The following is a 62,539-nucleotide window of genomic DNA, read 5'->3' as shown; positions in this document are numbered from 1 at the left end:
GCCGCACATGCACGGTCAGATAGAATGACCTGAAATTCCGAGAATAGTAAACAAAGGCCTGATGGATCCCGGATAATGGCCGAATCCAGCCTGCAGTCATGTGCTGATGAAGATATGAGATAATAAATGAGGAAAAAAATGATGACGTGTATTAACTAAATATATTGTGCACATTAATCACTCAGGTATACATAGGGATGTGGGCCACCTCAGGCAGTGATGCTGCACTTCTTGCCTTTTTATGGCCCACTTGTAAAACAACAAATGTGGCCTTAATGTGGCAAACATGCAGTGCTCTATCTAGGTGTAGCCCCATGGTGGATATGGCCCAAATAGCACAAAACAAGTCTGGGCCACCTTTGGCACCTTTGGCTTACCTGTAACCCAGTTCCGGCAAACAAAGGCCCCAGTACCATCATTCTGTTCTGTATGTGATGGGCGGATTACTGTGTATTGATGTGGACCAAATCTGGACCCAAACAATTCTGTTACTGCACAATCACTTATATCATGATGTGGCATTGTCGATGTTTGTGTCTCCTGATCTTTTGGTTTTAATTTAATTTAATTAGTGATCTGTTTATTTATATATATGTGAAGGTGTCCTTGGACATGTAGAGAGGTGCCAAATAAAATGAATAATTCTTATAATTAAATAAGAAAGGGATTCATCTAATCATGTTCATGTTATCCTATAATGTTTCTGTGGCAAACACAATCATTTGGAGCTCTCTCTCGTCTCCTTATAGTCCCAGATTCAGGCTGTTAACAACAACATGCCTGGAGGAATCTTAGCCACAAGATGACGCTGTTTCACTGAGGAGAAATGGCCGCCAGCTATTTGCTCGCAACCCTCTGAGGACACAGCAGATCCACCCCACATGAACTAATGAGTTGAGGAATTGATCCGAGGTGGATTTAGTGTGACAGGCAGAAAGGGGCATATGGACACACCTCCTCTTTTAATGTTCACATACGGTCGTGGATTCAGGGCAGAGAGGTTTGGGTGAATTGTCCTCCGACGTGTGTCTTCAGGGTGCAGCATGGGTGAAAAGCATCAGCAATAGATGGTATAGATAAGCGATAAATAACAAAGGAAAATTCTCCATCCATCCTTCCATTTTTAAACCATTTATCTGTGCACTGTGAGGAGGCGTGAAGGAAACTCTGTGAGGAGCAGCCTCGGTGAGATTTGTCTTGTCCAGTGTGTCCTGGGTCCATCCTGTGGTTCTCTGTCAGTGGACAAGCAGCCATCTCTGATGTCTCCTCCGGGGGGCAGTGACTCATGACTCTGAAGGTTAAATCCAAGGCCCCCTGCAGAGAATTCTACATTTGACCTGATTACATCCATGATTTCATTCAATCAGCCGCTTGTAGGAGAGACATCTGGAATAAATGTCATCGGCTGAACCGACAGATTAGTGGTTTTGTAGTATCTCCTTCTCATCACTGATTTGAATGAGAGCGGGGCTCCCCCTTTTAAAGGGAGAGAACAATGGCTCAAGCTTTGGGAATGCAGACCTTCGACCGGGCTGTAGCACAGTCATCTCCAAACCACCAGAGGGGAACACTATAGTAATCGAAAAACCCAAATAAATCATTGTCCACAGAGCAAATAGCGACACCTACTGGACCGACAAAGCAGAATCAATAATATTTCTTTAAAAACCCAGAAACACCAGTCAAGGACAAGCAATAGTTAAGAGTAAAAAGAGAAATCTTAAACTGGATTTGAGGATTCTAGCAGTGAGGTGACAGTGATTTTATTACATTTGTTTCAAATGTTCACTCCTCCATTGATGTTTTCTATTATTAGTTTATTTTGGCTCTTATAAAGAACTCCCTCCTCTTGATGTGTGAAACATAATTGAACAAAATTGTTGTTGACTGAACGCCAGCAACCTTATACCTTTGAAATGTGAACACACAGAACCTTCACGCGATCACCCACATTACTCATCACTGTGAACAAGGTGTTTTTATGTTTTGAAACAGGATGTGACTGGTTGAGAAGTTGAGACAGGGATTCCTATTCAAACAGGTTCATTCATTTACTTCGAGGTGTTTACTGTGTAACTCATCGGGGCTTCCATGGAGACAACATGCTCCGGCAAGTGAACGTGGATCCGAGCCAAAAACCAAAGGCCTCATCGGGAAACGGCAAAAACAGAGAAGTGTGAGACACATGCACAGATTTAATCGCTCTACCCAGGGAAGAGAAAAAAAAGTGTGCATGTGAAGAATTACAAAACAACAAGCAGCTCCTGCGTTCAAATATTTGCCGTTATTATTTCGGTTGAGCTTTAGGAAATGTTCCCTTCGCGGGGCAGATGGTGAGATACAATGTAATCTCAGTGGCTTCTCTAATTAAACCTAATTAATTGGTACTTGACAGTTTGTTCTGAATGCCTGAGGCTTTTCAACTATACCGCTGAAAACAGGATTTACAAAGCTATTAATAAAGCTCTCATGGATTCATTCACATCTGATCTAGGTCTGATATTATATGCCAGCGACATGGCGGCTCGGAGAGCCTGAAATAGTGAAGAGATTCACAGGGAGCAGTGGTAGAACAGAACTGAAGATAAATATATGGATTTTTCAAATGTCTTTGCTTTTGGTTTGATTTCATTTAGTTCATCTAGAGAATTAAGAAGTAAATTCATGATATTCGCAATACTACATTAGTTTATTGTTCCACTGTAATTATAAAACACTCGTCTGAATTAGCAAATGATCAGAGTTTTTCAGCTTTACATATATTTCATACTGCAATACTAAAAAATTTTGAAGGATTATTTTTCTATTGCAATGAAAAGACATAATGTTCAAAAACACTTCACCTACTATAGTAGTTTCAGCGAGAGAAGCTTTAGCCATTCTCTTATATCACGGCTTTTTGATATCTTGATTTTGAGTCATCGATGTTTAAGTTTTAGAATTAATCTTTCATTATTATTATAGTGTTTATATTGTTTTTAATATATATATATATATATACATATACATATAATAGAAATAACTCTTATTTATATTTTAATATTTTTTCATATTTTTATTACATTTTCCAGTGACTAATCAATTCATGTCAGTGTTTCAGCTCCACTAAACACCTTCACTGGTGCTGTTTTTGTCAAATTCATTCTCGGGGAAAAACCCGACTGGTGTGATGTCTGTCCGGGTGCGAGCAGCAGATGCTGTGCCTTCCAGTCACCGGTTATCCAATATGATCCCACACCGTTTCCTCTCTGCTCTATAGACGCTCCATATGCAGTGCATGACGGGGAGATAATAATGACAGGGGGTGGGGGTGGGGGTGGGGGCTGGTGCGTGCCGGTGTTGCTCGGTCCATCTGGGCTCTGTCATGCAGATCAGACTCCAGCCCTTCAGGATAACAACTCATCTCCCCTCACGTTCACACAACCTTTACGCCTCACTGAACCACCTAATAAGACTCCTTGTGCCTCCACTGGCTCATCAAGCGGCCTTAGAAGTTCTGTCTAATATAGCTTGAATTTACTTGACAGAATGTATACGTCTCACAAATATGCAGCATATATGGCAACATACTAATTGGGTTCATAATTATTAGAGGCAACTGTGGCTCAGGACGTAGAGCAGGTCGTCGTTTGGACAAAAGGTCGGTGGTTCGATCCCAGTCTCCTCCATTCCGTGTGTTGAAAGTAATAAGTGTGCATTACATAAATACAGACCATTTACCATCATCTCTGAAGATGAAATGGGTGCTGTATGTATTTAACTGCCAGCCAGCAGCTGTCCTCCCTCCTCTCTCTGCTTCTATCTTTTCTTTTTCTCATCCTCTCTCTTTTGAAATTCCCAGTGGCTTATTCTGTGCTTGTTTAGCGTTTGGGCTTGGCTGACAGACAGCAGCGGTGTGAGGCTCCCTCTGCTAAACGCTCAGAGTCTCGGGGACGGCCACGGGCGGAGTTATGAAACCCTGAGTCAACCGGGACGTGTCTCTGTTTCACTGTGGAACATTTCATAACGCAGACGTTGGCCAGTGGTGTAGAAATCGGTCGACTGGTGAAGAGTCAGAGCGACTTCTTTCTGTTCTTTCGCTTCTTTCTATAATGAGCCTCCATGTGGTTCAGAGTGTGGTAAACTTAGGTTTCAACACATTTAAAACCAGCCCCTGAGTGGAATACAAACACATGACCCTGAGGTGAAGCTGAAATCTACTTTCCACTGAAATTGAATCTGCGTCATTTGACCACTCTTGATTCTCTTCATGGGAACTGGACGATTTGAAAGCGGGGAACCTTGCGGTGGAAATAACGTTCTTACTTAATGGAGCTGCATCACTTAACCCCCTGATATGCTGTAAGGGATAGTTCACCCAAAAATAAAAAATCCCCTCGTTATACCTTGGCTGCAGCGCTGTTTACCCCTGAAACTCCAAAAGTATTTTGTGTACTCACACACTTCACCCACCACCTCCATCGGCGTAGCAGTGAGTAGATAATGAGGGAATTTTCCTTTTTGGGTGAACTATCCCTTTAAACAACAGAGGGCCCAGTTTCCCAGTGACAGTTGCATCACATCCACAGCGCACTGGAACCATCTTGCCGATGTGCTTTCTCATGTGAAATGTTAGCCCCACATTAGGCAATTTCTCCTCAAAGCGAACGCTCATAATTTGGCCCTCACACAATATCCCCTTCCTCCGACAGAACAACCGAAGACGATTTGCTGAGCCATTAAGCCGCGGTAATGAAATAAACACCAGTGTGAAAAATGATTTCTATCACTCCTGTCCCCACAGAGTCTGATCTGTGCACAACAACAAACACATTTAAGCAGCTTGACATCCAATTAGACTCGGCTGAGATCGGAGGGACACTCTGTCAACAGTCTAGACGTATTGTCCATTCAACCCCTGTGTGACACTGATACCAGGGTTGTCTTCCATATGCCCCCCGCATCAGCAGCTAACCAACAGAGATGTCACCATGTTGTCTCTGCTTTTACTGGGACGGATTCAATGAAACCTTTAAAATGTTGTTTCAGCGTCTACGAGAGTTCTCATCATTCGCCTCAAGCTCCCGGGACACTTACATCAGATTGAGGGTAAAAGAAAGATAATGCTCAAGATTACTAGGATTGATCAAACTTTATCTCAGATCATTTTTGTGGGGATTTCACACAAATTCTTCAGGTTGTGGCCAAAGTGACAACTCATCACCGAGCAGAAATGTCCTTATTAATAACAATAGAATTTACTTTGTTCAATTTAAGTTGGTCAGGGGCTCTGGGGTTCTGGGATTGTGCCAATCACTTATTTGAGTGGCTCACTGGGAGAGCTAAATGGAATGAAGCCATTAAGTTTAATAATGTAGCCGAAACTATTTGTTAAAGTCAAAAGGAGAAACATCTGTTAAACCGATTTGATCAAACTTTCTGATTACAGGAAAAGTGTTTTCTTAATCACAAAAATCTGCCTAAAGAATCCAGTCAGGATCCAGTAAGTCAGCAACCTACTTAGAAATAAATCAGTAGTAGAAGTAAACAAAGGAAGTTTAACACATTAGAATCTGCCTCAGATTTATAAAATGATTTTCATTCTCTGCCTTTAAAGAGAGTAAAGGAGTAAGAATACGAATTATTAGCGTGACTTAAATCGTGATAATAATCTACTGCATATTGACTGAAATGAAATGTGTTTATATCGTGCGATTGTTTTGGTGATTAGGTGTTTCTGCTTTTTTTCCACTTCTCTTCCTGTACCTGATTTGTGTCACACAATATCACGCTACTCAGGATGAAACACTATTTAACTTAGTTCTGCATTTCTCTGCCAAACTGACAGCGGCTGGTTGTGGGACCTTTCAAAACTTGACTGTATTAATGGAAATGATATGTTTCGTTGGTGTGTGACACATTAGAGAATATACAGTATAAGAGGACACACAACATTAACTGTAATAAAATTTCGAAAAATTACTGTTAAGTGACAGGAATTTTAATTGCAAAAAAGTGGCTGTGTGTGTGTAGCAAATAAAAGCCTAATATTAAATTCTTAATATAAAGTTAATGGTGCCTGCTCGGCTCATTGAGTCCTCAATACAAACTTTGTTAATTATAACTGTTCCCTGAAAACATACATTTCCATACAAAAGTTTTTATTGTACTTTTCCTCCTTTGTTTCTATTGAGCTTCATTATTATTATTATTATTAGTAGTAGTAGTAGTAGTAGTAGTAGTAGTTGTAGTAGTAGTAGTAGTGGTGCTAGTAGTAATAGTAGTGGCAGTAGTAGTGGTAATATGTAGTTAATTGTCAAATTTAATACAAAGTTTCTCCTTTGTTGATATTGAGCTGCAAAATAATGATAATAACTCTTATTGATGTATTTTTATTGGTATTATGAATTGTATTATTATTAATACCTTGACTATGATGTTTGTTTCTCCCTCTACCTGTGAGGCGCATCTGTCCTCCCTCCTGCTGACGTCAGAGCAGCAGCAGTGGCAGCCGGAGCAGCAGCAGATCTCCGAGGAGGAGGAGCAGTCAAAGTTTGACTTTCCCACAGCAGGAGGAAGACTCTTTCACTCAGGAACCAAAAAGCCACTCGGAGACTGGGAAGTTGTGACCAAGCGGAATAACTCGCGTGGTCGACATGGAGTGACACGGACTCGGCGGAAGCTGAAGAGAAACAAGACGAGCCTCGCGATGGAAAGCAGTTTGGTGAAGTGGATCAGTCTCACCTCTGTGCTGTGGCTGGGCTGCTGCGCACTGGCGGAAAAGAAAGGTATGTGCGCGAGACATTACGACATGTACGTGGCTGTGGGTCGGAGTGGGGAGAAGACTTTCGCTTTTCCTCCTGGAAACACTCCGGCTCACTTTACTCTACACATCACACAAATCTCAGACAGGCTCTCAAGAAAAGTTAAAAAAGAAAAAAACGCTCATGGAAACTTGATCCCGGCGCTGGAGGAAAAGTTTCTCACAGTCTCGCTGTGCCCTGGTAAAAATGCCACAGAGGCTCCAGCGAAGTTTTACGCACATGACTCACCAGCAGTCCACACACAGACGCGGGTTTGAGGGGGTGGGAAATGTTGAATTAGCTAATTGGTGGAATGCGCAAAGACGCATCTGTGCCACAGCCACGATGACTCAAGTACGCAGATTTGAACCACGTTGATGATGATGGTGGTGGTGGTGATGAAGATGATGCAGGGGGGGGGGGGGGTGCAGATTGTGAAATTTCACTCTTCTCTCTGGGCTGTGCGTTTTTATTTCACCCTCATATCGTTGTTTTTGTATACTCTGACCCGTTTGTAGGCAAAAATAGAAGTAAAACTGGGCCATGCTGTCACCTTCAAACACACTGAAAGAACACAAGTAACTTTTTCTCATCCTCACAGCCTCACACCACCGCAGTCTCACATTAGAGAGTCTCACACTGATGTGCTTATTTTTGCCCTGCACTCTGAGCATCCTCTGACATGATGAGATGCTGCACGGTGCATCTGGTCCTCAGAGGAGATTAGATGAAAACGTGAGGACAGGCCCTTCATTCTTCAGCTTGCACAGATGATAGAGAGCAGAGCGTCTGCAGTGAAAGTATGAAAACAAGCCGCTGAGGACGGAGGAACGTTAAGGTCAAACAACTCTTATTTTAATGGCACGGCAGTGTTTTGACTGTTACTTCAATTTCTCTCTGAGCAGCTGAGATTCCAGGGTCTCTAACTGGACACCTCACTATACAACCACATTCATATTTGACTATACCCGCAAGGAACACCCTTGCACCCCAGTGGTTGGATTAAGTGTCGCTGTAAGATTAAAAGCTGAAAACTACTACAACTGACTCCACATGTACGTCGGAGGGAGTCGCACTTCATTCAGGCCAGATGTCAGCGGAGAAAGTGACCACATCTCTTCAGTCCCTAATGAGTTTCAACTTCCTCTTCTAATGAATCATCACTGTCAAGTCTTGTTCCTCCATATAAGCAGATGAGCACAGTGTGTGTGTGTGTGTGTGTGTGTGTGTGTGTTTGTGTGTGTGTGTGTGTGTATGTGTGTGAGTGTGTGTGTTTGTCGCCAGCAGTGCACGAGCAAGTTGCATCTTCCCTGTCCGCTCCGACAAGCCACAGCCAGTGCTGGTTTTCACAGGACCATAACAAATCAAGAGTGTTTGTGAGCCAAAAAAGACAAGAGTCCCTAAATATTTCTGGGCGTCTAAACAAACCTGACGGAGCGCAGCAGCAGCAGGTCTCCCACAGTAAATAAGGATTATGGGAATTTTTTCTAAGTCCAGAGAATTTTGGAAAGGAGCAGCTGTAACGAGAGTTACGGTACGCAGCGCACTTGTGTTTAATTACCTCATTTTTTGAGACTGATTCAATTTCCAGCAATATGCAAGGTTCAGCCATCTGGTCCGACAGGTTTAGTTGTTGTTGTCCTTGTGTGTTTGGCCAGAGGCTGAGACAGATGTTTCGGTGTGGCACAACTTGTTTTTTTAGCTCATATGTGTCAACAAGATGTTCAACTCCAGTAACTTCCCATAATCACAAAACCTCAAAACTCCCAAAAGATGAAATTCTAAAAGGTAAAGACAAATAAAGATGAAATATTTAACAACCATTTGGATAATAAAAGATTGCAGAGGTGTACTGCTGAAGGTGCTTTTAAATACACCTAAATATAGATGTAGGAATGGTTTTTTAAATGTGTCATCAAAGGAGCGAGTCAGGAGCCGTAATCCAACTTCTCTTTCCAGTAAAAACAAGGTTTCAAAACAAGACAAAATACAGTCTTGTTCTGAACTTGGTGGCAAAGCATTTCTGAGATAATCCAAAGGGTTTTATGAGCCTTAAAAATGAAGGATCATTTCCTCAGCCCACAAAGGAGCATGTAATCCTTCGACCTATTTTAGAATCTCCAATCCGCGAGACGTGCGGTTTATCAGGGGGCGGCCGACTGTTCGATCTAATTCAGCGAAGTCTGTTTGACCTGAAGGTGTTTGTGTTGCTAGGAGCCAAGTGAGAACATCTGCTCAGCTGTTTACACATGGAAGTGACATAAGATTGTCGAGGAGAGAAAACCTCGAAATAGACGGAGACCAGGGATGGAAAAAAGATAAATGTTTGGTCCATGTTACAAGAAATTCCACAAAAACGGATCAATGAGCTGGGAAGGATAGAGAGAGAGAGAGGGCGAGAAAGAGGGCGAGAGAGAGTTAGAGAGAGAAAGAGAGAGAGAGAGAGAGAGAGAGAGAGAGAGAGAGAGTCACATTAACAGTCATGCCCACTTTATCACAGACATAACAGATTCCTTATTTTCTATTCAATCACCAATTAACTCCTCACCTCAATAGTGATTGGCCAGATCAGAGCATAACAACTTATAGCCCCAGTAGAACAGGAGGTTATGTTTTAACCTCCGTCTGTTTGTTTGTATATTGAGATAATCTAAAAACTACCTAAGCCATTACCAGGAAACTTGGCAGGTGCACGTGCTTTGGGTCCGGGAGGAATCAAGTAAGTTTTGGTGCGGATCCGGATTAGGAGGCAGATCCAGGAATTAATACATTGTGAGATGTATGGTGTTTTTGGACTTTGTCCCAGATTTGAAGAAATATCTGGCATGTTTAGGGATCTGATATTTATGAGAGCGTTAGAAATTTGTTACAGCTTTGATTGAATTTAAGGGATCTGTTGAGATGAGGCCCAGGCTCCGATGACGGAGGTATATATTCAGTTTTTCTTAACTTATATACAAAACCAAAAACATGACCAAAAGGGGAGAAGTGTAAGTTATGGCCTGTCTGGCTGACCACTAAACAGACCTTTTGAGACAGCTATAGAACAGCCCTGAGTAGAGCACATGTGTCCGCCACAGGTCCATCTCATAATGCTAAAGTAAATGATAAAACATTTCCTGGATCTGCACCACAGTCTATCACCTGGCAGCGGCTGAAGGAAGTTGGATCCGCACCAAATCGCACACACTCATAAATATCAGTGCCCTTTCAAATGCCTGATTTGTTTGAATCCTTCCCTGCAGGAAATTGGTGAAAATGACACTTGTTAAGAAAATGGATCTGTCCCTGTGTCGGGATCGTCCCCTAAACTTGTATTGGTTCTCTCTTGGCCCATTTCCCTTTGCTGACAAATCAAAAAAAACAATCAAGCAAATGGACAAGGGAGTCAACAGAACCTCTTTGTCGGAGGTAATAGTCGCATATTGGAAAATAAACAAGCAGGTGGCCATTACGCCCCATCAATCAACCGCCCTCCAGTTACATTCCTTTCATGGGGACGACATTGGGAAATGAATTTGAGATTTGATAAGTGCAGCCTCTTCCACGGGAAGCCCACCTGTCAGTCCTCCGCTCGGCGGCAGCCCGGGAAGGTGCGATGGCTCCTGCGGGACTGACAGGACTCGCTGAATAATAGAAAAGCTCTTTGTCCTGTCTGCTGGCATGCTCATTTTATTAGCTGTCATCGTGTGCGGAGAGATTGTAAATAATGCCCGCAGCTTTTGCCCAGCAGCCAACCACAAGCAATAACTGCTCTGATTTATTTCCCAGATGGAAATGCTGAATGGTATCAGAATCAATTGAAATATGTGTGTGTGTGACTGGAGTCGTACCAGCGAGGGGATGATTAACGCTTTTTATTGTATCTTTAAATGTATTTAAACTTTTGCAATCTTTATAAAATGCAGATCTGAGGTGAACCAGCCTCTTAAACTGGTCCGTGAGTTAACCTGTGAAAGATCAAACTAATCTCAGGGACATGTCGCCCGCTTAATCCTTAATCCCAGTGCAACACTACCAAGCTCACACTGGGCACAGGATAACCCGCTTATATCAATATGCTTTTTTTTCAGAGTTAATGGTAATCTAAGTACTGGACAGAATGAAGATTAGAAGATAATATAAAGGTGAAGTCTGTTTCTACCCCCTCTCGGTTTAAATGTGCTCGCACACCTGCAGATCCTGAGCTGAATCATGATAATCTTTCCCTCCTGCAGTGCGTCTTCTGTGTTCTGACTAAGCGCTTTTCCCTCCGTGTTGCATTGGGATCTAACAAGTCAGCTTCCCTCATCATTCATCTTTTTTTTTCCCATCACCCTCAGAAAAAAGCGGTGCCTTTTCTTTTCATTAAAGCCCACTCTCCGAGGCTAGATGGACGTCGGTAGTGAAATATAGGGCTGTGATCCTGTGTAATCCTAGAATCTCCAGTCTGCGTTTTAGGGTCCTGAGTGGCCCTGGTTCTCCCGCTGCTGGTGTGGAGGCGCGCTGGTGCTCTGACGACCTTCCCAGACTTTCATCTGCTGCAGCCATTGTTGCAAAAATGGTGTTTTCGGGTTTCGGGCCGTGGGAGCCGGAGGATCATTTCTCACCACCCTCCCTCTCAGCTTTGATAAACTGCACCACGTCTGAGTGGTAGAGAATTTTTTACAGAGCTGCTAGGAAGGTGCAGGATTTAGGTTTCACTCTGGGACAATGGTTCCTCTGTAGCGAGCGAGTTATCTGGCTGCACCGAAACATCTGTAGAGCAAGTGAGATCTGTGCCGCGCGGCAGACACACACCCGAGGCCAGACGCGTGTCATCGGGGGGGAAACAAGGCAGCGCAGCAGCTTTTGTTCTTCGTCTCACTTTTACGACTCTGAAAACAGCGAATCTATTGTGTAACCTTAAAAAATCAAAAGGCACCGCCGCTCCACTAGCTTTAATTATGTGTCTGGTTATTCTGCTGAGTCTAAACAAACCATAAACAATACAATTTGATGTAGTGTTTTCATGTCTGACATTAATATTTGATAGGTTAAGAAACGCTGACTGTTGCATGACTGATATTAATTATTAAAAGTCCTCGTTTTGGGCTCCCACTCAAAGTGAACCAGCGTTTTATGGTGATGCAACTGAAGCAAGTTGTGTAAGTTTGTATACATCCAGGGAGAACGCAGCATGGAATAAGTGAGTGCATGTGGTTACTCATTGAACTGTGTTGTGTCCTTTTGTTTGCGCATGGTGACAAAGTCATCCGCTGCCCTTTATGGCCTTTTCCATCATCCACCGCTCACGTGTGGAGTCTCCAGTGGAAAGAGACCCAGGAATTCAGTTTGGAAAAAAAGGCCCTCTGATATCTTCCCATCTCATCAGGTGCAGTGTCATGTTCGAGGGGAAAATAGGCCACAGCTCCAGTTGAGTAATCGAGCCTGTGAAAGTATTTCTATCTCTTAAGACTGATCCTGACCTGAGGGCGCGTCGGTGAGATCATTTCATCAGATTCAGTTGTTTCACCTTAAGCGTAACGTCTTTTTTTGGAAAAACATGACCTTCACTGTTAATTCCCACGTTCTCATGGATTCCAAAGATATTGATGGATCATTAGCAGTGTTTATTAGTGCCTTTTATATTGGAGCTATCAACTTGGCCACAGTGTAACAACAAAATGCTTTTTTAAGTAACAAAGAGAGCTACTCAGTTTTTCAGAAACTTTATCCACAAGTATCTTAATAAGCAGTTAGTTGTAATTTGTTTCACCTCCCGTTCTTTATTTAAAGAAAAAAACATAGCTACAATAACTTTTCCAAGCTCAAGTTTCTCAGATGTAAAGTGTTACATCAGTTAAACTGATTAAACTGTTACCCTCTGTTAATAAATGTTTTATGACTTTAAATATAAATCAAACCAAATCATATCGTTTGTTATCTCAAGGTTTTTAATACAGTGAGCTTACAATATAACAGAGAAAGGGTTCCCACTGTCAGGTGCTGATATGAAAGGAAGAATCTGGAAAGTAAACTAACTTTGAGGAAACATATTTATGCAGCCTCATATTTCATTTACCATCAGCGTTTACTTTATTGTAGTTTTTTGTAGAGAAGTTCACACTGGAAATAGCAGAAATACAGTGATGGAACAAATGCATGAACTTAGCTTGATTTCTGGGTTCCTCTTTTCATTGGCTGGTCTGCTATTTTTTCCTTTACTTTCATGCCAGTTGTAGAAAGTGAAACATTTCTTGCCAGTTAAAATCCCTTCTGAAGAAACCTTATGTTTTTGATTTGTTTGACGAAGCAGTTTTCGAACGTGTCTCGTCAGACTGGAACTGCTGAAACAGTAAGTTGGCTCCGGTAGCGAAGGTAAAGATGGAAAGTGGGCACCCAACATGTCTCGATCCTGGAGGCTTTCAGCTTGTATGAAAACCCTGAGTCTAAGACACTGTGAACTCAGCTCGAGAGCATTCAGTCTGAGGCCTTTTTTCCCCTTAGACAGAAATAGCTGGTTCATTTGTATTCAGGGCTGAGCTGTACGGATCATCGTGTCATGATGCAAATGTAAAAGATGTCAATGAGATGGACCGAGGTGTTGCACTGATCTTAGGAAGGGGCTGAAAACAGCAGAGTCAAGGATAGACAAACAAACATCAGAGGGACGGGGAGAGATCTCTGACTTCGGAATCCGTGCCCTCGCTCATTTGTTCATCAAAGAGGCTTCAAGCTGCTTCAGGTTAGTGTCCAAGAGTCAGACAAGACAAGAGCCGGTCCGCACCATCCTGAAGAACTTGTGTAGGCGTGGCATCTTCTCCAATGACCCCCAGGTCATTCTGAGCAGCAGTGCTTCAAACGGGAGGAATCCCCTACAGGGAGAAGAACAATAGCTTCATCAACAAACGTCCCATCACAGAATATTTGAGAAGAGGGCGCCGGTCGAAGGGGTGGCGGCTGATCTCTGAAGCTGGCTTCCCTCAGCCTCTTCCTGTGTGGTCCATTGGCCCAGTAAACTAAATGCTGCACTCTGTGCCGTGAGTCATTGTTAGTGGGTTGGACCTTGTGGTACATGCAAGTTCATTTGTCCAATTTTTGCAAATGAATTCCTGCATTTGTCAAGAGCTATTGTGATGGGGATCCACACTGTTTCATTTGTAATTCCCCTCTGCAAGGTAAAGAGAGGAGGAAGGAGGGAGCTTCCTGCCTCACATCCTGATTTAAAGGATGTTGGAGTTCTTTAACCTGAAACTTGAAGCTGTTTGGATTGGCTCCGCTCTCGACTGTTGCTTAAAGGTTTGACTTTTACCAAATGCCAACAATGGAGTATGTAAGAGTCAATGACGTAAAGTTGTTCGGCTTAACTTGATATAGATTTAGTGCAACTGAGGTTTAGGGTGAATATGATTAAACTGTATTTGTTTTATAATTATTAAGGCCGTTTGAGATAAGCCAGATCAGACATGTCTTTCAGTTCTCATCGCTCAGCTACCTATGAAAAAGTGTTTTCTTAGCCAGTGTCATTATAGCATTACATGCTTCATTGCACGGGTGTGGCAGAGTGGCAAGGCGGTACATAACTTACCAGTAGGATATTTATTTAAAAGGCAAGTAGGAATAACAATTGCATAGATTTTGTAATATATTTTAAATGAACTTAAAGTGTTGTTATTAAAACAAACTCTTGAAATCATCAGGGGATTGAATGAACTACTGAAATTCAAACTTCCCAGCATGCATTGTTTGAGGGTGACTCCTTTCTGAGGAACACAGATAAGGACATACAATCCAAACATGAAACTGCTTATCGTGACTAATGTGTGACTTTTTGTGATCTGTTGATAGAACAACTTATATTTGACTGTGAACGAGGTTCGTATGGTTGCTTCTTGGTAAAACGTCCTTTTAACGAGCAGAGTTTCTCACGAGCAATGTAAACATATGCAGCCATGCAGAATCACTTGTTAACTGATACCTGTATGGCCTCCAGGTTATAGTCTAGACCCCCTGTCACATCCTAGAATGGGCCTGGTAGTGACAAGTTGCAGAGTGCAAAGCCTGAAGTTTCTTGGCATACACTGTGCCAGTTGTGGTTCCGTTCCCTGTGCTCCCTAACAGGAGAAAAACTTTAATAAGGCTAGAAGTTAGGTAATGTACACTGGGAAAGGGGCTGGGTGCCAAATAAGATAATGGGACAACATACACGACTGAGAAATAAGAAAAAGAGGAAATGCATGAGACGAATGTGTGGGCCCCACTTGAATGAATGTCTCCTTCCCTGCAGAAACCCCTAAGTCTTTGGACAAAAGGTTCTTTATTTGGGGCTTTGTCGTCTTCTCTGACACAGGCTTATCTGTCCACCCTGACCTTAACGTTCCTTGTAGACATGACTTTACAGCCCTGTGTCAACAGTGGGGAGAAAGGATCCCTGTTCGCTGGAAGTTATAAAGGCTGAGGGGGGAACTGAAACTATTAAGTTGTCTTTGAGCTTGATGTTGACTCAGGACAACTGATCCTTAATGCATATATCAGAAAAATACCACATGCATTGAAGTAGTAAAAAGAAAGGGTGTAATGAAATCTGGAGTGTGGTTTGGACTTTGTTTTTTGAGACACAGTTGGGTTTATAGCTTACGAAATAATTCACTGTATGGGAAACTGTTAAAATATTATCAGTTCTTTGGAAACTGTTCCAATCTACTTCCTACATTAGTTTTTCAGGTTCGGCCACAAAGCATGGACCCTGGTTGCTTTCTATGAAGTGTTAAGGATCCACAAAGTTATAACATTTCATACTGAAAGGGTCGTATCAAATTGTATCTCATTCTATCCAACAACTGGGGAGGCATTTCATTCAAAATCCAAACTGTTATCACTAACCCCTCATGTTGTGATTCAACATCTGGAACCATGAATCTCTGTAACTTTGGATGTGTTGAGCTGGTAGTTTAGTTTATGCCTAAAGTTTGGTTTCTTCATTGACCTGTAAAGTTTTATAAGTACAATCTGCGTTATTCAATTAAATTAACAATGTTGTCAATGATTACCAGGATGCCATTATCAAATCCTTATGACAAAGAAATGTAAGTGAGGCTTGATAGTTTTACAATTTCACCATAAACTTTATAAAAATGAAAACATATACAGTACAACCATACATGCAGAGCTTTAAAAGAATATAGACATTCCTACATGAATCTAGACATGAATGCATATCTTTTCTACATGGCTTATTCAATAAAAATATAATATATCATATCTGCAAACAGATAAATGAAAGGTTTATCAGGGAATATTTCAATAAATCCTTCCAGCTCTAGTGGGAGGTGTGTTCCTGCATCAGAGAGCCAGCATCACCTATCAGGGAGGAGATGATTGTTCATTATAGCGTCATGGAGGCTTGGCTCGGCTACAGATCTCAGACTCCCCCAGCACTAAAACACAACACTCAACAAAACGCCCCTCGTGCACTATACCTGCTCTAATTACCTAATAAGTTTCAACAACACCAACGCTTCGTTGAGCTCAGATTTAATTTCCTGGTGGGACTTTGAGCGTAACATCTTCATTACCTCATGTTTTCATAATTGAAGCCAGAGGCCTGTAAAAAGAGGGATTCTGTTTGCAATGTTTCCGTCTATAAAAAAAAAGATGGAACTGCTTCTCTACTTCTTTCCACTAAACCATTAAGGGAGACCATATATTTAGAGCCCCAAGACACTTAAAGCATCACGGATAAATGATCAATATTTGCTGCTCTCTCCTTTCATATTCATAACAAACCACTTCAGCTTCATATCCGTGTGGCTCGCAGGAGGAAGGGTTCCCTGGTAGAAATACCCTGGAGTGCATAGTTGAACTAGTGCCAGGCAGCAAGGATTAGCCCTGGGGACCAGCAGTATGTCCACTTCCTCAACAACCTCTTCCTGAGCTGATTAAACAGGCAGAGATTTATTTTTAATATGAATCCACTTGTTTCTCTTTTATCAAAGTATTATTGCAATAATCAGGCACCCACAAGATTGCCAAGAGATTCAAAATGCTGAAAACCTATTGTGTTATGAGGTCAAAAGGACATAAAAACAAGTGACTAAATTAGATTTTGTTTTTAAATCAGTCTAGCAGGAGGTATTTTAAATTTGCATGTTGAACTGGCAGAAGAAAAAATATTGTAATTCTGCTTTGATAAGTCAGTATTTTTGACTTTTTATGTGCCAATACCTCCAAGATATGAAGTGATATGAACTGTCCAAGACCTCTGCTGGGTTATAAATGCTTGGCACCTGTTAGTCGATTGAAAAACATCCGAAATGAGATCCAGGATTTGGAGCTGGAAACATCCTTTAATCTGCTTTTCATGGTTGTAATGGACAAAACTATCTCACCACAAGGTCTGTTTCAGAGTTGCTCCGGAGCTTTTGATCGTATCACACAATTTTTCATGGAAGATTTGCTCAGTTGTCATGGAATCATACATCTTAAAATGTCCTCCTTTATTGTCTGGGCACTTTGAGGCCCCTCATGTCAACGATTGCTTGAAAGGTCAGACTGAAACTTTATTCTTGACCGTGTAAATAGCGGTTGACAAAACAATGATCTATTTAGTAGCTGTTCCGGAGCTGTGAATCATATCACAGAACAGAGTTTTCCCAAATGGAATTTCTTATCCATTTTGGCTTAGAATTTGACACAGAAAGTTTACTTTGGAGGATGTAGTTGGCAAAACATTAGTGGAAGCAGAGGGAGACGGTGTGATATGGTCGAGGGCTCCAGAGCCGCTACAGAAGGACCCATCGGTGAGACCGTCTCATCCAATGTTGTTTCTAGAATGAACTTTCAATCCGAAAATATTCATTTGGCAATTTGTAATGTGTAATATGAGGCAACTAGAACTGCACTCAGTAGAGTGGAAACCAACACCAAGGCCCAACAGTCCCCTTAAATTAAAACCAGTCCTAGTTCCACAGAACTTTTCTCAGGGTTCCGAAACTATTTGTTGCAATACTGTGGTAAAAAAGTTAAGTCTCTATGAAACCACATTTAGATCCACTTGAAACAGATGTGGATCCTCACAAAACGGTTCACACTGATCGATACCAACACCCTTAACACGTCTGCATTTTTTCATTAAGACTCACGTAATTCTCTTGAGTAATAAATAAAAATGTGGGAAACGCCCCTTCCCTCAATGTTTAAGGAAAAACATTAAAAGAATTCCTGGATCCATCCCCTGATCCAGGACCAAACCAATACTTAATGGTTTCTTCCCTGAGCCATCCCGCATCCTTCAACCAATTTTCTTCCAGTAGTTTTAAAATTTCTAACAGAAAAAACAACACTGATGAAGGTTATTTTCCGTGTTGTGAGACACACACACACTGATTCGGAGCCAGGGTCCTTGTGTTCAGCAGTGCAGCCGGTAGTAAGATAAGGCTCTCGTCTGCCAAGTGTGATGCGTTTGATGACTGACGCAAAGCAGCAAAGCCCTAGGTTGTGCAAAAGCCCCTCTGTGTCTCCCCAGTGAGGGGGCGTCCTTGAAACAACCACCCTCCACAGTCATAATGGTCTAAAACAAGCTAACGCATTGTTTGGGAGCTTTGTTAACAATATGTGATGTGCTGCATTTGTCAGGAACCGGATAACGCCCCCCACGTTAACAATGGGAGAAATCTGAGCTGTGGGGCTTGTGGGAGAGGTGTCTGATGAAAAACTGTCAGTTCTCGCTGTTCACACTACTGTGGCGTAGATAGAGTTGTTCTGAAAATACTATCAAGTTTATAACCGAACACTCTGCGGGGGCCTCAAACACTTGGCAGTGGCCCCCCCTTGATGCATTTCAGGCATTTCAGTTTGATGTGTCATCAGGAAGACGTAGCTGAAGTTTTCTCTGCTTTCCTGTGCAAATTAAATCGGTCATGCTTCTGGCAAGTACAACGCAACATGTAACAAAACACCCTTCCTCAGTGCCGAATATTACAAGAGCTCCTCTGCTGTACAAACTAATTCCCCCCGAGCTGCATTTGTCCCTGACTTTGGGCCTCTGCCAGCGTGGATGAGGAAGAAACTACTCATCAGTGGATTTCAGAGCCCGGCTGATTCTGAACGCAGAGGTTGAAATGGTGAGTAAGGGCTGAGCAACAGAGCTTACTAACGCGAACCCTGGGGCTTTTTGTAGAATATTCCTTTTATGGGATCCCTCAGTCCGAAGACTTCAGAGTCACTTCAGACCCGACGAAGGCAGGAACAGAGTCGTCGGCAGGCAACGCTGCGAACAGCGGTCAGACCTTCACAGAAATGAGCCTGTCAGCAATCGGGGGCTAAAATAAGAAACCCTTGAGCAGAAAGGGCGACCTCAAAGAGCATCTATCTCCTTTGTTTGGATGAAGTGAGGAGTGCAGGGACTGAGAGTTATCTGTCCTATCTCTGCTGGGCCCTAACCTGCTCTGTGCTGGGAATGCTTAAACCAACAGGGTGATTCCCGAATCCCAGCTGCTCTCTCCGGCTGGAATGAGGTGTCAAGCGTGTGGGATTCTTTGCTGGTGGTTGTTGTTTTTCTTGTCTTTTTGCCTCCCTTCTTCCTCTGCTCTTCTTTTCCATGCACGGCTCAGTGGCGATTGTTGGAAAGAGGGGGGGGGGAGGAGGAGGATTGGTGGGGCATTGAACGAGCGAGTTAGCAGCAGTGTGCTTGCCGCCCACTCCCTCTCCCGTCTTCCTCTCAGGCTTCCTGTGGGATTGAAGAGGAGTATGGTTTTAACAGGGAAGGAGATGGAGGAAAGGTGGAGGAGGGGGGGGGGGGGTTGTCTTGGCGAGAACGGTCCTCAATGGGGGGAATGTGTGGACGTGAGGAAGTGGGTCGAATGCTGCACGTCATTAGGAATTTAAATGGGTCCCGGGGTAACGGGGGTTGTGTGAGTTTGGGGGTAACACGAGTGGGATTAGTTGAAGCGCTAATGGACTTTCCAACAGGGCGTGTGGGAGAATCGACTGACTAATGATGAGTGTAGCGTGATGATGTGGGCCCTCATGTGAAGCCCCATGTATGTTGGTCACAGCTGGAGAAGGAGTGGGAGCGCAGTTTGGAATAACCTCCACTAAATCCAAATTGATTTACATTCATCCAATGTGAGGAGCCACACGTAAACGTTAATGCATCTCCTGTTGTTTGTGATATTTACATGTCATAGGTGTCACAGTGGGTTCAGGGAATACATTGACTATTGAGAGAGATGCTCAGTGTGTTGATGATTCACCGCAGTAGTTAAAACAACAACCAGCGTGACTGCAAATACAAGATCCTCATGTCAGCCAGTAAAATGAATATTTTTCTACATGGTTCTCTGAACATTTGCTCACTTATCCCCTTTGGGAGACGAAAGCAGTGCGACTAACTGTACAAACAACATAGGTCCCGCCCACACATGTGCTCGACCAATTGCGAGTCAGTCTCAGCTGTCAGTCCTGACGTTTTACTCTGCTTTTGTCACACCAAATATATAATCAAACATATTTACTGGAGAGGTAGCACTTGAACAAACATCGGTCTGATTTAAAATGACAGAAACCAGTATAGAAAATGAGTTGACATGTGTTTTGACCATTTGCGTTTGGTCCATGTCCCATTAACTAACATGGAGGAGGAAGGGTTTATGACTTATGCTACGGCCACTGTTGGCATCACTCTTTGGACAAATCCATTTTTATATGCAGCCTACGATATTCACACATAGAACCGACTCAGAAAAGACATCCGTTCATCGACTCCCTTTTAAGCTCTGTTCTAATTTCCTTTACTTCCAAGTGTCTGACGCCAGGACAGTAAAATACTTCACTGTGTTCACCAGCTGGCAGATAACTTTCTGTCCACCATGTGATGCTGGGCAGGTCATGTTCAGTAGGTTTATCACAGCTCCTTCACTGGAAGCAGCTGTCTGTTGCAGCTGGAAACGACGCTGATGAGCTGTGGGAGGCGACTGCGACGAGAGAAAAGAGCGGAAAGATGCTTTAAAAGTCAATAGAGCTGCAGGAACTTTAGATTTACTGTACCAGCAACTTTCTATCCCGAGATAATGATCTGCTGCTCTGGATTGTCGACACACGTCAGTCAGAGGAGTTTTCTTTGGAACTGCTTCCTACTGTAGAACTGTAGTTCACATGAAAACTGTTGCCAGTGAGGTCTGTGAAACATATAGAGTCAAGGATGTTTCTCGTTAGAACGTTTCCTTAGAATGTTTTTCATTTTTAGTAGAATTAACATAAACCAAGAATCGGTTCTCTTCAATTTTACTGAGGCCAGTAAAACCATAATGTTCAAAGAGGTAGATTCTCTTTTTATTAGTGAATCCAATGTTTTAAAAAGGTTAATTGCACAACACATTAAAAGAAATAGCAGACATCTACATTCATAATCCATATGTTGTGTCTTTTGTATGTAAATATACTTTTCTTTCTCTCTTTTCTTTATTTTGCTGCTTTATCTTAGCTTGACATCATGATGTCATGGTGCTTTCATATATTTTTGTCGGCTAGAGACTGAAAGCAAACCCCACTGTCGAAAAAAACCAATAATATTTATAACACTAATAAAGTAAATTGCTTGAGAAGGACTCTGGTTCCTCGATGTGACCTCGTTCTGGATGGATCTTTTCACCTCAGGGTCTCAGAACTGCTGATCCCAGTACTTTGCAGTGTGAGTATACATGCTGTGTTCCTGTGTTTGTGCAGAACCTAAATCCACGGTTTCCTCACACCGAGGTGGAGAGTAAACATTCTGATGGGCCCGGCCTCAGGTATCTGGAGTGTCTCACTGACGGCTGGAGAGCACTTTTCAGGGGCCGCGAGTAAACACCAGGCTTTTTGGTCTTTATTTGGTCACTTTGCTCTTAACAGACTAAACTTCACAGGCTGAGATCAAACTGGAGTCGGGGGTCGGACTCGCGTCGTCACCGGGGGCCGAAGCTTCGGTTTGCTTGCGTTCTTCAGCTGGACACTTTAAGATTTGTCCCCCTTTGTTAGCATCCAGGGAGGACATCGGCCACATTCATACATCAAGTGTGAAGCTTTACACCCCCCCCCCCCCCCCCCTCCATCCCCGCAGTTTGACCCCGCAGCCGGCCGCTGCATCCACCACCTCAGTCAGTCAAACCGCAATATTCGCCTTCCTTCATCACGTTTTCTCTCCCCCCCACCAACCCCCGCCCCTTTCACTTCCTTTCCATCAGTTCTCTTTCTCCAATAGAGCAGGATTTATATCCTCCTCTTGTCCTCCTCCCCTGGAGACGACAATCAGCTACCATCTGGTTCAACATCGGCGGGGTAGATGCATGAAACTGACCCCGCGCAGAGATCAACTTCCTGAGTTGTCAGAGGGACCTATGTTGTTGCATTCACTGGGAATAGGGAGGGAAAGTCATGGGGGGGGGGGGGGTATCCTCCGGACCCTCTTTTCTTTTTCTCTTTTAAGGCCCCAAGATGTTTTCTCTAAGGGATTGATGCATCTCCCACGCAGAGGAAGGGAGCAGGATATCAGGAATTTCTAAGTCTGAACTACAAAGTGTGCTCATGTGAATGTAGAGAGCACATACGAGCACTTGTTCTGCTGGTTTGGTCTTTATGGGACATTTGATCCCTCATCTCCGGCTGAATCTCGGCCAGTCAGAAAATATAGGAGTAGGAAGTATGAGCTGATTGCACAGAAAGAATACAGGAAGTGGGTTTTTTTGGGGGGTTAACACACTGATAGTGGGCTTTGGCAGATTTATGCTTCCTTGAAATCTGGAGTTCTGGAAATTTGAGTATAACCCCAAGGAGCCTTATAGTCTAAACCGAGGCCAATAAAAGCTGATAGTGTGCCCCCCCATTCTCTCATCTGCTTCCTCTTGCTGTCTGCAGAGACATATGAGGGGGGTTAACAATAATTCACCTCTAAATAAGGGAATTAATCCTCGGCATCGATTTGTTATCAGCAGAGGAGCACTGCAGATTGTGTTACATAAGAGACTTTGCCGTAATGCTGTTGAGTCGGAGGGAGAAACAAACAAGTCGTGTCGGTTCGCATTGTGACTTCCCTTTAATTATATCTAAGATTTCAGGGAACGTGATTATCCGACTCTGGACACAGCGTAATCGAATAGCGGGGTCGCGAATGAGAGGAAGCGAACGCGGCATTGCCTTTTCTCTGTCCGTCTGTGGAGCGATATGAAGCATGATGATTTCAATGTATAGCAGATGGCTCAGCGCACAGAAGGGAAACCATTAGATGGGTTTGTGGAGCCATCGTCTCAGTTTGGTTTACAGTCACTATTTCCTCTCAGAGACGAAGTTTCAGCCAAATATACAAGGAAAGAGAGAGAGAGAGAGAGAGAGAGAGAGAGAGAGAGAGAGAGAGAGAGAGATAGAGAGAAAGAGACCTCCAACCGTGAATTTATGCTACAATTTGACCCTTGGTTGCGTTTGATACTCGACGTTGTACATCTGATCTCGCCATGTTTAGTCAGTTCGTCCAAAGTGTTTACTGTAAATTTCGTCGGCCGTGACTTTGGTTTTTCTACTCTGCTTCACTCGTTCCCTTTACCTCTGTCAAATTATTTCCCTTCAGTTCCAAAGCTCAAGGAAAACCTTTTGATTTTACAGTTTGATGATCCAACAACAATGTGCAGGATAATACAAATCAGCTTGAATTGCATATCTGCAACCCAGTGCATGAAAATGCTTCTTTCCTGGGAGAGGCTGAACCTTCTTAGGCCGTAGTTTGTAATGTTGTTTGATTGGATTTCATTACGTTGTGAGTTGTTCTTGCGGTTTTAACATTTCCGTCCCCCCAAAAAAAACATAAACACTGAATGGTAATATTTATGTAATCCTTTTCTGATTTACAACTTGGGGGGAATTACCAGTCTTCTCGCTCAGACGTGAACTCCTGAAAATGTCCACACTTTTTTTAGGACTACCTTTTTGAATGTCCGGAGTAACTGACTCAGATAATTTGAATCTCACTCACAGTCCCTACGGCTAACTTCTGGAGAACGTCTGAATAAAGCTTCAGAGTATCCTGTAAATTCTCAATGAGTGTGTATTATTATTATTATTATTATTTTTTAAATCTAACAGAACTCTCTCTATGTTCTCTTCGTAAGTAAACTATTTTTATTCTTGTTCTGAACCGGAACAATATCCTAATTATCTCGCAAATAACCGCTTTTCACGTAGACGGCAGATCCAATGGCCTCGAGAAATAAATATCTGCCCACACACACACTTGACTTCCAACGCTAGTCCTCAAGTAAACATCAGAAGAACAATACGCGAGGGAGCATAGCAACATGCTCAGATGAGTAATGATCGGGTTTATCAGGGCTTTTGTTTGGCTCTGACATGGCTGCCGATCAGCACAGTGCAATCCAGGGAATTACTTGTTGAACTACTGGTGTTGTGTGCACACACACACACACACACACACACACACACACACACACACACACACATGCATGCAACACTGAGGCAGTGATATAATCAACCTGCCACTCCTTGCTCCTGTAGTTATCTCCTGGACATTTAGTGACGACAATTCAGCTGGAGGAAGTGAAGCAATCGGTAATTGGTCTTTGTCACAGTATTGCTTGCGTCTGTGCAGGCTCCACCCTTCACATTCAAAGCGAACTGGGAACAGTTCTTATATGCTTGATGAGTAAAACCTGAATCACTCTCCCCGGAAAGAACAGGGTTGTGGGAACTGTTGCTCACCTGCTGTTGTCCTTCTGTGAAACTCTTTATGTCAGATCGGACTCAGACATATGAGACCAGACTTGAATCGCTTGGAAAATGATCGTCTAGGAAGGATTGTGACAACATCTGTCAGTTATAACTTGTGTTGACAGGGCCTGACCTGGTTTCTTCCTCATGTGTTGCTGCCTAATGAGGAAGTCAGTTTATGGTCACAGGATATCAGGTCGTTCCCCACCTGCAACAGCGGTGTGATGAAATCAACAGCTAGACGACGGGAGTGTTTACCATGGCCGAGCGGCTGTTTGCTTGAGCAATCAAATCATTTTTCTTTTTTCTTTCTGCCTTGTGCATCACTCAAGTATGAACTTCAGGAAAAGGAAAGGTATAGTTACCTGCCTTTTGCAGCCTTTCCTGAACATCATAGATATTAACAGAACAAACTAGTAGAGCATGAACCTCCACCGAGGCCGGATAGTCCCCTTAAATTCAACCAAGCTGCACCAAATTCCTAAATTTCGAGGTAATCCATCTTGCAGTTTTTGCACAATCCTGCAAAGAAAAAAAAACCCAGATGAAGATATTAACCTCCTCGGTGGAGGTAATAATTCAGACAGGAAACAGGCTCCATGTACGCATGAGGGACATATGCACATAGATATACTGTATGTGGCATATCAACAAACCATTTGGGCATAATTAGCATCTCTGTTAGCAAACTGTCACCTGGGATCTCCAAATCAGATTGATTAATAGACCCAGCTGCGCCGTCATGACAACCGTTTTGTTTACTACAGGTTTGTTTCTCAATCCAAGTAATAATTAGGAGGCTAATTGCATCTCGCATGGCTCCTCTAATTAAAACCGTCAGCTTGCTTTCGCTCGTCCGCCTCTGCTGCCCGGGCATTAGGCCGCTGGACTGCAGGGTTCACATCAGGGAGATCCCTCAGGGACACACTAATGAGGAGGAAGAGGAGGGAGAGCGGGGGACAGCTGTTTGTGCCTAATTCCCCCTGATTCGATATACCCTCGCTGTGTGTTGAACAACAACCTGAGTGAAAGTGCATGGGCTCGGAACACTGGCCGTTGATACGAGTTTGACTGAGCATGAGAGATGATCATCACAAACTTTTCCTTTCCTTCGGTCCTGAGAATCCGAAAATCCCTCAGTCACGTTAAAAGAACCGACGTGTGCCCGGCGGAGTTGTTGTGAGGTGTGTCCCAGAACTCCGTGCACATGCTTTGGTTTTCCCTCTAGTCAGGAACAGACACGTTGAGGAATGTGACCCACGAGACATTACCCCAGAACTGTAATGTCTTAAACAGGGGGATGAATCTCTTAGTTTTTCTCCAGCTATTACCCAACTTAACCTATAAATCAAGACTTAAAAGAGATCAATCGATTATTCCCCTAATTGCATTACATGTGTGCTTGCGTGGCTGCGCCAGAGGGGTGTCGAACAGTTGACCCTCTCCTCTCTGCCAGTCAGAACCTGTCTGACCAGCTTGGAACGACCGAATCCTGGAAACCGACCCGACATGCATTCTTCCCTTTTTTTAAACCTGCATTCATCAAGCCGGCTTTTGTGTCTGCTGCACTTCTCAGTAATGCTGCCTTCCCTACACAAACATTTTTGTTGCATAACACCAGATACAGGCCACATTATCAGCCTACAACTGTACTCCTGTGAATCTCTCTTTCAGTGCCTTTATTTCTTTGGAACTGAAAACCAGTGAAAGTCTACGGATCAGCATCGGATTCAAGCCCTTGGTTGATATTTAATATATCGAGAACTTGATATCGGATCTGCGTAAAACAAAAGCTGAATTTACAGAGACAGTTGTTAGTTATGAGTTCCCCTAAGAAACCCAGACACAAATCTCCTGGATATGTGACACACCAAATGATTTCTCCGAAATGACACGATGTGCCCGGAGATGCTGGTCACAGTGGTTGTTTTTAACTAGCGCCGCGCAGCAGTGGAAAAGACTCGGGCCCTTGCCAGTATAAATACGGCCGGCTCGCTCTGACACACGAGCCAGAACTCGCTTTGTCGCTGGGATTTGACTCCTATTGTAGACGCAGCCGACATCGCTTATTTTCACATGAAAGGCCGGCCAAGTTATGACTGCACGGAGCAAATTCACAAACAGACGCACACACGGAGACACACACACACAGAAAATGATAAATTGAGCCAATGTGTTTCATAAGCTGTGGATGTTCCAGGCTGAGAGCACCATGGAGCTTTGGCTTCATGCTTTTCTGACAATTCCACATGATGATTTACCTGCAGTGTGTTTCATTTGTTTCAAGTATCATTCAAATATGCATGACAAATTCTTATAAAAATATCTTTGTCTGCAGTATGCCAAGGCCTCTCCAACCGGTTAAGCCTTCTGGGTACCAGAGATGACCACTACCTGAGCACGGTGAAGACCTACAGCAACTGCACTGTGATCCTGGAGAATCTGGAGATCACTTACATGGAGGAGCACCGTGACCTGTCCTTCCTCAGGGTAAAGACTCTTTAACAGTGAAGGCCAAACTCGCAATAGAGGTTATTTGTTTTTAGTCCTCTCAATCTCCATGTTGGTCCAGAGTCAGTTTGCCAGACAATCTGAGCCCTGGATCTTTGCAGCGTATCCAGACAGCTCTTATCACCTCAGCTCAGATAATTAAAATCAATGGAGAGCGAGTCCGCAGAGGGACGGATGATTCACAGTGTTTGTAGCCCTCTGGTCGGAGCTTCGCTTCAAAACTCCAGATGTGAAGAGGGACCACACACACACTGACCCACAAACAGAAATAACACACAGTCAGCAGATATCATGCAGAATGTCAATGGATGGGGATTTCTTTTGCGATAGCGGGGAGACATCTTACTCAAAATGTTAATGTTCATCTTTCTACCTGTGCAACTGTCGTAATTTCTGTTTGGTCTGACTTTTACCTGTGAGGCTGCACACATACCGATGACTGGTGCTTAGTGTTTGGTCGATAATATCAGACATGAGTCTTTCACAGACATATTGATATTGGCTTTTATTCACCGATAAACATTGGTCTCTGACATGTTTAATCCCCTTTACCAGTGTCGGCCACAGCCCCAACAGAACGCTATTTATTGGGCTCTAATTTCGTTTTTTGGGTGGTGGGGGGTAAATTCTTTAATATGCGTAATGATTTGTAAAACCATTAACAGTTTCAACAGACTGTGTCAAGTTTTATACAGATATTCGTAATTCTTCTTCCACAGTCGATTCAAGAAGTGGGCGGCTACGTCCTGATCGCCCTCAACACAGCCCCCAGGATCCCTCTGGACAACCTGCGCATCATTCGCGGTCACACCCTCGATGTGGGAGAGTTTGCCCTTTCTGTTTTTGCCAATTATGACAAACCTACCGCTAAGGGCACCAAAGAGCTTCTTCTGAACAGCCTGACGGGTCAGTCCAATTCTCTGTTTTCAGATTTATTGCCAATTTAACGACAATTTTACAATTTCGAATAATATATTATATCATATATTTATCAACTTTACATTATTCTGCAGAAATTCTAAAAGGAGGCATCAAGATTGAGAGCCAGCAGCTTTGCAACATGGAGACGATTCAGTGGTACGATATCGTCAACGCTGACAACAAGCCCCGCATGGAGCTCTCGTTAGTCAGCAAAAATCCACTTTGTGAGTAACACACTTTACTGCAAGATACAAAGTCGTCAGGTTTGATTCATCATGTGTGAGTAAAGAATATGATGTAACCATTTTATTGTGTTTTACCTGTTTTTTTTTTGTTTTTTTTTACAGGCAAACCATGTGACTCAAGCTGCTCTAATGGTTCATGCTGGGCAGCCGGTCCTCAAAACTGTCAGACATGTAAGCATCATCCGGGTTTTAAGTTTCTTTTGTCATTCATTTATTGAAGTATTCAGCAGATAGGTAGTACGACAAGAGTATTAGGTTCCAAAGAAATCCAAGATTTGGAGAATCTAGTCATAGTAATACCAGAAAAACGTTTTACAAGAATAAAGTCATGAAGTTATGAGAATACAGTTAAAAAAATGATGATATAACCAGAATAAAGTTAAAATCTCAGTAAAAGCAAGATAGTTCCAGTATTCAGTCAGCTCTTTACTGTACACCAACAATACAAAGTGAAAACTACTCCTAAATATTCTCCATAGTTTCTACCATAACATCAACATACCAATGGTTATATTTACAGCCTTGAAACTAAAGAAAAGTTTTTAAAAGAATGATGTGCTGCTGCCGGTCGCTCCGCTGATTCTGTCCTGTTCCTGTCTCCAGTAACAAAGCTGAACTGTGCACAGCAGTGCTCTCGGAGATGCAAAGGACCTTCACCGAGCGACTGCTGTAATGAGCATTGTGCCGCGGGCTGCACAGGACCGCGGCCCACCGACTGTCTGGTGAGAGAAAGACGTCTTCTTATGTGGGAGGGGAGTGAAGATAGAATCAAAGAACCGGAGAACAGAGGAGCTGGAACAACAAAATAAACCGAACGTCTCGTATCCCTGAGTTAAATGTGGCTGAGAGGCCTCAAACTAAACAAACCCCTCACTCGGGAGCAGCATCTGTTTTTATGATCAGAAGTATTATTATTGTTTTCCGTACCAATGAGACATATAAGTGGCGATTCAATCTCTCATCTGGCAGCGCATGGAGAATCAGGGTCTGCTCTCCCTCTTCTCCTCTGAGCAGCTCGGAGGAGAAGTCCAAGTAGTGATGGAGGAATGCAGTGTTATCATTAGTGTGGGGCTCTGTTTTGATCCCTGTGTACTGGATGGCTGTTGTTTGTGCTGCAGGCCTGTCGGGACTTCCAGGATGACGGGGTGTGTAAGGACTCCTGCCCGGGCCTCATGCGCTACGACCCCAACCTGCACCAGCTGGTGCCCAACCCCCTCGGGAAGTACAACTTCGGGGCCACATGTGTCAAGAGCTGCCCACGTAAGCAAACTAAGACAACCTTTGTATTTGTAATTTGTGTTCTTCATATTCATATTCATGTTCCTGTTCCTCTTTATATTCATATTCATGTTTGTGTTCTTCGTCTTTTGTTCTTCTTCGTTTGTTCTTTGTTCTTTGTCCTTTGTTCTTCTTCTTCTTCTTCTTCTTCTTCTTCTTCTTCTTCTTAGTCTTCTTCTTCTTCTTCTTCTTCTTCTTCTTCATATTCATATTATTTTCTTGCTAGAAATCGTAGCCAGTCCTCTGATATATGTAAATATGTGTGTGTAAATATATGTGTAAATAGAGTAGAACTAGTCGGCCTCACTAGTGAACATGAAAAGACATGATACACGAGTACGAGTGGAATCACATTGTGTTGTGTTGAGGGTCCAGGTTGTCCTTCAGCTTTGTTAGACATTCATTGGTCACAGTGCACGGTTCCAGTTTAATCATAAACTGTATGAACAAGGAAAGAAAATGATTGAGTTTCAGGGCGTGTTAATGCATGAACTGTTCTCTCTTAGTTTAACTTGTACCTATCTGTCCCTGTATTACTCAGCCCATGCTTTAGAGCCTGCACATTACCATCCCCTATGGTGATGGTCTCATATATGTTATTAATGCCGAATGAGCCTGTTGAGATGTGCTTGTATTTCTGCAATAATCCCAGATAACTACATTGTGACGGATCACGGAGCCTGTGTGCGGGCGTGCAGTGGGAACACGTATGAGGTGGATGAGGGCGGAGTGAGGAAGTGCGCCAATTGCGATGGACTGTGTCCAAAAGGTAGGAGGTTAAGATGTCACCCTGAGCTACCTGGGAACCTTTTCTGACGCACAACCACACAGTCCACAGAGGAGGAATGTGACTGAATACATGCACTTGAGTCACCGGCTTTAGTTGCAGCATATAAACCATCTCATCAAGTTATAAAACAATCCAAGATAAACTGTTGAATTGTACATTAATTTGCACCGTTTACCAACTAAAGCATGCTAATGCTTATATTAAAGTACCACTTATAATGAACTAAGGGGGTCTCGACCAGTTGACTCCATGGAGGCTGAGACACAAAATTTAGAATAGATTGAAAATACATCTAAATAAATAAATAAGTCTTAAACAAATGTATTTAAACATTCATAAAATTTGATGGTTATAACTGTTTATTGCTATAAACTACCGTCTATATCAAATAAAGTGGATGATCTGCAGATTAGAGATGTGTCGCAATACAGCGGCCGCGTCCTCCAATGGACACATAGACGGCGAGATTCGATGTGAGCTAAGGTTTTGCCAGTAGCTTCTCCCCAGGGATTTAAAGGTACAAATGGTTTGTTTTCCTACTGGTTTTGCAGCTTGTAATGGTCTTGGATCCGGAAACCTGACTCACACCTTCTCCATCAACGCCACCAACATTGACTCCTTTATAAACTGCACGAAAATCAATGGGAACATCCAGATCCTCCACACATCGATTCATGGGTAAGACCCGGACATGGCAGGGTTTATCGCTGTGAAGGTTTTTTTTAACAACATAAACATTTATTTTCTTATTTTTTTAAGGGATTCATATACCAAAACACCAAAAATGGACCCTGCCCGGCTTAATGTGTTTAAGACAGTGAGAGAAATTACCGGTAAGACTATGAAAACCTGAGTAATGCATGACACACTCAATAAACACATAATAGTTTCATGAGTAACGAACCATGCGTCGCTTCAGGATACTTGTGGATTCAGACGTGGCCAAAGAACATGACCTCACTCAGTCCTTTTGAGAATCTGGAGATCATTCGAGGACGAACTAAGCAGTATGTTCCTTATTAAGACCCCCCCCCCCCACCATGAATAAGTTTGTCTTTCAAGAGTTGACTATTATTCAAATTCGATCTGTCTCTTTTCCTTTGGTAGAGGCGACCGCAGCCTGGTTATTACTACGCTCGCTATCGACCACCTGGGCCTTCGCTCCCTCAAAGAAATCAGCGATGGAAACGTGTACATCAGTCAGAACCAGAACCTGTGCTACACCAATAAAAGCCACTGGGAGGGGCTCCTCAGATCAGAAAGGCAAATTGCCAAAGTGGTGGAAAACGCTGACGCTGCCACATGTGGTAAATGAACTTGTTTTCAACGCTGAATCTAGTCAGATGCTTTGATTGTTTTTACCGTGCGACATGTAGACGTTGCAGACCACCAGCCAGATGTCAGAGGTCAAATGGGTTGAGCGTGGAGAAGAGACCTCCTCTTGAAGGTTGTGTGTTTGTTTTCAGCTCTGAGGAACCACACGTGTGACAGGAAGTGCACCGAGGAGGGCTGCTGGGGTCCGGGCCCGGACATGTGCCTCGCCTGCCGGGACAACAGCCGCGACGGGAGCTGTGTCAACTCCTGCAACATCCTCGAGGGGTAAATGAAGCATTTCTTATTTTGGACCTGACAGAGGCCGAGCATCAGGCATGTGTGTTCTGCAGATAACTCCTTCAAAGTCTTTATTCTCACCCCGAGCATTTCCAGACGATGACATTAGACAAGTTTGGGGATTTGTTTCCTGAAAGTGACGCTAAGACTAAATATGATCCGAGGTATTTTGGGAGTTAAAGCTGCAGCAGATCTAAAACAAACACTGCAGCTGGAGAGGCACGTTCACTCACATCTGTTTATCTTTGCAGACCTCTGTCAAACATTGAATCTCGACGTGCTAACAATTTAACTTCTGCCCTGAAAGCAGGGATCAAGAATTTAACTTCATGTGTCGCTGATTGAAAGGAGGCGCGCCGGCGGCGAGAGCCTGTCAGCTTTGTGATATTTTTTTTTTTTTGTGTGTGCAGAGAGCGGAGGGAGGTGGTCGTGAACAGAACCTGCGTGAAGTGTCACAGCGAGTGTCAACGCATCGACGGGTCGCCAACCTGCAGCGCACCTGTACGTGTCACCCAAGTTATTGTCTTTAAAAAAAGAAACAACACCTCCGAAGTCTCGTAAAAACGTCTTGGAGCTTGTTTTAGTGTCCATCACTCAGCATGAAATCACCTCTCCGTCAACAGCAGCCTTAATGGACCACAATGCAACGCAGCCACAGGACATGTTGAGTTCTGACGGAGGGGTGTGGCTGCGCGAGCTTCTCTCACATGCTCACTAATCCGGTCGTTGACTGAAAACAAGCAAAGCTCAGACCCTGTTTCGGGGTTTGTTGAAAGAAATTCTAAGAAAAGGATCAAATGTAGAACTAAACCTGCAGATGAGGAGGTTTTGAGTTTGTTCATTCATTCTTACAATAACCAAGACGAATGCCGTCCCAGCCCAAGCACACAACGTTCAGAGAAAATTAAATGAAACAAAAGAAACACACAAAGAATCATCCTAATTCTTCAATAAGTGACAACAGAAAATTATAGAGGAGGCTTGATAGTTTTTATGAGGGCTGTTGTCTTATTTTTACAGTTTCACTCACTTGCCAGGAGTTTCATATTGTGTCCCACATTTCACTAAACTTCTGTCCGACCACGTAAGTCGAGGAGCTTTTAGTTTGAGAAAGTATTTGATCATAATAAGTGTAACAAAGGAAGGAGTTGCATCGTACTGTTTCGTGACTGTGTGTTTGTGTGTTTCATCGTGTAACATTTGCATCTTCGATTTATGAAACTTTCTAAGAATTAATTATTCCTCTCAAGAGACCTTTAAGCAGAGTCTTTCTCTTTCAGGGTTCTGGAAATTGTACGAAGTGTGCCCACCTCCAAGACGGCCTGTTCTGTGTGTCCCGCTGTATCCAAGGCGTGCCAGGGGAGGACGGCGCGCTGGTCCGGAAATACCCCGACGAGAAAGTGTGCAAGCTGTGCCACAAAGACTGCACTCAGGAGTAAAACCATTGTTCCGCCCACCTGACACCTGGCATTAAACAGTTTCCCTGTGTTAGAGAAAGTTGCTTGTGGTAATGTGGATGCTGTAACTTAAGTAAACAAAAAGAAGGACTCCTTCCTGGCTTTGAGCAGAACCTGGGTCTGCCTCGTTCATCCTGACTACAGAGCTCCATAGATAACATCTCTATTAGAGTGAGATTCACCACCTCACCGCCTGACACTTTTTAGCAACAGTCTGGTAAGCTAGGGTTTGGAGAAGTAGATTAATTCAATTTTAGGTTTTGCTTTGGTGTCAGTTAAGTTTGATACATGAGGTTCAGGTTTGTTATTTTGAGCAGATCGAGCAAAGTCCCTGTCCAAGTCCGTGATTATTCCTTATTTCATATTTTACTTCCACCAAGGAGGTTTTCATCTCAGTTGGTTTGTCTCTACTGGACGGATTGCCACGAAACTTGATGGAACAATGTGCTGTTGGTCAGGGAATTACCAGTTAAATGTTGGTGCAAATCCAGGAATTGTTGCTCACTTTATTTAACATTTGAATTTCGGTGTTTTTCGAAATTTGGGCTGATTTCCCGGGGAATCATTTGTGAGCCTTTATAAAAAAAAACATCAGGCATAGTTGGAGGACTGATGTCTGTAAGTTGGGGCGGAGGTGTGGGCTCTACTAAGGGTCATTCTTATATAAAAAAAAAATTGTAGATGTAGAAAAAATGTAGAAATATTTTTTCCATTTACAACAAATCAAATTATTTCTGCCCCATTCTCATAAGCATTACGGTTTTTAGGAGGTTTCTCTGTAGAATTTAACTTTTTCTTGATTAGAGAACAGAACAATAGTAACATTTACTGTAATGAAATGGTCGACAGGTTACTACCATGATTCTAACCACTGAACTCCACAAAGTGTAATCGGCCTCTGTTACTGTCTGGGGCGACTTTTTGAAACCGTCTTGTGCAAGTCGAGTGTTTCTACTCTCAAGATAATTCAGTGAACTTTGATGCTTTGATTGGTTTGAAATCTTCCTCCGTGCACAAACAAGTGTTGACATTGCGTTTCCCTCGGTAGACTCGTGATGAGTTGGTGAATTTTTTAGTGCAGGGACACAGTAACGTTATAATGACATTGGATTCTTTGCTCTGATTTCGTGTGCAGGTGCACTGGGCCTAGACTTGAAGACTGCCAGACCAAGAGGTGAGGGATCCTCAGCTGTTAGAGGACGCACATGCTTTTCACAAGTTGTTTCCCTTGTTGATTCAGTTCACAAATGTTAAATCGGAATCTTAAATCGGCCTCCTCATCCCCTTTCAGAGACTCTGGTTTCTCCATGACCGCAGCCGGTGTGGTCGGTGGGATGCTGGCTGTTCTCATCGCAGGCCTGTCCGTCTTCGTGCTGCTTCGCCGCCGCCACATCAAGAGGAAGAGGACCACGCGCCGGCTGCTCCAAGAGAGACAGGTACGATGGGAGGGTTGAGTCACCGTGCTCAGGAAGATGTTGTCAGGATCACAGAGACGCTGAATGCTGAGATCGCAATTTATTACTTCATCAATATTTGATTTGATTTTTGTTTGTAGCTTGAAATATTGATTTGCTCCACTGGATTGGTGAACAATCACTTGCGCTGTTTGGTAAGACACTCAGTTCCTTGTCTCTCCAGTTGGTTGAGCCTCTGACTCCGAGCGGAGAGGCACCGAACCAGGCGCTGCTGCGGATCCTGAAGGAGCCGGAGTTCAAGAAGATCAAAGTGCTGGGGTCCGGGGCGTTCGGCACAGTTTATAAGGTAATAACAGGCCTCAGGTTTGTGTTTCAAAATGACATTGTTGTTAAAATTCCTCTGCAGTGAGAACACAATGTGCTAAGGCTACAAAACCAACCCCTTATCAGGGTGTTTTTTATTTCATCTACATCTGTTGTCAATTTCTTAATCAAAATACACATTCTTAACTGTTCATGAGTGACTTCATTCTCACTGTCACAGCTCCCCCCTATGGACTTTATTAATTCATTAATCACGACTTCCCAATGCAATCACAGTGTTCTAGATTCTAGCATCTCTACACAAACATGTCTCACAGTGTCATTGTTGGGACACATGGAGAAAAATAGGTGGTTCTATAAGCTAAAGTCTATTTTAGGTTAAGGTTTGGATAAATCTCTAGAGAGAGAATGTAAGTCAAAACAGTTCTTACATACAGAACAAGAGTGTGTGTGTGTGTGTGTCTGTCTGTCTGAGTGTGTGTGCGCGCTCTTGGATTTCTGTCCTTGAGAGGACCACTCAAGGTTTTAGACCTTGGGGAAGATTGTGTTTCAACGTGTTATTTAAGGTTTAAGAAGTGTTTTTACAGTTGGAATCAGGTTGAGAGTTTTTTTGTGTTTTTTTAAGTATAAGTACCTCAAATCTGTATTTGGGTGCAGTACGTGATGCACCAGGGCCTTCACACGCATAGCATGTGCTCACACTATATGGATGTGAACTTGTGTGATTATATTGTATTACACTATTATATGTACGTGTGCACTTGTGATTGCTTCATGGTGTGAGTAAAGCATTGTGAAATAACAAATCTGTGGTGCTACAGGGCCTGTGGGTTCCGGAGGGCGAGGACGTGAAGATCCCAGTGGCCATCAAGGTTTTAAGAGAGGCCACATCACCTAAAGCAAACAAGGAAATCTTAGACGTAGGTTCACTGTTTTATGTGGTCCTTTTTTTTTCAATATGATTTCTGCAAAACTGAGTCAGAACAACAACAGTGATTCATTTAAAATGTTATTTCCCAAACGGATTCAGTGAACTGTGCTCTGCTGGTGGGAAAAGACAGGATATATATATATGCTTCTCACAACATTTGGGATTGACAAGTTCCTCAATGTGTTGCACAGAGTGAGTGACAATTATTGCCTGCCTGTGATTTATAACACATGAAGCTGATTTGAAACTAATGACCCCCTTGTTTTCCTTGTAATGGAAAACATGTCCTCTCTCTGCCCGGTGACCGTTAATGTGGCTTCTGTAATTTGGATTAATTCCTCTGAAGTCAACGTGTGGTTGTTGCTGTGTAATCCAAGCCCGGGCTGTTTTCTAGAAGGAGACGCTGCCCTGAAGCTGTACTGAGAAATCAGTCTGTTTAAACTGCATGAGACAAAGAGTTGAAAGTGCAGCTCCGATCCTTTGATTTGGGTTTTTTTTTTGTGGCCGTGTTGCTCCGTCACTCTGACTCTTTGTTTTCTCCCCTGTCCATTTGCTGGTTGGTTGTTTTGTTTCTAAAAGAAAAAGCATAAAACTACTGACCTCAACAGAATCAAAGATGTGGAATGGTTCGGGGAATTTGGGTGCAGATCCGGATTTGGATCCTGGAAAACGTTGTTTTAAAAATAATGGTGCCGGCACTTTTCCATTGATTTCCCTGGGGAATAATTCCTGGATCTTGATGATAGAATCAGACATATTTACAGGACTGATTTCTATGAGTGTGAGCAATTTGCTGCAGCTTGATTGAATTAAGGGGATTGTTGGGCCCTGGGCGGAGGTATGTGCTCCCCTGTCAGAATTAAAGAGCTCTGAGCAATCAAGCGGTTGTTTCATGATTAATCTTGCTACAAAGATGTATACAAATATTTGGGATCCAGTCAATGCACTCCACAGTAGATATACATATATATCTAATCTGTTTACCTCCTTGAAAGAAGCCAGTTGTGTGGCTTATCCCTGCATTTCCACTCTGAGCTGAGACGTGTTAAATACGCTTGGCAGGGAGGCCTGTTGCTAAAAGATTTATTTCCACATACGTTGTGAGCTGCCAGTTTCCAGGATAAATACGGATTCTTCAACTAATAATTGAACAGGCGGTGAAACATTTGATTCACACAGAGATATTTATTTTTTGTCTTTGCACCATTAATATGACATTCAGTATTTTTCTTCAGCCCATGCACTAGACAAGATATAGAAGGTAGACAGAGTAATCCAATACAAATGTGTCTCTAATAGTCACAGGCTTGTATTGTGGATTGTGTCCCCTGACAAAACAATTGATTGTGTGTCCCTGTGCACGCTGCAGGAGGCGTACGTGATGGCCAGTGTGGATCACCCCCACGTGTGTCGTCTGCTCGGCATCTGCCTCACCTCCACGGTGCAGCTCGTCACCCAGCTGATGCCCTTCGGCTGCCTGCTGGACTACGTCAAAGAGAACAAGGACAACATCGGCTCCCAGCACCTGCTCAACTGGTGTGTGCAGATAGCCAAGGTACGAGCGGGCGTCGAGTTACATGGGAGGGCCTGTTCGGCAGCTTCAGTGCCTACGGGGGTTGTTGTTGTGCTAAGTGCTGCCGTAACAGGGATGTAGAGCAGTTAGAATGTTTGTATTTGTTGTGCATGTTATAGTACAGATTATACCTGGTATGTGTAGTTTTTTTTTAAATAGTGTCACATGATTAAAACAAAGGACACTGAGCATTACTGCAAGGCATGTTGTGTTTTGGGATTAACATCAGCTACACTGCACACAGTCTCACACACACTGTGCAGGTGAGTGAAACCAGGTGATGGTGACAAGCTTATCTTGGCAGATCTCAGCGGTTGGATCCTTTATCGCGTTTGATCAAGCGATATATTTGCATGTTCCGACACATTAGTCATCTTTTGAAAGAAGCACGGCTCTTATGTAATGAACCGCACTCCATCGTTTGTTTGACAACAGGGTATGAACTACCTGGAGGAGCGCCACTTGGTGCACCGCGACCTGGCAGCCAGGAACGTTCTGGTGAAGACTCCTCAGCACGTCAAGATCACAGACTTCGGTCTGGCTAAGCTCCTCAATGCAGATGAGAAGGAGTATCACGCAGACGGAGGAAAGGTTGGTGCCACGATATTAAGAGTTAAAGTTGTGCCTGACATAATTAGTTTTTGTTTTGCATTTATATATTTAGTCCGTTAGTTCTGGCTTGACAGATGCTTTCCTGTAGTGGAGTGACTTTGTTCCGCATCATGAATGATTGCATTTGTAGTTTTTATCTAGATTTTTATCTCGTGTCAATAAACAGACTGAAATGATGGAATGAGATAAGAGAAGGATCTTATCAGCATGTCCTTCTGCAACTGAAAACACACATTCTCTCACAGAAAACTTATAAATAACTTATATTTCCCTTTTTACTGGAGGTGAGGGTTCTACTCAACAATGGTCCCCACAAGATATTAACACTCATTTTCTTAACTCCAAAATCCCAATAGTATAAAATACAAAAATGTACAATTTCCTCATAACAGGTTTCTGATATTATTGTTTTTTTAATAACTTGGACCCTTGAGGTGATAGTGTTCAGTTTCAACCCAGATGTTTTATTACCTGAAGAGGGACAGATGTTGAGGTCAGTTCTTTGCAATTCATCCAGGCAAAGCTGGACTCGAACACACACATCTGCAGCTGCTGAAATGTCCCCCCTCGTCCATTCTAGTTATTAAATGCTTTGCTGCTCTGAAACATGGTGTTAATTAAATACTACAGAACAGTTTCTCCAGACGGGGATTAGGCCCTGTCTTAGCCTAATACAAATTTAGTGGAGCCAGCCATTTTGAGAAAAACATATTTTTGTGCAGGACCAGAGTTAATCCTCGTGCAGGAAATCGTTTTTGTGTGTGTGTGTGTGACGCACAGTGTGTGATGACAGCGCCCTGCTTCTCGTCTCCTGTGAACTGCAAACTCAAGAAACTAGAAAAGGAATCGACTAAGCATGTTGGATAAACTTTTTTTTAAGCAACACCGCCTAACTTTCTGACCTTAGAATTCACTGACTTGCACAAAAGGGAGAAGCGTCTGTTCTTCCCTCTGTAAAAATTGAATTAAAAATACTGTTTATGTTGGTTTTCGCCACTTTTTGACTTTTGAAACTCTCATTTCCCAGGTCCCAATCAAATGGATGGCTCTCGAATCGATCCTGAACAGGACGTACACGCACCAGAGTGATGTGTGGAGCTTCGGTAAGCTTCTCCTTTAGGTTCTCAATACATCCTCGGCCTCTAACTCGGCGTGAACCCTGCTCACCGTGTCCCACATTGAGCCTGAATCCTTGTGAAACGTTGGATATGTAAAACAGCTGGGCCTCTGTACTCCTGAGTGATGGCGACTGACTCGCAGGAGAAATATTTATTCCTCACTAAATAAAGTGTTTTAGCAGCGAGTGAGACACGGAGAGGACAGTGGTTATGAGGCTCCGGAAAGGATGTTGTTGTTGGATCTAATAAGGCTTGTCAATATTTTTTTGCGAAAGGAGAGAATATCTTGTTAGCATCTGTGAGTTTAGCACGCAGGTAGAACACGCCTACACACCAGCAGTCCCAGATGGACAATATCACGTCAGAAGAGATTGTTACCTCCACCCACATAAACAGCTTCACAAACTGCATGCACACATGCCTACACACACACACACACACACACACACACCAAACCAAACCCAGCACAGCTCGCTTCAGCAGGCCGGCCTCCAAATCCTCTTTTCTCGAGGTTTTGATCGTGCCTTCCGCTCAGTATGGCGAAAGCATCAACTGACCCTGGCAGCGTCCTTTCCTCCTTTCCCCTTTCTTCACTTCCTCCAGCGATGATGAGAAGCATCCCTGCAAACTCCCACTTCTCGCAGGAAGAGCCAATCTGTCAACATGACAGTGTGGATCTGAGGAGGCTCACATTCTGCCTCTCTCACTTCTTCTCTGTGATGGGGAGGAGAACGAGGTTGAACAGCAGCTCGAAACTTGGACTATGGGCAGAGAAGGTCTCTGGTTCGTCTCGGGTTCGACTCCACGGAGAGACAACAAAAGACGAACCTGGATTGATCTGTCCAAAAATCCAAGAGTCTCCCTACCCTGTCTAGTGCCCCTGAGCAAGGCACCTTACTCCCCCAACATCTGCTCCCCGAGAGCCGTACATGGCTGCTCACTGCTCTGTGTGTCCTGCACCAGATGGGTCAAAAGCAGAGGTTAAATTCCCCTACCTGCATGAGTGTGCCTTTGCATGTCTGTGCATGTGTTTGGGATGAATAAATGGATCTTAATCTTAATCTTAATCTAATCTCTCCCCTCTGTCTGCAGGTGTGACCGTTTGGGAGCTGATGACGTTCGGGAACAAACCGTACGACGGGATCCCGGCCTGTGAGATCGCTGCAGTCCTGGAGAAAGGGGAGCGACTGCCCCAACCACCGATCTGCACCATCGACGTCTACATGATCATGGTGAAATGTAAGCTTGGTGTGAAACCTACCAAAACGAAATCTATGTCCCTGGTCACGGTGACCCTACACGAGAGCAAATGTTTGTAGCCTGAAACTGCACTGGTTGGTCGGAGGCTTACAACCGCAGGGTCTTGTTGTACAGTTATTGTGCAAGGATTATTTCTATACATGAACATCTGTACACTTACTAGTGTGGATACCAGTAACATCTAAGTGTATTATTGGTCAACCATTAGATTGGTGTTCAACAGAAATGAATCAGCAGTTATTACGATCAAAAAGAAATTTTCCTGGCAAAAACGTCAAACAAACAAAATAGTCCCAATAGTTCATTTTATCAAGTCAGCTTATCTTCCCTCCTCCCTGTCTGGTGTGTGTGTGTGTGTACAGGTTGGATGATTGATGCCGACAGCCGACCTCGCTTCCGGGAACTAATAGCCGAGTTTACGAAGATGGCTCGGGATCCTTCACGGTATCTTGTCATTCAGGTGCGATTTGACTTTAAAAGCCTGCAACTGAATTTCTGTATCTCATGAGAGGCAAAGAGCTGAAGAGTTGAATTCTCGGCCCCTATTCCAGGGGGATGACCGCATGCACCTGCCGAGTCCGTCCGACACCCGGCTGTACCGCAGCCTGATCAGCGGGGAGGACATGGCGGACGCCGTGGATGCAGACGAGTACCTGGTGCCGCAACAAGGCTTCTTCAGCAGCCCGAGCAAGTTCAACAGGCCGATGCTCCACTCCGCGGTAAGTGACGTGAAAGAGGTCGCGTGTGTCTGTGCCCTCGGCTTCTCTGTCTCGAGTGACATCCCCCCCCCCCCCCCCCCCCTCGCCTCAATGTTCAGGACATGCTCCTGTCGATGTGAACACTCCTGACCCCAGAGAGTCTCCTGCTGGGTTCTTCATATGGGAAAGACAAAGTTCATGCCTGAAAACGGCCTATGACGACAATAAAAGAGAAGAAAACTAAATGAAATAACAGAAAGTATTCAGTTCTTTCACATGAACAAAAGACCCACTATATGTATATATATATATATTAAAATATACTATTGTACAATTAGTTACGTTTAAACTGTAGCAGCTGGCGACCAGGTTCACCACATGTGCCTCTAATCATAAAGATCCAGAGATCCAGAGTTGGAATATCGTCACGGTCATTATGCTGTGAACTTTAAGCTGCTGCAGAGTTGAGGGAACAAAGGTGAACGGGTGCATGAGGTGAGGCTCAGGTGCCTTGACTACACACACACACACACACACACACACACACACACACACATGCCAGATTCAATCACACGGACCTTGTCTTTATAAACAGGGAGAGAGGAAAACCATGTGTTCTGGAGGCAGGGCCAACATTTCCCCCCCGCAAAGAAAGCAGCGTTAATTGATTCAGAATTAGCAGCAGACCCCAGAGCAGCGCCCACTTCACCCAACATGCCGTCAACTGAACATTTCATTGTGCTATTTTAACCTTGTTCTGGGAAATGGGATTTCTGCATAAATCATTACCCTGTGAGTCAGAACGGAAACAAACGCACAGTCAGATTCTTTTTCTTTTTCTTTTTCTTTTTTTTTTATTATTCGTAGCAATCACCTTGAACAAACAGCTGTTAAAGTGAACGTGAGCGGTCACACAGTAAAGGAGAGTGAGGACGGTTGAGTTCATTTTCCTGACCTGAGAATGGCCGCTCGTACCTGGTCCGAACCCCTCTCACCCCACTTGCCCCCGTTGAGTTTAACTTTCACCGCGGGGACTGTTTCTCCTCTTCCTGCCCCCCCCCCCCCCTGCCCACTCGTCCTCATCATCGTCCGCGCTCCCACGTTTCCTCCCAGGTGCCCTGTGATTGATGAGAGCCGGAGACGGTGAACTCCTCTACCTCAGGTTCAGCGAAGGCCAAAGCGTGGGCCTGGGCTCTCGTACCTGGGACTGTTGCCGGGGCCTCGGAACTGCCTGGTCAACCTTTCAAGTTTAATTACCTCTGCAGGCGAACTTTGTGAAATCTTTCTCAGCACAAGCCTGCTTTTGTAATATCACTGTTGGGGCATGGGCCCGCCAAGGGTCGGGTTGTCTTTTTTTTCCCGTCGCTCCTTCAGCGTGTTTAATTTCCTCTTCTTGTTGAGAGTAATTGCATTGCCACGGCTGTCACTTCGCTCGCTTTCTTCGCTCGGCTCCCCCGGTTTTAAACGCCGCTCACAGTCCTCCGTCCAGAAGTCTGACGGACACAGCAAAGCCTGTCCGTTTGCCTGAGTGAATATGAATCTGCTGCTCTCGACGTGTATTTTGATCCTCATCAGCTTGTGCCGAGATGACAGCTGCGGTTCCTCGGGCGCCATAAAAAAGAAAAACGTTACTATCACCGTTCAAAGGAAACCTATCGTCTCCAGAGAGGCTTTAAAATAAATCTCAATTACCAGAAGAATAATGCAGACGTCAAACCGGCTATAAATAAAAGAAAGATGACAAAAATCGTCGGAAACAGAGCACAACGTTGAGCATTGCTCGGAAAAGGCCGGCTTGATAATATGTAACCCCCCCCCCCCCTTCTCTTGATGTCTCCTGTATTGATAACGTTGGCTCATTAAATTCACTCTGTGCATTCACATCAAGAAACACTGACCCAAGCTTTACATTTTCCCCTTTGCAGAGCCTCAACAGCAGCATTGGAACGTGCAACAGCAGAACCGGTTTGCTGGTGTGTGATCATCCTTTAACTTTGCACATTAAATAAACAATCTGTGAACTTTACTTTGAAAAACGTGTGTTGTTGGCTCTTAACCCCTCTGTCCTCTGTCACAGAGCGGGTTCCCGAGTAGGGACGGAAGCCTGGTGCTCCGGTACATCCCCGACCCCACAGACACATTTTTAGACGACGCCTTCCTGCCGTCGCCAGGTGAGCATACTCCCACTTCCACAGCCCCCCCGGTGGCTTTTTCTTTTCTAATGTCACTCCAGTAAATACCAGTCACACTCCTCTATGGTGTCTCAGTGTGATTCAGAGAGGAACGGAGGCATCTAGTGGATAAGAAGCATAATGCTCCATCTATTCTCACTGCTTTCACAACACTGTGGTTACAGAGGCAGGATTTCAAAATAAACAGTGGCGGCACTATAGGGCTGCGCTTATGAACAACAGAATGCCAAATACACTTTAGAACTATCAATGTATAGTAAATCTAAATTATTAGGCTTTGAGGAGCAAACAGGAGGCTCCAGACTCCCATTTGGGAAAGAAGTTTGTTTCACTCATCAATCAGAGTCAATACACACATTTAAGAAAATAACAAGAAAAGGGAAATACAAATATAATAGGTACAATATAAAACATTTTAGATCATTTATCAAAAAGCTTACTCATAAACCCAACGTATTGATTCAGCGAACTGTAAAACCCCCAAGTTACAACACCAGTGAATGCATCACTGGAGTTAAGTTTTATTTTTTATTAAACTTGTTCACCAATGCAGCACCACAGGATGAAATATACTGAAATACAGCAAACAAAACAAAACACCTCGTGTCTGGAATGTGAGAAATCTATCCACAAACTTGGAGCTTAGTGAAATGATTGGGAGTCTTGTAATGATATGTACAAAAAGGTAAATGTAAAACTTGGAGCCCTCTGGTGGCGTTGAGGCTAAAGCTACATCTTGTCTTCATTCCACATCCCTCTCCTTTTATGTAATAATATCAAAATGCCCCCAAAAGTAGTTCAATCGAGCCAAACTATCATTATGGGCCAGTATGTTTTACAGATTACCCACATATTCACTCGCTCATCCTTCCTTACAGACTACATGAACCAGAACGGCGTCTCGGACGTGATGAATCCCATCTACAAGCACCCGGGTCCACCTCGCACGCTCCTCCCCACCATCTCCTCAGACGACACGGAGACAGAGTACCTGAACTGCTTTAAGAACGGCGACAACGGGCCCGAGTACCTGAACGAGCTCGCCCCCCGCGCCATCCTCCCGCTCACCTCCAACGGCACGGCCCACTGCATTCAGAAATGCCGCCCCCAGCTCAGCATAGACAACCCTGACTACCAGCAGGATTTCAACCCCTTCATCAAGAGCCACGCCAACGGACACATCCCGGCCGCGGAGAACGCAGAGTACCTGGGTCCAGACTGACGGCGCGATGGATAAAAAACACAAGACACTTTCCTTTCTTTCCTGAAATGTCTGGGCTGGAGAGGCGCTCCTGAGTGGTACCATCAACTATCATATACGTTTTACCCTGTCCCATGAAGTCAGGTGACACTGTGCAGCTTTCCCGTGTTGTTTGCATGCTGTCGTAACTGTCTTATAAAACCCTGTCTCATTCCAAAGAGCTTTTTTCCTCACAAATCAAACGATAAGTGATTTATACTCGGTGAAAGCTGGACGAGAGCCGAGAGCGCACGTGACTCAGTTGACCTGAGCTGGTGGAGCAGATGGGCTCCGTCCCAGTGCGGCGACAGAAAGTGATAATCTCTTTCCAATGTGTCAGAAGTAGAAATGCTGCATGTGATCCTAATGTGTCGGTGGAAGAGTTAAGTGCCTGAATTTCTTTGGGAGGCAGAAGGACAGAAACTGGCAGCTGAGCCCAAAACCCAACTTAAGGTACATGCTCACAGAATCACAATCATCAAAGGAGAATTGATGAGTTCGAATAGAAACGGTTGACGCACACACACGGTTGGGCGCTCGGTCGACACTGATGTGAAGCCTTTGACTGGTGGGGCCCTCGGGGGGCCTGGGGACACTCCTCCTGGAGGATGAGCAAACGAGGAGGCAAGACGTCACAACTCATGGAAATGATTGTTTAGTGGTAATACTGGTGATTGATATCATTGAAACATGTTAACCTTTCTGCTCTAAGACAGTTCTGTGTGTGTGTGTGTGTGTGTGTGTGTGTGTGTGTGTGTGTGTGTGTGTGTGTGATTGATTTTGTTGCCTCTTAGGTTATAGGGTTAACTTGGGGTAAGAACACAACACTTCGACACGCAAAGACTGTGAATGTTAGATTTTCCCTAAGTCCCTCATTGAAACCATAATCAATTGGTTAAAATCCCATCATATAAGGATGAAATAAATAAAATAAGAGATGATTTAAAAGAGCATAGACACAGGTGGTGAAGCCTGTAAACATTCCCCAGACCTCTCCTATGGCTGTTAATTTAAAAAAAGTTGGGACATGTTAAAAGGAAGATTTGTCATAAATAATGATTCATAATAAATAACAGCCATGATAAATTGATAAAATTCAATAAGTTTAGGGATAAGGTGTTGGTGAGTCAACAATGAATGGAAGTCAATGCAAACCAACTGTGTGTTCGTGTGTGTGTTCCTGTGTGCCCGGATGTGTGTTACCACAGCAACTATGTAGAGAATGTGATGGTAAATATGTGCTTGTGGTCATTCTCAGGCGGGTCTGTTTCGTAGTTGTAGCGCTCTTGAGTGAAGCGTATTTGTGTGGACCCACAAAGTTCACTACACTCCGGGCCGTGTGTGAGTCTTCCTCCGCTCACACAGGAAACGGTTCTTCCTGCCCTGTCACTGATCATTTCCTTCCAATCGTTTATTTTTAACACTCCTGACTTTAAGGAGGTTGTCAAGTTTTTACAGTCGACTCGACGACCATAAACTTAATGGAGGGGGGGGGGGCTCCAGTAGGTCCAGATGTGTTCCCATAGAGGTTTTATTTGTGTGTGTGTGTGTGTGTGTTTCCACTTGTTTAAAATGCTGGTTGAACTGTCCCAGAGTCACGTGAGCGACTTGTTTGAATTTTTAACTAACTGCCATTACTAGTGGTATTTCCTTGTAAACACGATGTATCTTAGCGACTGTTTGAATGCCTCTGTGTCGCATCAGAACCTCAGGATGATTCTGATGTTTCGGTCAAACGTATCATTCCCAGGAGACTTGTCCTGCTCTGTGTTTTTTCTTTTTGTTTAGACCGTTGTTTCAGTCAGGGTGTTGAGACCGTCTCTGTGAACCTGCCCCTAAAGCTTTAAAGTTTTTGTAGTCTTGCAAGAGCTTGAACTTTGCAAATATCATTCCTAGTTTTAAAGGAATCTCCTCTTGTAGCAGCCTGTAGACCTACTTTTGCAGATTTTACACAGGTACATGTACAGAAAACAGTGGATATTGCTGTAATATACCCCCATAAAAAGTCACCTATAATTTATACTATCAGTACACCATTTTGTCACATCATACGTGGATATGCACTTGTTCCTGAATTGTAATTATTTCATTCAGAAGTGAATATGAATAAATCTTTTTTTTCTATGGAAACACACCTTGTCTGTTTGCTTTGTCTTTCCCTCACAGCGGAAACAAGTGATGAGAAGTACAGAGATGAGGAAGAAGAAGAAGAGAGAGCCCGATGATTCACTCATTGACTCAGTCTTTCTCTTTTTTTATCTTGATGTTTTCAGCACTTCAAGGAACAGTTTGATGAATAAGCAGATAATCAGCAGATTGACGTGTGAATCCTCTCTGATCCTTCAGTTTGTTTGTCCACCGGTGAAGAGAAGATGTAGTAAAACAGTAATAGTTAATGAAAACTGGTCAAAGTAGCTTTAAAATTGCCGATATAATGTTTAACTCCTAATTCCTGTTGGTGTCTGTATGAGGGGAAGGAACAGTTTCCTAAACATAACAAAACTCCTTTTTAAGAGGACACAAGTTTATTAAAATGGGTAAAATTGTTTTAACTTATTTTGTTGTTTGAAATTGATTACATTTGTGTTAGGATCAGAATTTGGGAGTTTAAATGTCACTGATTGGGGTTATTTAACATTGTTGTAGAAATGTTTAAATAATAGTTTTAACAACAAATTGTTGTATTTTACCAATAGGTTAAATATGATTGGTTAAAGGATTAAAAGCCGTAACTTTAAGCTTAAATAATTCTGAGTTCAAATGTAAAAAACTTAGTTTAAAACCATATCTTTTTCATATCATAAATACAAATATTTGTGGCTTAATCAAAATGAAAGTTAGGAAGGTTTAAATGGAAGAACTGACACTGAAACTCTCGGCTGATCTGATTGATCAGAGCTGATTGTGCTTTGATCAGAGCTGACTGATTGATAGTTTCCTTGAACTTTATTTAGAGAAACAAATGATTAACGGTGACAGAGACCAGGAGGACGTCTTCACATGAAAACACAGACAACAGCAAAAAAGATGCATTGATTGTTAATCACGTCCGTGTTTGCAGAGGAGTCTGTGTCATTGTGCTCGCTCTTTTCATTCCACTGCATAAAATGTGATCAGTGGTAAAAGGATTTGTGGCTGTTGTTTTGCCAGTGTTACTATGACATGAGTACAATTTGATTTAAGGGTGAGGAAATGAATAAGAAATAAACAACTTAATTTTGATAAAGTAGAATTAAATCCTGAAACCATCGAAGAAAGTCTGAAATATTTCAATGAAGTGTGATATACACAGACTTTTGTACTATGCCATATATAAACTGGATTTGATTTGGTATATTCTTCACATTAAAAGCTCTCAGGAGGATCAGATATAATATAACACGATAAAACCTTACATTTGTAATGTTTAGAACTAAAATAAGGGTTAACAGTCAGCTTTGGGACAGAAACGTTGTCCCATTAGGGTCCAATGGGCGAAATCCAAACATCTATCCGTGCTTTTCAGCAAACAAAGTCTGATATAAGTTTGTGCTTCTTCTCACTCATTTCAGGATTTGCATGCTAAATCAATAAGTTTTTAATTATTTTTCTTTATCAGGTTGAAAACAATGTTTGTTTGTTTTCACTAGTTTGTATAATTTCCCTTTTTTTAATGTTAAGGTTTACAAAATAAATAAATGAACGGAAAAATCCACGTAACGTAAAAAAATCTATAAATATATAACATGATCAAAGTTACATGATTATTTAAAGGGAGAAGCTGGTTAATATATTACATTTTCAGGGACTTCTTAAGCGTACACAAAGCGTTTCCTGGTTTCAGGTCTAGATGCAGTGTACCAGGGAGGACGCTTGGTGGCAGCACCGAGGGAACAGTTTGTCTCCGACGCCATCAAACGATCCGCAGAAGAAGAGAGCATCAACAACATATGTGAAACTCGGGCTCCGCTGTCACTCGGATTCGAACCCTTCCGCCGGCGGCATGTGGCTCCCACACAGCAGACGCACTCTGTGTCTCCTCGCCTTCACTGTCCTCCTGTCTCAGGAATGTCTACGATGGGTGAGTGAGACTCTTAACGTCCCTGTTCTCGTGACTCAAACGTGACTCAGCGCGCTCCTCGGTTTGTGCTAATATTGAGGCGGCTAGCAAAACTGCTAGCTCAGCTAGTAAAGAGCCCCACTGTTTACATCCACTTTTAAATAACAGCGTGAGCCGCTAATTGGTTTTAACAGCGGCTCGGACAGAAGTGCCTGCTGTGCGTTGGTATGCTGATACTGGACCTCGCAGCACGGACACACACGGCTAGCTTTGGTATTCACATGAGGAAACAGACGTAAAGTAAAAACAAAGTGCACATCGAACAGCGTTTTCCATCTGATGTGTTGATCAGCACCTTTTTTAATCTGCTTGCAACTGGACGGGACGTTTCTTCTGCAACGATAGCAAGTTGTCGAGCAGAAGTTGAGAGGAGGGTTGAAGATCTTCTCTTCCCGTCCCTTGATGGCCATGTTATACTTTTGTAAAGGTGTAGAACTCTTTGAGTTTGAGGTTTTTAACCCAGTGAAGGACGAAGGAGGCTTGACTGAGTAAACATCTGTATTAAGGGACAAAGAAATAACGTAATAACATTAATTATGATGTTATTTGTATAGCACGTTTCAAAACAGCAAATAATAACAAGGAAACACAAGCTGGTAGACAAGTAGAAGATAAATACAGTTTCATTTCAAATTTAGAAATCAAAAAGAAAAGTAAGGAAGCAAACAAAAAAACAACCCCAAAACAATAAAGAAAAAGACAGTTGTTAGGGACCTAATTACTTAAATAGTAATAAAACAAATACATTACAAGAGAAAGGAATTTTAGTGTGTATTTTATAATATTGCTGATCACAAGATTAAATAAATTATGGGCGTGAAGGTGTAATACAAATAGATTTGATTTAATCATATGAAGTTGGTAGAACATTATTTAATCACACACTGTCCTCTCACCTTCTTTCACTGTTCTCACCTGTATTCATGAGGTAATCAGGTCAGGCCACTGAAATGCATGAAACTGCTTTAAAACTGTGCTGCAGCATCTCTTCGGGATCTGATTAATCATTACAGTTTGGAGATAAGACACCCTGGTGAAAACAACATGAATGTGGGACGAGTCAAAATATAGGATGTTTTGGGTCTTTAGGGATTTACCAGGAAGATTTGTTCGTTGCTAGTTTATTTAGTCGTGGTCGGGGGTTGTGCATCTGGTTTCAAACAAACCTTGCAGGTTTCTGGATCTCAATCTAAGTAAACAAATAGTTTGTGGATTTAGAGAACTGGCCTCGGCTGCAGACAAGTCCGACTGAAGAAATGAGGACGTTTGAATGCTGCCCTTGAACTCAGTCACACAAGGCCCAAGTAGGACATGGTGTGACACTGGGTTTATTCATGGAACAGTTTGTGGAGTAAGTGAATCAACTTCCCCAAGTCCCCCCCCAACAAAGAGCATGTGAGAGCTCTGATGCTGAATAGACATTTAAATGGAAAACTTGAACTGCCTCTGAAAAAATAGTAAATAAATCCATTAAGCATTTATGTTTTTGTATTTTATTGAATATATCCGAATGGAGCATTAATAACAAATGACACAATAAAAACAACCAACAAAACAGTAAAGATAACAGAGTGATGATATAAGACCTAACTAAAGGCTTCTCTGTCATGCAAAGGAGTGCTTTTGCAGAAGTGAAATTTTCTTTTCTGACATTCAAAGTAAAGACACTTGAAATACAGGAAAGGAGACATTACCAGAGGTTTAGCCATGCCAACATAAAACGTTATGGTAAAAGGGAACAGCTTCAGGGTGACAGTTATGGTCCTATAAACAGTCACATGCTCCACTGTGTTTTGACTACCTGTCTTTAATTTGTTGGTAAGCCCTTGTCTCTCTTTGGAAAGGCCTGCAGAAATTCTTCTTCAAGAGGAAGCAAACAAATGTTGTGAAATGAATTTGCTCTTTGACCACACCACAGAAATGATCGTCGTCTTTTTTTTGTCCCATCGTCAGGTTGAGGCACAGCACTGTGTCTGGTATGGGGAGTGTGGGGAGTCCGAACAGGTGCCGGGGAAAAAGTACAACTGTAACTACACTGGTCCTCCCATCCCTCTGAAGTCTGAGGGGTTTGAGCTTCTCACGGTATGTTTCCAAATGCTTTTTATTGATGTTTTTGTTGCTGAAACCAATGTTTTTGTAACATTCTCCTGCTCCCCAGTGGTAAAGACAAGTCTATAAATGAGTATCAACCTGATGTCATTCCTTTCTGTGTTTGCATGCAGGAACTTTGTCCTGGATATGACTATGACAACCGAAGCCTCTGCTGTGATGTGGAACAGTTGCAAACTCTCAAAAGGAGTCTCCAGCTGCCCCTGCAGTTCTTGTCTCGGTACGAACTACGGTTATAACATTTACTATCGAAGCACATGATACGCCTTATAAACACAGAGTGGGCAATCTACTGCTCAAATCTTACTACACAGTCTTAAGTCTAAGTTTTGCATGTGCTTAAATCATTGGTTAGAGAGAGACTGTGTTATGCTTTGCAGAGGTTTGCATTTTGATATCTAATCTTTATAGATTTTTATTCTTTTCCCCACATTTTGTATTACCTTGTTTGCAGCTGTGTTACATTTTTTAAATGTGAACTTTTATGTTCAATTTACTTTTATGTGGATGTTGTGCAACAGTCCATGTCTTTAAAAAAAAAAGCCTGCTCCTGACGCTTGCTGCCTCTGTGTGTAGGTGTCCCGCCTGTTTCTTCAACCTGATGAACCTCTTCTGTGAGCTGACGTGCAGCCCCCACCAAAGTCAGTTCATGGATGCCTCTAAGATCAACAACACCAGTGTAATTGAAGTGCAGTATTACGTTGGGAAAAGATTTGCTAGCGGTGAGTTCACATCCAGGAGTGGTTCATTTTTCAGTGCTTCCCATCTAAATCTAGAGAGAAAGTAAATATAGCCACATTGGGCTTGCATGTGAAACATCATTGACCCCCTTTAACATGAAGTCATGCTCTCAGTTGTGCAATGCTGTGGTCATAGTAACTGCTATTGTCATCAAATAATAAAGAGGATGCACAGTTGAAATAATGAAATTGAACTTTTCCAGCCATGTATAACGCCTGTAAGGACGTCCAGGCACCGTCCAGCAACGTGAAGGCCTTATCACTGCTGTGTGGCAAAGATGCAAAAGACTGTAACGCTACCAACTGGATCCAGTACATGTTTGATATCAACAATGGACAGTCTCCTTTCCCTATCATCCCAATATTCTCAGGTAAGTCCTTCTTGTTGTAATTTTTCCCAGTTAATCATATCCCTGTTGCAGAGAATATTTTAATTTAACAATTGTCTACTACATTTGTTACTTTTCCCATTGGTTAAACAATCATCCTGTGTTGTGCTGCTTCAGATGTCCCCGTATCTGGTTACACTCCCATGAACAACAAGACGTTCACCTGCACCGAGGGCTTGGAGGACGGCTCTGGTCCTTGCTCCTGTCAGGACTGCACCAACGCCTGTGGGCCCACACCCGTACCTCCCCCTATCCCCCCGCCCTGGACAATCTTAGGTATTGACGCTATGACCGTCATCATGTGGATCTCGTACATGGCCTTCCTGCTGATCTTTTTCGGAGCTGTACTGATTGCGTGGTGTTACAGGTATGGGACTTCTGGCCTGTGGTTTGTTCCGCTGGGAATTGTTTCACACGGTGAATCTGCAGCCACTCAACCAACAGGACAATAATATATTGTTTTTGTTGCTGGCATTTGAAGTTAATACCTAATTTGTTGGTTTGTGTTAACAGGAGAAGGAGGATCATGTCTGAGTATGGCCCCATACTGGACAGCAATAACCCACTGTCTCTCAACAGTGATAATCCTGACCAAGGTGAGAATTTTTTCTATCTGTCATCTATAAGTCTTATTTCTTAGGTGTAATAACTGTCATTATTGAAGGGCCGAAACCAAATCCGGATCTTCTCTCCTTAGTCAATGCATCATGTTGTGAAAGTCTGGGGGAACGCTTCGAGAATGCACTGCGCATCTTCTTCTGCTCCTGGGGTTCCTTCTGCGTGCGACATCCCTCTGTGGTCATACTGGGGAGCCTGGTACTCGTGGTTGCCTCCTCTGGTGGGCTGGTCTACATGCGCATCACCACCGACCCCGTGGATCTGTGGTCGGCTCCCACCAGCCAGGCTCGTCAAGAGAAGGACTACTTTGACAAACACTTCGGCCCCTTCTTCAGAACTGTGCAGCTCATTATAACCACTCCACTCAACGATACTACCATCTACTCCCCATACTTTGGAGGATCTGACGTCCCATTCAAAGCCATACTGGCTAAAGACATCCTGCACCAGGTGGGTTAACATCATTATTCATTTTGATCAGTTTGCTGTCATAAGAGCCAACGTGTGTTGCTACCCTCACCAGATAAGAAATATGCGGAGCCGCCGCATTCGTGAAACCATGACTTATTTGTTCTGTTCTCTTTTTTTCTATTTTCATTCGTCTCTAATCGTGAACAACCAGGTGCTGGATTTGCAGCTTGACATCGAAGCCATTGTGGCCCCATACAAGGATGAAACCGTCACCCTGAAGGACATCTGCTTGGCCCCTCTGGACCCCTACAATGACAACTGTACCATCCTGAGTGTCCTCAACTTCTTCCAGAACAGCCATGCTCAGTTGGACCACTGGAAGGGAGATGACTTCTTTGTCTGGGCTGACTATCACAGTCACTTCCTCTACTGTGTCAGGTGATTTTATTATTTGTAAATGTCCCTTTTCAAAATGTACCAGTGGGTGGTTACTCTGTTCCGAATTCTTAAATTTCCTTTTGTTCCCAGTAAAGATCTGTTGACTGACAAATGGTTGCAGTAAAACAGGAAACCACATCTGTGTCTAAATTAACACCTGCAGTTCACGAGAATCGATTTGCTTCAGATATGGAACATTTGTATACCTTTCCTTCAAATAGCAATGATAGAAAGTGTCTCCTTTTAAAAAAAAAAAAAAAAAAAAGAGGCACATCAGAAGTTCCTCATTGGTTGTCATGTGGTGTTTCTTTGTTTGTGTGACATTGGAGTGAGTCTCCTTCAAACCTTTAAGTTTGTCTGCTTCTCTTTTTTTTCTGCAGTGCACCAGCATCCCTTAACGACACCACTCCCCTCCACGACCCTTGTATGGGCACGTTTGGGGGCCCCGTCTTCCCATGGCTCGCCCTCGGGGGTTACGATGGTGAGCTGGATTAACACCTGTTGATGTGCACAGAAATAGGAAGTAGTGTTGGATCTCTATTTACAAAACCTGAAGGCAAATAATGTTTACTACGTGATATATATATATACAATGCGTTTACTTTGGGGTAGCAGTCAGATTACAACTGTGTCCAATAAAAGATTATACAGATAAATAAAATTTACAACCAGACCTCGTCTCTCTGGCAAAATGTCTGTTCTGCTCCAACTGCCATTTCAACTGAGGATTTCCTAAGCGATTGCCTCACTTTTACACTTTTGTCACACTACAGAGACCAACTACAACAATGCCACCGCTCTAGTGATCACCTTTCCACTGAACAACTACCTGAATGACTCAGTCAGGCTGGACAAAGCTCTGGCTTGGGAGAAAGAGTAAGAACAAAAAGAATATATGTTACTCATTTTATTGTTAGTTTTATTTCATTTGAATCACCGTGATCGTTTGTGTGCATTTCAGATTCATCAAGTTCATGAAGAACTTCTCAAGCCCCAACCTGACCATAGCGTTCACTGCAGAGAGGAGTATTGAGGATGAGATTAACAGGGAGAGCAACAGTGACATCAGCACCATCGTGATCAGCTACGCTATTATGTTCATCTACATCTCCCTGGCCCTGGGTCACATCCACAGCTTCAGGAGAGTGATGGTGAGAGACCAAGCCCTGACTCAGTGTTGCTACTATAATCCATTCCTGGAAGAGTTTAGCTCTTGCTGTGTCACTCACCTTTCCTCCCTGTGACGTAATACAAAACCGGCACAGCACGCTCGACAGCTACCTGCATTTGAATGTGAAAGGGAACAACTGAGAGGCGGCACATGACTCATCCTCTATTTGTTTGTTCTGCACAGGTGGACTCAAAGATTTCTTTGGGTATAGCTGGTATCCTGATTGTGCTCAGCTCGGTGTCCTCCTCACTGGGGATCTTCAGCTATGCTGGTATCCCTCTCACCCTCATTGTAATTGAGGTCATTCCCTTCCTGGTGCTGGCTGTCGGAGTGGACAACATCTTTATTATAGTGCAGACGTACCAGGTAACGTTTTCCTTCCCCTCAGTCAATTAAACTATCATGTAATTCATTCATTCTTTTTTTATTTATCTGAACATGTAAATTCAAAAAGGAGAAATTATACCAACAAATATAAAAAAAATATTATTTACAAGCAGTGATGAGGAATCTAGATATTCAAAAAGGACTGAGAAGAAGTACAAATTTAATTTTGCATTTATTTGTCATCTGGTTTAATTCTTATGCTATAATTCTTGCTATACATCTTAATTAAGAGTAATATATTTGTTAAACCTCCAACACGTGATTCATGTTTGTATTTCTACGCAGAGGGATGAGCGGATGCCACACGAGGAGCTTCACCAGCAGATCGGTCGGATCCTTGGGGACGTAGCCCCGAGCATGCTCCTCTCCTCCTTCTCTGAGACGGTGGCCTTCTCCCTGGGTAAGTTGGATCATGTATTAAATTGACTCCTCTAAATTGTCACAGAAAATAAATGTGAGTGAATCTTTCAACGTGTATTTAGAATGATTGTGGTTCACCTTAAATTAAGAAAATGGGTTCTAATGGAAAGTATTGAGACAGTTGCCTTTTAATCAATGGCAGGGATTTCTTGTTGGTCACATGCTGATGAAACTGTTGTCTCTTCTTCTCGTGCAGGAGCCTTGACCAACATGCCTGCAGTGAGGACTTTCTCTCTGTTTGCTGGCCTGGCTGTTTTTATTGATTTCCTGTTGCAGATCAGTTGCTTTGTCAGCTTCCTCGGCTTGGACGCAGAACGACAGGAGGTGAGTGTGAGGAAAAACTGTGGTGACACATTAACGATGATACTGGGGGGGGGAGGGGTCATGTGACAGGATTTCCCTACAGATTTAACAGCCCAAATTTAACTTCTCAGTTAAAACCTACTATTTGGCCTCAGTGACACACAGTTGACGACTCGCTCTTCATGAGTCACTCTTAAAATTCGTCACAGTTCCACTCACCAGTTTTTTGTCTCTTCTGTCTAAAAGGGGAACCGACTTGACATCATCTGCTGCGTGAAGCTGCCAGAAAGTCAGGAAGCAAAGACGGAAGGTTTCCTCTTCCGCTTTTTCAAGAAAGTCTATGCTCCATTCATCCTCAAAGAGTGGGTGCGACCAGTCATAGTAAGTACCTCAGTGAGACTTGGCAAGTAATGCACAGCTCCTCCTGTTGTGTATTCCTCTAGCTTGTGGATAGATTGAGTTGGAATCATATTTTTCATTTAGTAGAATATTGTTTTTGGTCTGCATATGATGATCATGCTGATCATCTTTTCTTCTTTAGGTGGCAGTGTTTGTTGGAATACTCTCTTTCAGTATTGCTGTCATGAATAAAGTGGAGATTGGACTGGACCAGAAATTATCCATGCCTGATGTAAGTCTTTGCAGTTCATGTTAAAGTTCATGAATTTCAAGTGGTCGCGACTTGAACCTTTTTACAGACGGAATAACACATTTATATGTGATTTGAATATTTGTTGCAACATTTAGTCCGTGATTTTGTTTATACTGTTCCTGTCAGTCATCAGGAAGCTAAATCAATTACCTATATTGCGCTGTAATTATATAAATTCCTGTAACAATGCATTTCTGCAACAATCGTCAAATTGGATGTTTTGTTTTTCTTTCCGTCCAGGACTCATACGTGCTGGACTACTTTAAGAACATGGGCGAGTATCTCCACACTGGAGCTCCGGTGTACTTTGTGGTGGAGGATGGTTTGGACTACAGTACCCTGGAGGGTCAGAATGCTGTATGTGGTGGAGTGGGCTGCAACAACAACTCTCTGGTCCAGCAGGTCTACGCTGCCTCACTCATCAGCAACTAGTGAGTCTGAGCTGTAAACAAATGAGATCATGAATAACAAACATTAGCTACCTTAAGTGCCTGGAAAATTATTTAAATTAAACTATCTTAGAAACTTGTGAGTTCACATGGTAATGAAAGGTCGACTCTAATCTACGATCTCTTCCATTTTCACATTCCAGCACAACCATAGCACTCACACCGTCCTCCTGGTTGGATGACTACTTCGACTGGGTGAAGCCTCAGTCCACTTGCTGTCGTTACATCAACGCCACCGGGGCTTTCTGCAATGCCTCAGGTACTTTTTGTTATCAGGTGTCAACGAGCTATGAATGATACCTGTGTTAAATGTTCAACATGAACTGCAGTGAAACAGATGTTAGAGCAAATTCCTTTAGTATCATATATTACAGTTTTCTGAAGTAGAATCCAGGTATAGCAGTTATGTGTCAGTTTGTAATACAGACTTTCTAATATTTCTTATTTAATTTGTTCAATTGTTTATTCATTTTATGGTTTTGGTGTATATTTGTCAAGAACCTGGTTGAATTGAGAGGATGAAAATACTTACCTCTGTTTTCCAGTGGTAAACTCGTCATGTGTTCACTGTCGGCCCATGACTCCGAGTGGAAAGCAGAGGCCAGAAGGTGACGACTTCATGCGGTTTCTACCCATGTTCCTGTCGGACAATCCCAACGTCAAATGTGGAAAAGGGTAATTTAATATCTCTGTCAACATTTTAGGTTTCTATTGAAAACACATGACACACAGACACAATGGTAGAAGTACTTTTTACAGCTAAGAAACTCCCAATCTCAATCTTTTCCTGCTCCTCCAGCGGCCACGCAGCCTACGGCACAGCGGTGGACCTGTATCCCAATGACGTAGGCGTGGGAGCCACTTACTTTATGACCTACCACACCATCCTGAAGGAGTCCCCAGACTTCATAAATGGTTTGAAAATGGCCCGAAATCTGGCTCATAACATCAGTCAGTCCATGAACCACAAGGTTTTTGCCTACAGGTAAGTCCTCTTGTTCTGCTCGTGGATCTTTGTTAGATATGCTATGATTCCTAATCTGTAATTCTGTGTCTTTTGGATTTTCCAAGCTGAGATAGTGAAGTTGTGTTTGTTTAGGACTCAAGGTTCAAGGGCATCAGGGAGGAGAAGTAGGTCATAGATAAGCAGGCAGCAAAGAAAACATTGTAAATGGCAACGAAGCTGATGTTGGACCCGAAGCACTGAATGAACCTTCCTGGACACTTTATCCTATATAACAGAAAAAGCTTGTCTTGTATACTCAAAAAGATACCAAACTACATTTACTGTGTATTTACAATAAATGGTTATAGTCGTCACCACGGAAATGTATCTCTATTATTAAACATCAACCAACAAGAGAAAAAAAGGAAGTGATAGTGAAGCCTTTTCATAAAGTTTTCTGTGAATGTAAAAAAGTCATCGGACAATGTTAGTTTCCTTAACATCTCATTTCACTTCTCTTTTTTTCCTCCTCCACAGCATCTTCTACGTTTTCTACGAGCAGTACCTCACCATAGCGTACGACACGGCTCTGAACTTGAGCGTGTCGCTGGCGGCCATATTTGTGGTGACCACGGTTTTGTTGGGCTTCGAGCTGTGGTCCGCTGTGGTCGTCTGCCTCACCATCGCCATGATCCTCGTCAACATGTTCGGCGTCATGTGGCTGTGGGGCATCAGCCTCAACGCTGTCTCCCTGGTGAACCTGGTCATGGTGAGTGGAATGAACAAGACGCTGATGGAACACCTCAATAATATCAAAGCCACAATAACAAAATTCTTACAATCAAGGTTTAAGGAAAGTTATTAAAACTTTAGAAAACGTATTGTAAATTGAAAAGGACAAGATAAGAAAAAGGAGGAAAGACGTTTAACATTTCTCTGTCTTTGGTTTGTTGTCCTCATGTGATGTTGTCTTGTCGGGCTCTTGCCTTGTTTAACCTCAGGGACTTTGATCTACAAATTTCCCCATGTCCCTAAATACCAGGAATTACAATATGTTCGAAAGAAACCGGAGCCGAGGACAGATTTTCTTTGATCTCACACATAAAATATTCAGCACAAGGCAGCAAACATTTCCATGTTTCTGATGTGGAGCTGTTCCCTGTCGTCCTCTGCTTCAGACCTGTGGTATCTCGGTGGAGTTCTGCAGTCACATCGTGCGAGCGTTTTCCATCAGCGTGAAGAAGAACAGGGTGGAGCGGGCTGAGGAGGCTCTGGCTCACATGGGCAGTTCTGTAAGTCTCTGTCTCAGTCTTTCTCAATCCTAGAGTGGCTGTTCAGCCTACACCTCCACCAAAGCACAACAGTCCACTTAAAATAAATCAAGTTCCACTAAATGAACACACTCTTAATCATCAATTCCCCAAATATTGCAATTTTTTTTTAAAATTAATATCCATGATTTATTTCCTTGCAAAAAAATTTGCAAGATTAAAAAAATGTCCTGGATCTGCCCATTTGTCTGGATTCTTGTTGAGTTGGTTTCTTGCTTGTCCCATGTCCCATGTTTCCGCCAATTAAAATGCATTCCTCTTAATCCTGCTGAGAAACAAACAAACTAATGTGGACAAAAACACGACACCTTTCGCAAATCTTGAAAATATTTGTAATTTAATAAATGCTTTTATTTTCTACATTCTATAATTCTTGAACTGTTCCCTCTTTGCAGGTATTCAGTGGAATCACGCTCACAAAGTTTGGAGGGATCATAATCCTGGCCCTGTCCAAGTCCCAGATCTTCCAGGTTTTCTACTTCAGGATGTACCTGGCCCTGGTTCTGCTGGGGGCCACACACGGCCTCATCTTCCTCCCCGTGCTGCTCAGCTATATCGGTCGGTATAGTTTAGTGTAGTCGCACATTCACAGAGAAACATCGAAGCTTGGAGCGCAGATCTAATGCAGTGTTTGTGTTCCGGCTCCATTCGCAGGTCCGTCGGTGAACAAAGCAAAGGTGTTTGCCGCTAACAAGCGCAACGCCGGCACAGAGAGGGAGCGGCTCCTCAACTACTAGGAGGCCGCGGACAATGAACAATGGCCTGACTTTGTGTCTGGTAGGGACTGTGAGGGTTTCTGTGACCACTGACGCACTCATCGTCATTGCCACTACTATGCACGGATTTCACTCAGGAAGACACTTGGGATTGCCAGAGGCCTCGTTGGGCTGCACACTCGTATCGACTTCTGCAGCAGACTTCAGACCCCCGACATTCCAGCACACTACAGGACAAGCCCGACCTCGCGGTATTTGAAGCGTGAGCCGCGGGACAGAACTCCACACTTTGACCGTGTGGACGCAAGAGAGACGCCGCCCCCGACACCATTTTACAGACAAACCCTCATTCAGATTCCATGAGCTATTTTGATACAGGAAACCGTAAAATGGTTTTTTTTTTAAATATATATGATATATAAAATAGATCTGACATTCTTTTTTTTATTAACCTTTTTAGAACTGTTGGATATTCTGAATCTTTTATTGACTGTAGCTCAGCACTCACCGGAGCTAACCAATAACAATATCGATATCATAAGTCCCCCCATAATACTTGGCATCAACATGAATCCTCTTTAGAGCAAACTGCATCAGAAAGACGTACGGCTCATTTCCCCCCTAGAAATAATGTTTCCTGTGCACCTAAGGAATCTGGGATTAGCTTGTGGGTACTAAGACGGTCATGTTTTACTCAAGTACACTGGATCTGAAATTAAAAGTGTGTTTTAGCTTTACATTTTGGCTTTTATTCCATTTGTTCACATCTTTGAGGCCCTTTTTTACCTATGGGAGCGTAGGTATAAGAATATTTGCTCGGCCGCACACTCGTAGATTTCAGTCCTTTTTAAATGCGACCGATTTCTTTTTTTCAATAAGAACCAGGAATATTCCCTTGGAAAAATGTTGAAAATTATCCATCTCACAATGTTATCCACCAAGTTTTTTAGGAAATTAATTTGGTTGATTTTGTGTAATATTGCGTACAATCCAACCAACTAACAAACAAACGGACAGCGGTGAATACATAGCCTCTTTGAAGAAGGTATCAACAGTAAATATAAACACCCTCAAAGCTTAAACTTGACGGTCACTGTTACATTTCCCATTCAAAGTCGTAACAGGAAGTATGTTGCTCCTGTCGTCTTTTATTCTTGCATCGATTACCTCTTGCGCCACATTTCATTTCAGTGATAGCTGATGTATCTTTATGGTTTTTTGAGGTTGTTAGTCTAACACCCCCCCCCCCCCCGCCCCCTGAGTCAAGATACATGTTCATGCCAGATGTGGAGGGTGCTGTAAATAATGCTAATAATGGTTTTACATTGAAGTGTAACTGTGACGCTGGAGAGATCAAACTTTCCATTAAACTGCAAATAACATGCAGGGGACTGACTTTGATTTCTGTTCATCTAGAGCATGTTTTACTGAATGCTCACTAGATAAAGACTAGAGACGACACATTTAAGTTAATAATGATATTATTTTAATTTAATAACCACTAACAATGTGTAACTGGGTACTGGAAATATGAAATGTTGGAGTTTTTTTTTTTTTTACTTAACACCCCACATCCTACGCTTCAGCATGTCTGAGGTATTTGTTAATTAAACTGATTATTCATTGTGCCTTAATCCAAGTAGTGTGCTCCCACTAATTGAATTTGAACAGGACTGAGACATTACTCAAAGAGGATGTTATCGTTTTAACCAAAGTGTTTAAAAACCTTTTAAGGAACCAAATTCCTTGTTTTTGATCTTCTGACACAATGTTTATTTTTTCCCCTGATGATGCTGTTGAAGTTTTATGGAATGTAAGAAATGAAATGTGTCAAAGAAAAATGTTCATGAGCGACCGACTGAGGAAGAGTTGTGCTTATGAACGGTTCTGTGTTTTGAAATGGACAAATAATATCTGACGATGAAAAAATGAACCAAGTACTGGAACATTTAAGGTTTTTAACAATTTCCCAATATAATCTCTACGAAATAATGTCTTGTCTCCAAATGTTTCTATACTAATGTTTGATCAGATGTACATTTGATTTAACATTGTATTGTCCTTGCATCTTATCCTTTCGGTTCTATACGAAGGAAAAAGAACAGTAATTTACTTTTAAGAGGAATAACCCGTCTGGCACCTTGAGCATGAGCCATCTGTTGAGATGGTTCAGACCGACCACAGTGTGGCGTCCTCCGTTCACAAAGCTCTGACTGCATCCTGCTCTCAGTAGTGGAGATGTTGGGTGACCTATTTTCTATGTCTTGGAGATATGCAGCCGTGCAAAGCTTTCTATTTGTCTCTTTTTCCAAATGCAGAGTCACTCCAAGCGTAATGGAGATTTTTTTTTTTTTGGTCAGAATTGACGTCAAAAATTGGCGTCGTCTGGATATTTACAGTATAACTTCCTAGGCCGTCAATCCCTCACATCCCACCTGAGAGTAGCTGCCGAACCTGGAGCTGTGTGTGCTTCCTCACAGTGTGTGTGCTGTGTGTTGTTGTGACTGTGGGTCCAGACCTGTTGTCACACAAATCTCCAGCTCATAACTTATTTATCCGCTGCCCTGCGAGAGCCGGGGACTGTTCTTTGATTCCAGCTGAGAGATTAAAATATGAATAACCTCTGCAGGGGAGAGCGCTGCGAGCGCATGATTATGTAAGACGTGCAAAGCTCACCTCTCTCCACCAGA

General features: G+C 43.0%; 3 protein-coding genes across 3 annotated transcripts; all 3 read left to right on the top strand.

The window, feature by feature from the left end:
• Positions 1–6,543: 6,543 nt before the first annotated feature.
• LOC133969031 (epidermal growth factor receptor) lies at positions 6,544–33,838 on the top strand. Its single transcript, XM_062405343.1, has 15 exons — positions 6,544–6,767; positions 26,833–26,984; positions 27,725–27,911; positions 28,019–28,150; positions 28,274–28,342; positions 28,775–28,893; positions 29,290–29,431; positions 30,102–30,218; positions 30,791–30,917; positions 30,999–31,072; positions 31,159–31,246; positions 31,347–31,546; positions 31,706–31,838; positions 32,261–32,351; positions 33,131–33,838. The coding sequence occupies exons 1-15, from the start codon at positions 6,689–6,691 to the stop codon at positions 33,287–33,289; spliced, it is 1,869 nt and encodes a 622-aa protein (XP_062261327.1). The 5' UTR covers positions 6,544–6,688; the 3' UTR covers positions 33,290–33,838.
• A 194-nt stretch (positions 33,839–34,032) lies between these two features.
• Positions 34,033–46,800, top strand: egfra (epidermal growth factor receptor a (erythroblastic leukemia viral (v-erb-b) oncogene homolog, avian)). Its single transcript, XM_062405345.1, has 13 exons — positions 34,033–34,481; positions 34,599–34,743; positions 34,946–35,068; positions 35,868–35,966; positions 37,347–37,532; positions 37,986–38,141; positions 39,190–39,265; positions 40,373–40,519; positions 40,903–41,000; positions 41,092–41,259; positions 43,164–43,211; positions 43,316–43,409; positions 44,309–46,800. Exons 2-13 carry the CDS (start codon positions 34,615–34,617, stop codon positions 44,650–44,652), a joined length of 1,668 nt encoding a protein of 555 aa, XP_062261329.1. The 5' UTR covers positions 34,033–34,481; positions 34,599–34,614; the 3' UTR covers positions 44,653–46,800.
• Positions 46,801–48,581: 1,781 nt separating this feature from the next.
• Positions 48,582–61,841, top strand: npc1 (Niemann-Pick disease, type C1). Its single transcript, XM_062405342.1, has 25 exons — positions 48,582–48,730; positions 50,723–50,851; positions 50,992–51,098; positions 51,455–51,600; positions 51,822–51,989; positions 52,125–52,374; positions 52,521–52,603; positions 52,705–53,075; positions 53,248–53,474; positions 53,855–53,955; positions 54,248–54,350; positions 54,436–54,625; positions 54,829–55,011; positions 55,318–55,432; positions 55,649–55,776; positions 56,002–56,136; positions 56,297–56,386; positions 56,648–56,838; positions 57,000–57,115; positions 57,402–57,531; positions 57,656–57,841; positions 58,340–58,571; positions 58,981–59,094; positions 59,529–59,691; positions 59,788–61,841. Exons 1-25 carry the CDS (start codon positions 48,653–48,655, stop codon positions 59,868–59,870), a joined length of 3,819 nt encoding a protein of 1,272 aa, XP_062261326.1. The 5' UTR covers positions 48,582–48,652; the 3' UTR covers positions 59,871–61,841.
• Positions 61,842–62,539: the final 698 nt, after the last annotated feature.

Source organism: Platichthys flesus, chromosome 14 (assembly GCF_949316205.1).
Source record: "Platichthys flesus chromosome 14, fPlaFle2.1, whole genome shotgun sequence".
Lineage (NCBI taxonomy): Eukaryota > Metazoa > Chordata > Actinopteri > Pleuronectiformes > Pleuronectidae > Platichthys > Platichthys flesus.
Note: the sequence above shows the minus strand (reverse complement) of the source record. Positions and strands in the feature narration are given on the sequence as shown.

Bases quoted from the DNA above. Each gene is read 5' to 3' on its own strand.
- npc1 (XM_062405342.1), top strand. From the start codon at position 48,653: ATGTGGCTCCCACACAGCAGACGCACTCTGTGTCTCCTCGCCTTCACT. The intron at 52,604-52,704 runs GTGAGAATTTTT...TTCTCTCCTTAG, and splicing joins CAGTGATAATCCTGACCAAG to TCAATGCATCATGTTGTGAA. The intron at 56,137-56,296 runs GTAAGTACCTCA...TTTCTTCTTTAG, and splicing joins AGTGGGTGCGACCAGTCATA to GTGGCAGTGTTTGTTGGAAT.
- egfra (XM_062405345.1), top strand. From the start codon at position 34,615: ATGACCGCAGCCGGTGTGGTCGGTGGGATGCTGGCTGTTCTCATCGCA. The intron at 35,967-37,346 runs GTAGGTTCACTG...TGCACGCTGCAG, and splicing joins CAAACAAGGAAATCTTAGAC to GAGGCGTACGTGATGGCCAG. The intron at 43,212-43,315 runs GTGTGTGATCAT...CCTCTGTCACAG, and splicing joins ACAGCAGAACCGGTTTGCTG to AGCGGGTTCCCGAGTAGGGA.
- LOC133969031 (XM_062405343.1), top strand. From the start codon at position 6,689: ATGGAAAGCAGTTTGGTGAAGTGGATCAGTCTCACCTCTGTGCTGTGG. The intron at 27,912-28,018 runs GTCAGTCCAATT...ATTATTCTGCAG, and splicing joins TCTTCTGAACAGCCTGACGG to AAATTCTAAAAGGAGGCATC. The intron at 31,839-32,260 runs GTAAATGAAGCA...TTGTGTGTGCAG, and splicing joins TCCTGCAACATCCTCGAGGG to AGAGCGGAGGGAGGTGGTCG.